General features: G+C 42.4%; 1 protein-coding gene across 1 annotated transcript; it reads left to right on the top strand.

The window, feature by feature from the left end:
* Positions 1-37348: 37348 nt before the first annotated feature.
* Positions 37349-58733, top strand: LOC123993404 (protocadherin-10-like). The gene is given in 6 exon segments (XM_046295516.1): positions 37349-39755; positions 39757-40347; positions 41395-41453; positions 41824-41930; positions 52820-53176; positions 56307-58733. Coding segments are annotated over 6 exon segments (3045 nt in total). The 5' UTR covers positions 37349-37844; the 3' UTR covers positions 56327-58733.
* The last annotated feature ends 13356 nt before the right edge of the window (positions 58734-72089 follow it).

Here is a 72089-nt window from a genome sequence, read left to right as displayed (position 1 = left end):
TCTCTGAACTGAATAATAGGTAATTTGGTAAGAGGTGTATTGGCTTCTCCAGGCCTGGGGTCTGTGATAGATGAACTGGTCTGTGGTCTTTGGTTGGAGACTCTTGTGAAGAGAGCATGGTTGTTATCCATTAGGGCCAATATGCTTTGTAGCTTTAGTCCTTGCAGATCTTTTTTATTTTTTATTTTTTTACATAAATAGAAATAGCCCTACAGAGAATAGAGATACATGAGAGGGTGGACATTTACTTATTCTTTAGATCAATCATTGATATGTACTACAATCTTATGTTGAATATTGGGGCTTGAATATTGTAGGGTCTGAATATTGTGTTAGTAATCATATTTCATTTATGTACAGCATGTATCATACATTCCACAAAATGTTGTCAGGACTGAGTGTGAAATGCTGCTGTTTTACCCCCCCCCCCCCCCCCCCTTTCAATCTCAGAGTGTTGTTTCTCAGCTGCCACACCGGTCAGGAGTGCAGAACAGCAGGCACCCAGATTCTGGCCAAGGTTTCATATTCCACGCACATATTTCCCAAACTTTCTGAAGCAGGAAATTATATTTCGCACCAGCAGATTGATTTAAGTGGGGTTGATTCTATGCATGTCCTTCAAGGTTTAAGCTAAGTATGGAGCTTTTCTCTCTCTCTCTCTTTCTCTTTCTCTCTCTCTCTCTCTCTCTCTCTCTCTCTCTCTCTCTCTCTCTCTCTCTCTCTCTCTCTCTCCTTCTCTCTCTCTCCTTCTTTTCTGCCAAGTGGAAAGTGATGGATTTAGTGAGCACGGGCTCTCTGGATTGGAATCTAAAAGCAACGAGAGAGAGATAAGTATTCCTCCATCAAGGGGGAAATTCCCCCCCCCCTCCCTGAACACACAAACACATGCGCGCGCATTCATGCACACGCACACACACACACACGCACACACACACACACACGCACGCACACACACACACACGCACGCACGCACGCACGCACGCACGCACACACACACACACACACACACACACACACACACACACACACACACACACACACACACACACACACAGTAGATTTTCTGTTCTTTTAGCATCATATAATAATAATTGGTTGTCTCAGATACATTAAAGACAAGGAGAATTTATCTGTCTCGAGGTGGTCATCCAAGTCCCTTTCGGAGAAGCAAACCTCAAGTTTCCTCCTTATACCGATTGCAGCAGTTCCTTCTAGCCTTTGACACCAGATTGGGGTTCTCCTTGCCATGCGCACTCAAGTCCAATTCCCAAGGTCTGCACAGCAGTGCTTCTGTTTGTCTTTTCTCCATGGTAGTTCGCTGATTCATTACTATAACTTATTGGCCACCTAGGATTCAATTCATCTAAGTGAATCAGTCCCTAATTAGAGGGCAAGACAGAATGAAAACCAGCAGTGCTGCGGTTGGACCTTGAGGTCCGGGGAGTTTGAGTATATGGTCCCTCTGACTGAGTATGACTTTACCCACTCCCAGCCCTATGACCCTGTTCCTGACCAGCCAAACCACAGAGCAGGCCTCGGCCCAGTAGTCAGGTGCTGCTACAGAGTTAACAGAGAGGGTGTTGCAGAGCAGGGCCAAGGTCACACATCCCCCTTAATACACGTCCAACTAGGAACCAATTCACAAACAATCATTGGGACGGCGAGGGACTGGGGGGGACGGACATGGGACAGGGATTGGGAAAAACAGGGGGGCTAAACTCTTATGAATCTTGTCAGTTGGGTAATGGGAACAGTGACAGAGGGTTTTCTCCAGACGAGCTACTATGGGAAGAAAAAATAAAATGCTTCCTAAACACAAGCACAGCTTTCACCACTGCCCTTGAAGTGCTAAAAACACTGAGGAGCATGTCCAGCTAAAAACACTGAGGAGCATGTCCAGCTAAAAACACTGAGGAGCATGTCCAGCTAAAAACACTGAGGAGCATGTCCAGCTAAAAACACTGAGGAGCATGTCCAGCTAAAAACACTGAGGAGCATGTCCAGCTAAAAACACTGAGGAGCATGTCCAGCTAAAAACACTGAGGAGCATGTCTAGCTAAAAACACTGAGGAGCATGTCCAGCTAAAAACACTGAGGAGCATGTCCAGCTAAAAACACTGAGGAGCATGTCCAGCTAAAAACACTGAGGAGCATGTCCAACTAAAAACACTGAGGAGCATGTCCAGCTAAATGTTCACTTTGAAGAGATCACAGAGACGGTTTCAGAGTGAAATTTAGGGAAGTTTAAGCACTCATAGTTGATTAGTGTGGAGGCTGAGAGAAACGTGGGGTGGATGAACACTTTAATCAACACTAGCTCATACACTCTGAGATGTAATATGTCCTGGACTGGGCAGTACACAGCTTTGCTGAGCGGAACGTGAAGATGATGAATTATGATCTGATTCAAGTAACATATCCCTGAGCCAATCGATCCATTCCTTAAACCTTGTTTTGATAAGCAATAATAAATGGTTTCTACCCTTTTGACGTGATTCTGTGGCTCTGTCTGTACTTTGACGCTGGGCCCTGGTCAGTGTATATTTGATGCAATTAGAGATGTTGATGTTGTGGTGTTGTTTATTATTTCATTCACTCTCTTCGCAGCCCCGGGCTCTCCTGGTGAGCCCTACAGTAACGCTAATTGAATATGAAGCTGTAAATTCAGTCTCACATATGCCCAACGCAGAGCTGCCAGCCCTCATTATGGTTTATATTGTGTGTGTGTGTGTGTGTGTGTGTGTGTGTGTGTGTGTGTGTGTGTGTGTGTGTGTGTGTGTGTGTGTGTGTGTGTGTGTGTGTGTGTGTGTGTGTGTGTGTGTGTGTGTGTGTGTGTGTGTGTGTGTGTGTGTGTGTGTGTGTGTTAGGGGAAGGAGATGTCTATGTCAGAGAGTTAGATTGTTTATTGTGGACGTCTCTGTGCTTAAGTCTGAAGAGAAGGCAGGAAAGTCAGACTAGATAATGAGAAAAATAAGACATTTTCTACCACCCTCCAATAAATATGACAGGCTAAGCTAGATACTACTGACACAAAAATAAACTCCTGCACACTCTCTCTTTGAGCTCCCCATATTTTCACAGCACTAACATTTGGTCAATACCCTTACGGTAGAATGCAGCGGTGACAGGCCTCTACTGAAGTGTTAGCGGTATTATTACCACCTCACACTTCACAACGAAAAATGTCTTAGCATTTTTACTCTGTCTCTTTTAGCACGGTTGGAAAGGAGCAAAGCTATAAGTAAACCTCTTACATTACCCCGACTCCCCACCCCAAAAATAAAGATGGTTCCTCCTTGTCACGTTCTGACCTTAGTTCTTTTGTTATGTCTTTGTTTTAGTATGGTCTGGGCATGAGTTGGGTGGGTTGTCTATGTTAGTTTTTCTATGATTTGCTATTTCTGTGTTTGGCCTGGTATGGTTCTCAATCAGAGGCAGCTCGTTGTCCCTGATTGAGAACCATATTTAGGTAGCCTGTGTTCTATTGTTTTTCGTGGGTGATTATTTCCTGTCTTTGTGTATGTTACCAGACAGGACTGTTTCGTTTCATTCTCGTTTATCGTTTTGTTGTTTTGTTCGGGAATTCGTTTTCATTAAAAGGCACAATGAATACTTACCACACTGCACCTTGGTCCTCCTCTCTTTCTCCCACAGATGAGCGTTACACTCCTAACCCTCCTCTCTCACTGAAGCATTGAGGTCATGTAGGGGCAGACTGCCATGTGGTCTTATAATTACTTTATTCCATTTCTCATTCACAGCACAGCACACCGACCTGCCCGAAGGTCGTAGACAAATGCCATTCAAATCTGCTTGGTTATGAAGGCTCCAGTGGTAGAGGTTGTGGTCACATTAGGGAGGGAGATCCTGTGGCAAACAAGACCACATCCAAATAGACAGGAATTGTGGTTGGATGGTAGGGTTAGCTTTCCCATAGCTTTATAAAACACATTCTAGTAACTCTGTGTATTAGTGAGTTTAGTGTAGCCTTTCTTACAAGTCTTGCCTATAAGCAGATACTGTAAGTAGGCAAGGCCTACTAATCAAATCAAAATATTACTTACATGTATTGGAGTACATTTTCAATAGTTCCATTTTGTACATTGTCCCTAACCTGTAATTTCAGGTTAGTGCAAGGGGGAAATGTAGAAATAAGAGAAAGAGAGAGAATAGAGAGAAGAACTCCCCTGCCTTGCCCTTTTGTCATATCCTTCAGTCAAACCGGCGTTGAGCTGCTAATAATTCATGCATGAATGCCATGAATAGCATTCGCCCTGCTCCACTTCAGACACAAAAATGATTGGTGACCCTCAGAGTGGAAGGGGCTGTCCTCTACCCTGCATGCCATCTACATTCACACACAGCTTCTTACCACTCAAGCCTCACATTGTTCTCCTTCTTTGTAATACAGATGTAGGATCTTAATTTGAGCCAGTTTGCTTCAGCAGGAAAATAATCCTGCAGCAACAGGAAATGTGAATTATTATATGGATTATAATAATTAATGGACATGTTTTTGGAGGGATTGATACATTTTTTGTTACAGCAAATTTTAATGTGGAAATTACAAGCTTCTTTAAACCCCGACTACATAAGACGTTTGCATTTTCTGTTGTGCAGGAAATTCTCAGCAACAAAAAAAAGTTAGCAAATTAAGATCCTACATCTGTATAGGATGAGGGCACAGCTTGCCAATTCACGGTGCAATAGCAGCCTATAAAGTGCATAAACCTTTTCCACAACTAGTTGTGTTACCTTATTTACATAAGTATTCAGACCCTTTGAAATTGAGCTCAGGTGCATCCTGTTTCCATTGATCATCCTTGAGATATTTCTACAACCTGATTGGAGTCCACCTGTGGTAAATTCAATGGATTGGAAATTATTTGGAAAGGCACACACCTGTCTATATACGATCCCACAGTCGACAGTGCATGTCAGAGCAAAAACCAAGCCATGATTTTGAAGAAATTGTCTGTAGAGCTCCGAGACAGGATTGTGTCGAGGCACAGATCTGGGGGAAGGGTACTAGAAAAAGTTCTGCAGTTTTGAAGTTCCCCAAGAACACTGTTACCTCCATCATTCTTAAATGGAAGAAGTTTGGAACCAGCAAGACTCTTCCTGGAGTTGGTCACCTGGCCACACTGAGCAATCGGGGGAGAAGGTCCTTGGTCATAGAGGTGACCAAGAATCCGATGGTCACTCTGACAGAGCTCCAGAGTTCCTCTGTGGGATGGGAGAACCTTCCAGATGGAAAGCCATCTCTGCAGCACTCCAACAATCAAGACTTTATAATAGTGTGGTCAGACAGAAGCCACTCCTCAGTAAAAGGCACATGACAGCCTGCTTGGACTTTGCCAATGCACCAAAGGACTCTCAGACCATGAAAAACAAGATTTTATGTTCTGATGAAACCAAGATTTAACTATTTGGCTGGAATGCCCAGCCTCGACGGGAGGAGAGAATTTGATTGTCCTCTCATTGTATTGACAGAACACTTCCTGTTTGTGATGGCAGGCCGTAGCCAGAGAAGATTCCGGAGGAATAGCGCTATCGGCTTTCATTTGAACATTTGTTTCTTCCTTCCGCTCCCTAGCAGGCCCTCTGACAGCTGTTTTGTAAGGGTCTCTGTGCATTCCCGTGTCAATATTGACGTCCTGTTGTGTTTGATATCTGGCCTGCAACATGGAGAAGACTGTGAATGTGAAGTTAGAGGAGGAGGAAAATGTAGAGATTGAACACTCATCCCGTGCATGCCACACTCTAACTTACAGGTACAATTAGGCCGATCTCTAATATGGTAAATGGAACACATTAACTAACACTTGCTTCCACAGTAATCTGGTGAAATGTGAAGGTAAACTTTCTAACGCTTTTTCAAGCAGATGCAGGTGCATAACCTCACGTGATTTTCCTGTACATGGAACATATTAAATCTTCATTTTCAATCAGAATCATGGTATTAAAGTCTAACCTCTATCTAAATATCGAATGTTTCCTCATGAGTCACACATACCTGGGAGAGAACCAACGGACGAAGGAAAATAGAACGTCTTTTAAAAATACCTTTGAATTTTATAAAGTCGGTGATTCATAAAGGCAGGGGCTGTTCCTGGTAATAGAAGGGCTGCTACGGTGGTGGTAATAACTCCTGACCCTATTAAATTAATTAAGTCACAGTTTATCGTAATGGTAGGATGGAGTGTGGAGTCTGTCGGAGGCCCGCCGAGACTCTCCCACTGATGAGGCTGGAAGGCAGACACATGCAGAACTTATTAAATTTGTGTCTGTCTCCACGGGCCGCACAATAATTGTCATACATGTCATTAAATTCAGCCTGGTTTTTCGCTCCTCCGCTTCACAGGCCATCCAGAGCCACTGAGACAGCTCTGCAGGCAGGACCCATCTAACAGCATAGGACTGTGGAGAACAGGCGGTATGTGTGTGTGTTTGTAGTATTGTGCCACATATTCACACATTTTAATACAGCAGTGGCAGTATCCAGGGGCAACCCACTCACACACAACCCACCGTACAGTTAGTTCTACCCCGCTAGGAGTCCAACCGGCAGCTCACAGACTAGAGACACGATTAACCAGTCGAGCTGAAGTCCGAGCCTTTAAACTAAGCTGCTAGTAGAGGTCTAATCATAGCGGACAAGTCAGACGATCTAGTCAGAGTACAATGCACACGTACTTGTAACCCATGTACCATATCCCCCCCCCCCCCCCCTGGGCCTTGCTAGGGGTCCTATAGGAGGCCTTACCCCCAGCTACCAACCGACTCAGAGTACTGCTCACACTGCTCATCTACAGGCGTGGGACCACCATGTGTGCATCACATCAGCTAAATGCTAAGCTACTGCTCCTCTTCTGTTCCTGCTCTACCTCCAGGTGTCTGCTGTGAAGCCCGCTGCATTGTTATTCTCCCCTGATGTGCAGTGGAAAGGTGACACTATTGATCTCTCCTCTTTTTAAACCTCTCATTCTCAGTGTGTCGGGAGACAGCTGGGAAACCATTATTAATATAACTCCTTGACTTAATGTCAAGAGACGAACCACGGAGCGAGAGGAGACATGCGGGGAGAGAATGAGGTGTCTCAGAAGAGGAGAGGACTGGGATGAGTAAATGAGTGAATGAGGCAGGAAGGGAGGGAGTTGGGAGAGTCGTTCACTAAAAAAATCAATGTTTTGTCATGTCAATAAAACCTATAAATCATACCTATCCGCAACAGAAAAGGGAAACGTCATGCTTGAAAACAAGTAAAATGGTAATAGAGTGTGTATCATAAGTATTCAACCCCCCTTGGATTTCTTCACATTTTATTGTGTTACAAAGTGAGATTAAAATGCATTTAATTTACCTTTTCGGCCAACGATCTGCACAAATATTCTGTAATGTCAAAGCAGAAGAAAAATTTGAATAGGTTTTCAAGATTATTGAAAAATGAAACACTAATATACCTTGACTAGATAAGTATTCACCCCCCCTGAGTCAATACGTGTTAGAAACACCTTTGGCAGAGATTACAGCTGTGAGTCTTCCTGGGTAAGTCTCTAAGAGCTTTGCACATCTGGATTGTGCAATATTTGCCCATTATTCTTTTCAAAATTCTTCAATCTCTGTCATGGGGATCATGTCTCGACAGCAATTTTCAAGTCTTTCCATACACCCGTAGAAAAAATGGTTCCAAAATGGTTCTTTGGCTGTTCACATAGGAGATCCCTTTTTGGTTTCAGGTAGAAAGAACCCTTTTGGGTTCCATGTAGAACTTTCTGTTCAATGGTTCTACATGGAACCCAAAAGGGTTTTTACCTGGAACCAAATGGGTTCTACCTGAAACCAAAAAGGGTTCTTCAAAGGGTTCTCCTATGAGGACAGCAAAATACCCAATATTGTTTTGCATAAATTTCCAAGCTGTAACTTGGCCACATAGGAACATTTACTGTCTTCTTGTTAAGCAACTCTAATGTAGATTTCAGTATTTTTAGGTTATTGTCCTGGTGAAAGGTGAATTCCTCTCCCATTGTCTTGTGTAAAGCAGACTGAAGCAGGTTTTCCTCTAGGATTTAGCCTGTGCTTACCTCCATCCCATTTACTTTTATCCTGAAAAACTCCCCACTCTTTGCAGATGTCAATCATACCCATAACATAACGCAGCCACCACTATGCTTAAAAATAAGGACGCAGTTACTCAGTGATGTGTTGTGTTGGATTTGTCACAAGGATAAGGCTTTGCATTTAGCCCAAAAAGTGGAATATTATTTGTCTTATTTTCACTCATTTAGGTCATTATTGTGGAGTCACTACAATGTTGTTGATCCATCCTCAGTTTTAACCCATCATTCTGTTGATGTTTTGAAAATCACCAATGGCCTCATGGTGACATGCCTGAGCAGTTTCCTTCCTGTCCTGTAGCTCAGTTCAGAAAGATGACCGTGTCTCTGATGTGTCTGGGTGGTTTAATACATCATCCACAGCCTCATTAGTAACTTGACCATGCTTAAAGAGATAATCAATGTCTGATTTGTTAGTTACCCTTCTACAAATCAATGTCGTTCTTTATGAGGCCTTTGAAAAGCTCTCTAATACTTGACTGCGGGACCTTACAGATGTTGTATGGGTTAGTCATTCAAACATCTGGGCAGCCCCTATTATTTCACACAGAGTGAGTCCACGTGACTTGTTATGTGATTTGTTAAGCCACATTTGACTCCTGAACTAATTTAGGCTTGCCTAAACAATGGGGGTGAGTACTTACTTATGTAACGACTATATTTTAGTATACGTTTTCATTTGTCGAATTTTCTTTCCATTTTGTCATTATGGAGTATGTTGGGTAGATCAATGACAAAAAAAAATCACAATGAAATCTATTTCACTCCCACTTTGTAACGCAACAAAATGTGAAGAAAACAAAAATCCAACGGGGTTATTGTGACTGTAGACAATTTTTAAAAACTATGGGCAGATTGGTCATAACTCCTACCCGGTTTAAAAACAAATAGGCTAACATCTGAAAAGTGCCATAAAGAGTTAGCAAGATGAACTAATGAGGGTTTTGTGATAAACAAGAGTTCAAGCGTTCTGTCAAATCTGATCCTGGAACACCAGAGGAATACAGAACCCATCCAGTTAATTAACAATGCTAATTATCACCAATGCAACAATAATTAATTTTAAACTATATTTAAATTAATCATCGATTAAATTAATTAAGTCGGGGGGGTAATTAAGATAAATGTTAAATGTGTGGGTAATTAGCTGGGGTTGGTGCTCAGGGTTGATGTTGGGTAGCGCCGGGCAGCATCTGGTGGTAGTGATGATAATGGTGTAAAGTAAACACAGTGTTGTTATGTTGTTGTGTTTCAGGGGGAGGCAGAGGGGAGGACCTAGCTGCCGGACAGACAGACCACAGTTCCATTAAGTCTGTTCCATTCATCAGAGGCCAGCTTCTCAGACACAGGTTACAGCCCACTGGGCACTGACGTTGATTCAACGTCTATTCCATGTTGGTTGAACATTCATTTCATTGAAATGCCATGGAAACAACGTTGATTCAACCAGTGTGTGCCCAGTGGGAGCATTCTGAAACACACACAGGCAGAGACGCAAGCAGATGTGCACACATACACACAAAAACACACACATCCATTATTCACAGCTCTGTGGATCTTCCCTCAGGTCAGCTTCTGATGCTTATACTGGTGTTTTCCTGCTTTCTTACTAATCACACTATCGACCCCTCTTCTCCTACCACAGGATCAGTTATTAATGTCTCAGTAGACCCCAGTATGGATACAGACAGGCTGTGTACTAATGATCGCAAAGACAGGAAAGGAACATTCCTTTTGTCTTTGGCCTTTCCTCTATCAGACAGCGAGACAGAGAGAGACATGTTTAGGTTTGTGTTAAAGTTCAGAATCTTTTACAACTATTTCCTTAGGATTAATTAACGTTCTGAGTATGGTTATTTTAAGGAAAATAAGTAATGTTCTGAAAACATGCAGTGGTGTAAAGTACTTACTTACAAATAATTCAAAGTACTACTTCAGTTGTTTTTTGGGGTAATTTTACTATTTACATTTTTTTAAAGTTTTATTTTAACTTCACTACATTCCTACATAATGTACCTTTTACTCCATACATTTTCCCTGACACTCAAAAGTACATTTTGAATGCTTATTACGATAGGAAATGGTCCAATTCACTCAGAACATCCCTGGTCATCCCTACTCTATCTGATCTGGTGGACTCACTAAACGCACATACTTTGTTTGTAAATTATCTCTGAGTGTTGTACAGTAGTGTGCCCCTGGCTATCCATTAATACATTTAAAAAACAAGAAAATGCTACCTTCTAATATAAGGAATTTGAAATCATTCATACTTTTACTTTTACTTTGGTACTTAAGCATATTTGATTAATTACATTTACTTTGGTACTTAAGTATATTTTAAACAAATATTTTTAGACTTTTACTCAAGCAGTATTTTACTGGGTGACTTTCACTTTCTATGAAGGTATCTTTACTTCAACTCAAGTATAAAATTGGGTACTTTTTCCACTTCAAGCAAAGATAGAAATGAATTTGCTTAGGCATTCATCATTCAAACACAATTCATTTTTAATTTTGCATGGCATCAGTAAAATTCAAAATGTTGATCTCCTTATTCTTTATCCATGGAATTAGTCCACTGCGCTACCAGGATGTAGCTAGCATGACATGTTTTTTTTAAACACATACAAAGCTATTCATTTTAGTCTATTCAAACAGAAAACAAGCACTCATGAAGGTCTGGTGATGCCAATTAGTGGGTGTGGCCAACACACCTGAAAACATTATTTTAGAACATTCCCAATGCTAACCCATTTGGAGAATCCACCGAGGCCAAGAAACCATCCTGCACCATTCCCAGAACGTTGTGGGAAGGTTGTATGCGAAATAACCATAAGACAACCGCACTCTCACCAAGCTCTGAGAAACATATAGGGATGAGAACGTTATGTGCTAGCCTGGTTCTGTGTGAGTGCATGTGAGCGTGCGTGTGAGCGTGCGTGTGAGCGTGCGTGTGAGTGTGTGTGTGCTTGTGTTTGGATTTTTGTATTGTCCTCAACAATATATGGACTAGCATGGGGGCTTGAAAATGCATCTATGAGTTTGGGTCCTGTTGAGACAAGGATGCAATTTTAGCACATTGTCTCCTTGGGCCTGGAGGTCAAGGTTATTCTGTCTCTCTCTCTCTTTCTCTCTCTTTCTCTCTCTCTCTTTCTCTCTCTCTCTCTCTATTTCTTTCTCTCTCTCTCTCTCTCTCTCTCTCTCTCTCTCTCTCTCTCTCTCTCTCTCTCTCTCTCTCTCTCTCTCTCTCTCTCGCTCTGCCTCTCTCTCTCTCGCTCTGCCTCTCTCTCTCTCTCTCTCTCTCTCTCTCTCTCTCTCTCTCTCTCTCTCTCTATTTCTCTCTATTTCTCTCTCTCTCTCTCTCTCTCTCTCTCTCTCTCTCTCTCTCTCTCTCTCTCTCTCTCTCTCTCTCTCTCTCTCTCTCTCTCTCTCTCGCTCTGCCTCTCTCTCGCTCTGCCTCTCTCTCTCTCTCTGCCTCTGAATGGAATTGGAAGTGTTTGTGCTGCTAGAATGGCTTGACATGAAAATGAGGACATCAACAGTTGACAAACCAAATTGCCAAGCCCGGGCGAGGTGAGGGATGAGAGGGGGAGGAAAGGAGGCAATGGTAAAATGGTGGGATAGATGGGACACGTCTGCAATGTATGAGGTAACTCAATTAAGGAAGGCAATTTGGACTCCTCCCTTGCCCCTGGGACAGCCACAATACCTGACAACAGCCTCAAATGACAAATGATGCCTAAGAATAAATGAAAACAACAAAGCCTCGCAATAATTATAGCAGAAAACATGCTCTTGTATATGGAACAGAACAGGACATGTTCTCAACATGGCCTTATTAAGACTGGTCGAAACAGAAAGGTAAATATCGAACAACAGCAGCCATTCCTTTCCCTGCACAGTTCAATGTAATTGTAAGTAATGATTTCAGTGTATCTTCCGCATCTAGTTTCCACGGAATGGTAGATTTAAAAAAAATACTCTACACATTGTTTGGTTACTAAGCAACCTATCAATAGTCCCCACTTTTGTGGACGCTATTGTGGTGAACGTCACTGTGCTTCCTTAGCTTCCTCCTACACCACTTCCTCCCAATCCAGATCCAAAGAGCTGAACCTGGGACTCCTGCCTCGCAAACACACGTGACATCCCTCCTGAAACGTTCTCAGCCAGTTGCGCCGCCGAAAAGCTACCTAGTCAGCGACTCAAGTGGAGAAATGTCAGGATGAGGAGTACACTACCTCTTGTAGCCAGAACGTGTAAAAGTAGGAGTCCCAGTCTGGCTGGGGTACAGTCATTTATAACTGAGGACCAAGCTGACCCCGTGTCAGATACAGAGACCTCCCATCAGGGTTTTACACCAGCTTTTAGCTCACATTTGGGAAATGGTGATTTTATGTTTTCTTCTTATCTGATTTATCGGAACTGTCAGCCCTGTGGGCGTTTGACTGATACACTTTCACTTCGCTCTTCATCTGTCTCGCTCTCGCTCTCACACACCTCTACCACCATTTATCTTTATTTTTCTCTTCTCATTTCGTCCTCTAGTTTATGAGGGCTACATTCTAAACCCTCGCAAAGAGAATGGGACCCAATTCATGATCTAAACTCTAAATATTCTATTTACCTTCTGATCAAATATCCTCCATGCCGTCCAGAGCCACGACTCAGTGAGAAGAGAACTTTAATTCAACCTTATTGAAATATGCCCATTTAATAAATCCCATTCAATACAGAAAATGAAAAACATAATTTCAAATATGAAGAGAGCTATTTAAACTAATCGTATGATTACGTTGTGCTCTGAATAGATGCACAAGGACAAACTACAAACAGTATATTAGATAATCTAGAGCACACTAAACATGTGAGTCAGTCACACAGCTAGAATACAGAAGACTATATAAAGAACTCCATTGTCTACAGTTATCCATTGTCTACAGTTATTCATTGTCTACAGTTATCCATTGTCTACAGTTATCCATTGTCTACAGTTATTCATTGTCTACAGTTATCCATTGTCTACAGTTATTCATTGTCTACAGTTATTCATTGACTACAGTTATTCATTGTCTACAGTTATCCATTGTCTACAGTTATTCATTGTCTACAGTTATTCATTGTCTACAGTTATTCATTGTCTACAGTTATTCATTAGACACAGTTATCCATTGTCTACAGTTATTCATTAGACACAGTTATCCATTGTCTACAGTTATTCATTGTCTACAGTTATTCATTGTCTACAGTTATTCATTGTCTACAGTTATTCATTAGACACAGTTATTCATTGTCTACAGTTATTCATTAGACACAATTATTCATTGGCTACAGTTATTCATTGTCTACAGTTATTCATTGTCTACAGTTTTTCATTGTCTACAGTTATTCATTGTCTACAGCTATTCATTAGACACAGTTATTCATTGTCTACAGTTATTCATTAGACACAGTTATTCATTGGCTACAGTTATTCTGTCACGGTTTTCATATGGTGAAGGAGAGTCGGACCAAACTGCAGCGTGTCGATTGCGATCCATATTTATTTAAACAAACGTAAACACGACTAAACACGAACACTACAAAACATACAACATACATCGAACAAGGACATCAAGACACTCAGGACAATCACCCACAATACAACCAAAGAATATGCCAGCCTAAATATGGTTCCCAATCAGAGACAACGATAAACACCTGCCTCTGATTGAGAACCACTTCAGACAGCCATAGACTAACCTAGAACACCCCACTAAGCTACAATCCCATTATCTACACACCACATACAAAAGCCCATGTCACACCCTGGCCTGACCAAATACATGAAGAAAAACACAAAATACTACGACCAGGGCGTGACAGAACCTCCCCCCCCCCCTAAGGTGCGGACTCCCGAAACGCACCTCAAAATCAATAGGGAGGGTCCGGGTGGGTGTCTGTCCATGGTGGCGGCTCCGGTGCGGGACGTGGACCCCACTCAGTAAATGTCTTAGTCCTCTCTCCTTGCGTCCCTAGATAGTCCACCCTCGCCGCCAACCATGGCCTAGTAGTCCTCACCCAGAACCCCACTAGACTGAGGAGCAGATCGGGACTGAGGTGAAGCTCGGGACTGAGGGGAAGCTCGGGACTGAGGGGAAGCTCAGGAGTGAAAGGAAGCTCAGGAGTGAAAGGAAGCTCAGGAGTGAAAGGAAGTTCAGGAGTGAAAGGAAGTTCAGGAGTGAAAGGAAGCTCAGGAGTGAAAGGAAGCTCAGGAGTGAAAGGAAGCTCAGGAGTGAGAGGAAGCTCAGGCAGGTTGATGAATCCACCAGATCCTGGCTGACTGGCAGATCCTGGCTGACTGGCGAATCTTGGCCGACTGGCAGATCCTGGCTGACTGGCAGTTCTGGCAGATCCCGGCTGACTGGCAGATCTGGAAGAGTCTGACTGACTGGAAGAGCCTGGTTGACTGGCAGATCTGGAAGATTATGGCTGACTGGCAGATCTGGAAGAATCTGGCTGACTGGCAGATCTGGAAGAATCTGGCTGCTCCTTGCAGACTGGCAGCTCCTTGCAGACTGGCAGCTCCTTGCAGACTGACAGCTCCTTGCAGACTGACAGCTCTGGCTGCTTCATGCAGACTGACAGCTCTGACTGCTCCATGCAGGCTGGCAGCTCTGACTGCTCCATGCAGACTGGCAGCTCCTTGCAGACTGACAGCTCCTTGCAGACTGACAGCTCTGGCTGCTTCATGCAGACTGACAGCTCTGGCTGCGCTGAACAGACAGGAGACTCCGGTAGCACAGGAGAGGAGAAAGGCTCCGACAGCACTGGAGAGGCGGGGGACTCCGACAGCGCAGGAGAGGCGAGGCGCACTGTAGGCCTGATGCGTGGTGCTGGCACTGGTGGTACTGGGCTGAGGGAGGACACGCACAGGAAGCCTGGTGCGGGGAGCTGCTACCGGAGGGCTGGGGTGTGGAGGTGGTACTGGATAGACCAGACCGTGCAGGCGCACTGGAGCTCTTGAGCACCGAGCCTGCCCAACCTTACCTGGTTGAATACTCTCGGTCGCCCTGCCAGTGCTGCGAGGTGGTATAGCCCGCACTGGGCTATGTAGGCGAACCGGAGACACCGAGCGCAAGGCTGGTGCCATGTAAGCCGGCCCAAGAAGACGCACTGGGGACCAGATGCATAGAGCCGGCTTCATGGCATTTGGCTCCACGCTCAATCTAGCCCGGCTGATACCCGGAGCTGGAATATACCGCACGGGCTATGCACCCGCACTGGGAACACCATGCACCCGCACTGGGAACACCGTGTGCACCACTGCATAACACAGTGCCCGGTCTTTCTAGCCCCCCAGTAAGCACAGGGAGTTTGCGCAGGTCTCCTACCTGGCGTAGCCATACTCCCTGTAAGCCTCCTCATACCAGCGCCTCTCCGGTTTTCCGCCTCTAGTTCCTCCTTGGTGCGGCAATATTCCCCTGGTTTAGCCCAGGGTCCTCTCCCGTCGAGGATTTCCTCCAATGTCCAGAAATCCTTATTGCGCTTCTCCTCTTTGGGCTGCTCCTGCCTGTTGACACGCTGCTTGGTCCTGTGGTGGGTGATTCTGTCACGGTTTTCATATGGTGAAGGAGAGTCGGACCAAACTGCAGCGTGTCGATTGCGATCCATGTTTATTTAAACAAACATAAACAAGACTAAACACGAACACTACAAAACAATAAACGAAACGAAAACCGAAAACCGAAAACAGCCTATACTTGTGTCAACATACATCGAACAAGGACATCAAGACACTCAGGAGAATCACCCACAATACAACCAAAGATTATGGCTGCCTAAATATGGTTCCCAATCAGAGACAACGATAAACACCTGCCTCTGATTGAGAACCACTTTAGACAGCCATAGACTAACCTAGAACACCCCACTAAGCTACAATCCCACTATCTACACACCACATACAAAAACCCATGTCACACCCTGGCCTGACCAAATACATGAAGAAAAACACAAAATACTACGACTAGGGCATGACATATTCATTAGACACAGTTATTCATTGGCTACAGTTATTCATTAGACACAGTTATTAATTGTCCACAGTTATTCTTTGTCTACAGTTATTCATTGGCTACAGTTATTCATTGTCTACAGTTATTTATTGGCTACAGTTATTAATAGTCTAGTGTCATTAATTGGTTGCAGTCATTAATTGTCAACAGTTATTCATTGTCTACTGTCATTAATTGGTTGCAGTCATTAATTGTCTACAGTTATTCATTGTCTACAGTTATTCATTGGCTACAGTTATTCATTAGACACAGTTATTCATTGTCTACGGTTATTTATTGGCTACAGTTATTCATTGTCTACAGTTATTTATTGGCTACAGTTATTCATTGTCTACAGTTATTTATTGGCTACAGTTATTAATAGTCTAGTGTCATTAATTGGTTGCAGTCATTAATTGTCAACAGTTATTCATTGTCTACTGTCATTAATTGGTTGCAGTCATTAATTGGCTACATTTATTCATTGTCTACAGTCATTAATTAGTTGCAGTCATTAATTGGCTACAGTTATTCATTGTCTACAGTCATTAATTGTCTACAGTTATTATTTGGCTACAGTTATTCATTGTCTACAGTCATTAATTGGTTGCAGTCATTAATTGTCTACAGTTATTAATTGTCTACAGTTATTCATTGTCTACAGTTATTAATTGTCTACAGTCATTAATTGGCTACAGTTATTAATTGTCTACAGTCATTAATTGTCTACAGTTATTAATTGTCTACAGTTATTAATTGGTTGCAGTCATTAATTGTCTACAGTTATTCATTGTCTACAGTCATTAATTGGTTGCAGTCATTAATTGGCTACAGTTATTCATTGTCTACAGTCATTACTTGGTTGCAGTCATTAATTGTCTCCAGTTATTCATTGTCTACAGTCATTAATTGGTTGCAGTCATTAATTGTCTACAGTTATTATTTGGCTACAGTTATTCATTGTCTACTGTCATTAATTGGCTACAGTTATTAATTGTCTACTGTCATTATTTGGTTGCAGTTATTAATTGTCTACAGTCATTAATTGTCTACAGTTATTATTTGGCTACAGTTATTCATTGTCTACTGTCATTAATTGGCTACAGTTATTAATTGTCTACAGTCATTAATTGTCTACAGTTATTCATTGTCTACAGTTATTAATTGGTTGCAGTCATTAATTGTCTACAGTTATTCATTGTCTACAGTCATTAATTGGTTGCAGTCATTAATTGGCTACAGTTATTCATTGTCTACAGTCATTAATTGGTTGCAGTCATTAATTGGTTGCAGTTATTCATTGTCTACAGTCATTAATTGGTTGCAGTCATTAATTGGTTGCAGTTATTCATTGTCTACAGTCATTAATTGTCTACAGTTATTATTTGGCTACAGTTATTCATTGTCTACAGTCATTAATTGGTTGCAGTTATTAACTGTCTACAGTCATTAATTGGTTGCAGTCATTAATTGTCTACAGTTATTCATTGTCTACAGTCATTAATTGGTTGCAGTCATTAATTGTCTACAGTTATTAATTGTCTCCAGTCATTAATTGGTTGAGGTTATTAATTGGCTACAGTCATTAATTGTCTACAGTTATTCATTGTCTACAGTCATTAATTGGTTGCAGTCATTAATTGTCTACAGTTATTCATTGTCTACAGTCATTAATTGGTTGCAGTCATTAATTGTCTACAGTCATTAATTGGTTGCAGTCATTAATTGTCTACAGTTATTCATTGTCTACAGTCATTATTTGGCTACAGTCATTAATTGGCTACAGTTATTCATTGTCTACAGTCATTAATTGGTTGCAGTCATTAATTGGCTACAGTCATTAATTGGCTACAGTTATTCATTGTCTACAGTTATTCATTGTCTACTGTCATGAATTGGCTACAGTTATTAATTGTCTACAGTTATTCATTGTCTACAGTCATTATTTGGCTACAGTCATTAATTGGCTACAGTTGTTATTTGGCTACAGTTATTCATTGTTTACTGTCATTAATTGGCTACAGTCATTAATTGTCTACAGTTATTCATTGTCTACAGTCATTATTTGGCTACAGTCATTAATTGGCTACAGTTATTCATTTTCTACAGTCATTAATTGTCTACAGTCATTAATTGTCTACAGTTATTATTTGGCTACAGTTATTCATTGTCTACTGTCATTAATTGGCTACAGTCATTAATTGTCTACAGTTATTCATTGTCTACAGTCATTATTTGGCTACAGTCATTAATTGGCTACAGTTATTCATTGTCTACAGTCATTAATTGGTTGCAGTCATTAATTTGTTACAGTCATTAATTGGCTACAGTTATTCATTGTCTACAGTTATTCATTGTCTACAGTCATTAATTGGTTGCAGTCATTAATTGTCTACAGTTATTCATTGTCTACAGTCATTAATTGGTTGCAGTCATTAATTGTCTACAGTTATTCATTGTCTACAGTCATTAATTGGTTGCAGTTATTAATTGTCTACTGTCATTATTTGGTTGCAGTTATTAATTGTCTACAGTCATTAATTGTCTACAGTTATTATTTGGCTACAGTTATTCATTGTCTACTGTCATTAATTGGCTACAGTTATTCATTGTCTACAGTTATTCATTGTCTACAGTCATTATTTGGCTACAGTCATTAAATGGTTGCAGTCATTAATTGTCTACAGTTATTCATTGTCTACAGTCATTAATTGGCTACAGTTATTCATTGTCTACAGTCATTAATTGGCTACAGTTATTCATTGTCTACAGTCATTATTTGGTTGCAGTCATTAATTGGCTACAGTTATTCATTGTCTACTGTTATTAATTGGTTGCAGTCATTAATTGGCTACAGTTATTCATTGTCTACAGTCATTAATTGGCTACAGTTATTCATTGTCTACTGTTATTAATTGGTTGCAGTCATTAATTGGCTACAGTTATTCATTGTCTACAGTCATTAATTGGCTACAGTTATTCATTGTCTACAGTCATTATTTGGTTGCAGTCATTAATTGGCTACAGTTATTCATTGTCTACTGTTATTAATTGGTTGCAGTCATTAATTGGCTACAGTTATTCATTGTCTACAGTCATTAATTGGCTACAGTTATTCATTGTCTACAGTCATTATTTGGTTGCAGTCATTAATTGGCTACAGTTATTCATTGTCTACTGTTATTAATTGGTTGCAGTCATTAATTGTCTACAGTTATTCATTGTCTACTGTCATTAATTGGTTGCAGTCATTAATTGGCTACAGTTATTCATTGTCTACAGTCATTATTTGGTTGCAGTCATTAATTGGCTACAGTTATTCATTGTCTACAGTCATTAATTGGTTGCAGTCATTAATTGTCTACAGTTATTAATTGTCTACAGTTATTCATTGTCTACAGTTATTAATTGTCTACAGTCATTAATTGGCTACAGTTATTAATTGTCTACAGTCATTAATTGTCTACAGTTATTCATTGTCTACAGTTATTAATTGGTTGCAGTCATTAATTGTCTACAGTTATTCATTGTCTACAGTCATTAATTGGTTGCAGTCATTAATTGGCTACAGTTATTCATTGTCTACAGTCATTACTTGGTTGCAGTCATTAATTGTCTCCAGTTATTCATTGTCTACAGTCATTAATTGGTTGCAGTCATTAATTGTCTACAGTTATTATTTGGCTACAGTTATTCATTGTCTACTGTCATTAATTGGCTACAGTTATTAATTGTCTACTGTCATTATTTGGTTGCAGTTATTAATTGTCTACAGTCATTAATTGTCTACAATTATTATTTGGCTACAGTTATTCATTGTCTACTGTCATTAATTGGCTACAGTTATTAATTGTCTACAGTCATTAATTGTCTACAGTTATTCATTGTCTACAGTTATTAATTGGTTGCAGTCATTAATTGTCTACAGTTATTCATTGTCTACAGTCATTAATTGGTTGCAGTCATTAATTGGCTACAGTTATTCATTGTCTACAGTCATTAATTGGTTGCAGTCATTAATTGGTTGCAGTTATTCATTGTCTACAGTCATTAATTGGTTGCAGTCATTAATTGGTTGCAGTTATTCATTGTCTACAGTCATTAATTGTCTACAGTTATTATTTGGCTACAGTTATTCATTGTCTACAGTCATTAATTGGTTGCAGTTATTAACTGTCTACAGTCATTAATTGGTTGCAGTCATTAATTGTCTACAGTTATTCATTGTCTACAGTCATTAATTGGTTGCAGTCATTAATTGTCTACAGTTATTAATTGTCTCCAGTCATTAATTGGTTGAGGTTATTAATTGGCTACAGTCATTAATTGTCTACAGTTATTCATTGTCTACAGTCATTAATTGGTTGCAGTCATTAATTGTCTACAGTTATTCATTGTCTACAGTCATTAATTGGTTGCAGTCATTAATTGTCTACAGTCATTAATTGGTTGCAGTCATTAATTGTCTACAGTTATTCATTGTCTACAGTCATTATTTGGCTACAGTCATTAATTGGCTACAGTTATTCATTGTCTACAGTCATTAATTGGTTGCAGTCATTAATTGGCTACAGTCATTAATTGGCTACAGTTATTCATTGTCTACAGTTATTCATTGTCTACTGTCATGAATTGGCTACAGTTATTAATTGTCTACAGTTATTCATTGTCTACAGTCATTATTTGGCTACAGTCATTAATTGGCTACAGTTGTTATTTGGCTACAGTTATTCATTGTTTACTGTCATTAATTGGCTACAGTCATTAATTGTCTACAGTTATTCATTGTCTACAGTCATTATTTGGCTACAGTCATTAATTGGCTACAGTTATTCATTTTCTACAGTCATTAATTGTCTACAGTCATTAATTGTCTACAGTTATTATTTGGCTACAGTTATTCATTGTCTACTGTCATTAATTGGCTACAGTCATTAATTGTCTACAGTTATTCATTGTCTACAGTCATTATTTGGCTACAGTCATTAATTGGCTACAGTTATTCATTGTCTACAGTCATTAATTGGTTGCAGTCATTAATTTGTTACAGTCATTAATTGGCTACAGTTATTCATTGTCTACAGTTATTCATTGTCTACAGTCATTAATTGGTTGCAGTCATTAATTGTCTACAGTTATTCATTGTCTACAGTCATTAATTGGTTGCAGTCATTAATTGTCTACAGTTATTCATTGTCTACAGTCATTAATTGGTTGCAGTTATTAATTGTCTACTGTCATTATTTGGTTGCAGTTATTAATTGTCTACAGTCATTAATTGTCTACAGTTATTATTTGGCTACAGTTATTCATTGTCTACTGTCATTAATTGGCTACAGTTATTCATTGTCTACAGTTATTCATTGTCTACAGTCATTATTTGGCTACAGTCATTAAATGGTTGCAGTCATTAATTGTCTACAGTTATTCATTGTCTACAGTCATTAATTGGCTACAGTTATTCATTGTCTACAGTCATTAATTGGCTACAGTTATTCATTGTCTACAGTCATTATTTGGTTGCAGTCATTAATTGGCTACAGTTATTCATTGTCTACTGTTATTAATTGGTTGCAGTCATTAATTGGCTACAGTTATTCATTGTCTACAGTCATTAATTGGCTACAGTTATTCATTGTCTACTGTTATTAATTGGTTGCAGTCATTAATTGGCTACAGTTATTCATTGTCTACAGTCATTAATTGGCTACAGTTATTCATTGTCTACAGTCATTATTTGGTTGCAGTCATTAATTGGCTACAGTTATTCATTGTCTACTGTTATTAATTGGTTGCAGTCATTAATTGGCTACAGTTATTCATTGTCTACAGTCATTAATTGGCTACAGTTATTCATTGTCTACAGTCATTATTTGGTTGCAGTCATTAATTGGCTACAGTTATTCATTGTCTACTGTTATTAATTGGTTGCAGTCATTAATTGTCTACAGTTATTCATTGTCTACTGTCATTAATTGGTTGCAGTCATTAATTGGCTACAGTTATTCATTGTCTACAGTCATTATTTGGTTGCAGTCATTAATTGGCTACAGTTATTCATTGTCTACTGTTATTAATTGGTTGCAGTCATTAATTGTCTACAGTTATTCATTGTCTACTGTCATTAATTGGTTGCAGTCATTAATTGGCTAAAGTTATTCATTGTCTACAGTCATTATTTCATCACCACACTAGATGGCTCCGACCTTGAATATGTGGACACCTATAAGTACCTAGGTGTTTGGCTAGACTGCAAACTCTCCTTCCAGACCCATTTCAAACATCTCCAATCGAAAATCAAATCAAGAATCGCCTTTCTATTCCGCAACAAAGCCTCCTTCACTCACGCTGCCAAGCTTACCCTAGTAAAACTGACTATCCTACCGATCCTCGACTTCGGCGACGTCATCTACAAAATTGCTTCCAACACTCTACTCAGCAAACTGGATGCAGTTTATCACAGTGCCATCCGTTTTGTCACTAAAGCACCTTATACTACCCACCACTGCGACTTGTATGCTCTAGTCGGCTGGCCCTCGCTACATATTCGTCGCCAGACCCACTGGCTTCAGGTCATCTACAAGGCCATGCTAGGCAAAGCTCCGCCTTATCTCAGCTCACTACGCGCTCCAGCAGGTGTATCTCATTGATCATCCCTAAAGCCAACACCTCATTCGGCCGCCTTTCGTTCCAGTACTCTGCTGCCTGTGACTGGAACGAATTGCAAAAATCGCTGAAGTTGGAGACTTTTATCTCCCTCACCAACTTCAAACATCAGCTAGCTGAGCAGCTAACCGATCGCTGCAGCTGTACATAATCTATTGGTAAATAAATAGCACACCCATTTTCACCTACCTCATCCCCACAGTTTTTCTTTATTTACTTTTCTGCTCTTTTGCACACCAATATATCTACCTGTACATGATCATTTATCACTCCATTGTTAATATTGTAATTATTCGCCTACCTCCTCATGCCTTTTGCACACATTGTATATAGACTCCCACTTTTTTCTCTGTGTTATTTACTTGTTAATTGTTTACTCCATGTGTAACTCTGTGTTGTCTGTTCACACTGCTATGCTTTATCTTGGCCAGATCGCAGTTGCAAATGAGAACCTGTTCTCAACTAGCCTACCTGGTTAAATAAAGGTGAAATAAATAAATAAAATACAAATTTGGCTACAGTCATTAATTGGCTACAGTTATTCATTGTCTACAGTCATTAATTGGTTGCAGTCTTTAATTTGTTACAGTCATTAATTGGCTACAGTTATTCATTGTCTACAGTTATTCATTGTCTACAGTCATTAATTGGTTGCAGTCATTAATTGTCTACAGTTATTCATTGTCTACAGTCATTAATTGGTTGCAGTCATTAATTGGCTAAAGTTATTCATTGTCTACAGTCATTAATTGGCTACAGTTATTAATTATCTACAGTCATTAATTGGTTGCAGTCATTAATTGTCTACAGTTATTCATTGTCTACAGTCATTATTTGGCTACAGTCATTAATTGGCTACAGTTATTCATTGTCTACAGTCATTAATTGGTTGCAGTCATTAATTGGCTACAGTCATTAATTGGCTACAGTTATTCATTGTCTACAGTTATTCATTGTCTACTGTCATGAATTGGCTACAGTTATTAATTGTCTACAGTTATTCATTGTCTACAGTCATTATTTGGCTACAGTCATTAATTGGCTACAGTTGTTATTTGGCTACAGTTATTCATTGTTTACTGTCATTAATTGGCTACAGTCATTAATTGTCTACAGTTATTCATTGTCTACAGTCATTATTTGGCTACAGTCATTAATTGGCTACAGTTATTCATTTTCTACAGTCATTAATTGTCTACAGTCATTAATTGTCTACAGTTATTATTTGGCTACAGTTATTCATTGTCTACTGTCATTAATTGGCTACAGTCATTAATTGTCTACAGTTATTCATTGTCTACAGTCATTATTTGGCTACAGTCATTAATTGGCTACAGTTATTCATTGTCTACAGTCATTAATTGGTTGCAGTCATTAATTTGTTACAGTCATTAATTGGTTGCAGTCATTAATTGTCTACAGTTATTCATTGTCTACAGTCATTATTTGGCTACAGTCATTAATTGGCTACAGTTATTCATTGTCTACAGTCATTAATTGGTTGCAGTCATTAATTGGCTACAGTCATTAATTGGCTACAGTTATTCATTGTCTACAGTTATTCATTGTCTACTGTCATGAATTGGCTACAGTTATTAATTGTCTACAGTTATTCATTGTCTACAGTCATTATTTGGCTACAGTCATTAATTGGCTACAGTTGTTATTTGGCTACAGTTATTCATTGTTTACTGTCATTAATTGGCTACAGTCATTAATTGTCTACAGTTATTCATTGTCTACAGTCATTATTTGGCTACAGTCATTAATTGGCTACAGTTATTCATTTTCTACAGTCATTAATTGTCTACAGTCATTAATTGTCTACAGTTATTATTTGGCTACAGTTATTCATTGTCTACTGTCATTAATTGGCTACAGTCATTAATTGTCTACAGTTATTCATTGTCTACAGTCATTATTTGGCTACAGTCATTAATTGGCTACAGTTATTCATTGTCTACAGTCATTAATTGGTTGCAGTCATTAATTTGTTACAGTCATTAATTGGCTACAGTTATTCATTGTCTACAGTTATTCATTGTCTACAGTCATTAATTGGTTGCAGTCATTAATTGTCTACAGTTATTCATTGTCTACAGTCATTAATTGGTTGCAGTCATTAATTGTCTACAGTTATTCATTGTCTACAGTCATTAATTGGTTGCAGTTATTAATTGTCTACTGTCATTATTTGGTTGCAGTTATTAATTGTCTACAGTCATTAATTGTCTACAGTTATTATTTGGCTACAGTTATTCATTGTCTACTGTCATTAATTGGCTACAGTTATTCATTGTCTACAGTTATTCATTGTCTACAGTCATTATTTGGCTACAGTCATTAAATGGTTGCAGTCATTAATTGTCTACAGTTATTCATTGTCTACAGTCATTAATTGGCTACAGTTATTCATTGTCTACAGTCATTAATTGGCTACAGTTATTCATTGTCTACAGTCATTATTTGGTTGCAGTCATTAATTGGCTACAGTTATTCATTGTCTACTGTTATTAATTGGTTGCAGTCATTAATTGGCTACAGTTATTCATTGTCTACAGTCATTAATTGGCTACAGTTATTCATTGTCTACTGTTATTAATTGGTTGCAGTCATTAATTGGCTACAGTTATTCATTGTCTACAGTCATTAATTGGCTACAGTTATTCATTGTCTACAGTCATTATTTGGTTGCAGTCATTAATTGGCTACAGTTATTCATTGTCTACTGTTATTAATTGGTTGCAGTCATTAATTGGCTACAGTTATTCATTGTCTACAGTCATTAATTGGCTACAGTTATTCATTGTCTACAGTCATTATTTGGTTGCAGTCATTAATTGGCTACAGTTATTCATTGTCTACTGTTATTAATTGGTTGCAGTCATTAATTGTCTACAGTTATTCATTGTCTACTGTCATTAATTGGTTGCAGTCATTAATTGGCTACAGTTATTCATTGTCTACAGTCATTATTTGGTTGCAGTCATTAATTGGCTACAGTTATTCATTGTCTACTGTTATTAATTGGTTGCAGTCATTAATTGTCTACAGTTATTCATTGTCTACTGTCATTAATTGGTTGCAGTCATTAATTGGCTAAAGTTATTCATTGTCTACAGTCATTATTTCATCACCACACTAGATGGCTCCGACCTTGAATATGTGGACACCTATAAGTACCTAGGTGTTTGGCTAGACTGCAAACTCTCCTTCCAGACTGTTCTGCCCAAGACGCGGGGTTTCTGACAGAGGCTGCGAAGTAACGTGTCGTCTGATTGGCCCTCTCTCTGAAACCGTTAGACTGGGGATGAAACCCGGAAGAGAGACTGACGGACGCACCAAACAAGACTCCCTCCAAAACGAATAGCGGATGTCTGGGCGCACAGGGACCATTTCAAACATCTCCAATCGAAAATCAAATCAAGAATCGCCTTTCTATTCCGCAACAAAGCCTCCTTCACTCACGCTGCCAAGCTTACCCTAGTAAAACTGACTATCCTACCGATCCTCGACTTCGGCGACGTCATCTACAAAATTGCTTCCAACACTCTACTCAGCAAACTGGATGCAGTTTATCACAGTGCCATCCGTTTTGTCACTAAAGCACCTTATACTACCCACCACTGCGACTTGTATGCTCTAGTCGGCTGGCCCTCGCTACATATTCGTCGCCAGACCCACTGGCTTCAGGTCATCTACAAGGCCATGCTAGGCAAAGCTCCGCCTTATCTCAGCTCACTACGCGCTCCAGCAGGTGTATCTCATTGATCATCCCTAAAGCCAACACCTCATTCGGCCGCCTTTCGTTCCAGTACTCTGCTGCCTGTGACTGGAACGAATTGCAAAAATCGCTGAAGTTGGAGACTTTTATCTCCCTCACCAACTTCAAACCAGCTAGCTGAGCAGCTAACCGATCGCTGCAGCTGTACATAATCTATTGGTAAATAAATAGCACACCCATTTTCACCTACCTCATCCCCACAGTTTTTCTTTATTTACTTTTCTGCTCTTTTGCACACCAATATATCTACCTGTACATGATCATTTATCACTCCATTGTTAATATTGTAATTATTCGCCTACCTCCTCATGCCTTTTGCACACATTGTATATAGACTCCCACTTTTTTCTCTGTGTTATTTACTTGTTAATTGTTTACTCCATGTGTAACTCTGTGTTGTCTGTTCACACTGCTATGCTTTATCTTGGCCAGATCGCAGTTGCAAATGAGAACCTGTTCTCAACTAGCCTACCTGGTTAAATAAAGGTGAAATAAATAAATAAAATACAAATTTGGCTACAGTCATTAATTGGCTACAGTTATTCATTGTCTACAGTCATTAATTGGTTGCAGTCTTTAATTTGTTACAGTCATTAATTGGCTACAGTTATTCATTGTCTACAGTTATTCATTGTCTACAGTCATTATTTGGTTGCAGTCATTAATTGTCTACAGTTATTCATTGTCTACAGTCATTAATTGGTTGCAGTCATTAATTGGCTAAAGTTATTCATTGTCTACAGTCATTAATTGGCTACAGTTATTAATTATCTACAGTCATTAATTGGCTACAGTTATTCATTATCTACAGTCATTAATTGGCTACAGTTATTCATTGTCTACTGTCATTAATTGGTTGCAGTCATTCATTGGCTACAGTTATTCATTGTCTACTGTCATTAATTGGCTACAGTTATTCATTGTCTACAGTCATTAATTGGCTACAGTTATTCATTGTCTACAGTCATTAATTGTCTACATTTATTCATTGTCTTCTGTCATTAATTGGTTGCAGTCATTCATTGGCTACAGTTATTCATTGTCTACTGTCATTATTTGGTTGCAGTCATTAATTGGCTACAGTTATTCATTGTCTACAGTCATTAATTGGCTACAGTTATTAATTGTCTACAGTCATTAATTGGTTGCAGTTATTCATTGTCTACAGTCATTAATTGGCTACAGTTATTAATTGTCTACAGTCATTATTTGGTTGCAGTTATTCATTGTCTACAGTCATTAATTGGCTACAGTTATTAATTGTCTACAGTCATTAATTGGTTGCAGTTATTCATTGTCTACAGTCATTAATTGGCTACAGTTATTAATTGTCTACAGTCATTAATTGGTTGCAGTTATTCATTGTCTACAGTCATTATTTGGTTGCAGTCATTAATTGGCTACAGTTATTCATTGTCTACTGTTATTAATTGGTTGCAGTCATTAATTGTCTACAGTTATTCATTGTCTACTGTCATTAATTGGTTGCAGTCATTAATTGGCTACAGTTATTCATTGTCTACAGTCATTATTTGGTTGCAGTCATTAATTGGCTACAGTTATTCATTGTCTACTGTTATTAATTGGTTGCAGTCATTAATTGTCTACAGTTATTCATTGTCTACTGTCATTAATTGGTTGCAGTCATTAATTGGCTAAAGTTATTCATTGTCTACAGTCATTATTTCATCACCACACTAGATGGCTCCGACCTTGAATATGTGGACACCTATAAGTACCTAGGTGTTTGGCTAGACTGCAAACTCTCCTTCCAGACCCATTTCAAACATCTCCAATCGAAAATCAAATCAAGAATCGCCTTTCTATTCCGCAACAAAGCCTCCTTCACTCACGCTGCCAAGCTTACCCTAGTAAAACTGACTATCCTACCGATCCTCGACTTCGGCGACGTCATCTACAAAATTGCTTCCAACACTCTACTCAGCAAACTGGATGCAGTTTATCACAGTGCCATCCGTTTTGTCACTAAAGCACCTTATACTACCCACCACTGCGACTTGTATGCTCTAGTCGGCTGGCCCTCGCTACATATTCGTCGCCAGACCCACTGGCTTCAGGTCATCTACAAGGCCATGCTAGGCAAAGCTCCGCCTTATCTCAGCTCACTACGCGCTCCAGCAGGTGTATCTCATTGATCATCCCTAAAGCCAACACCTCATTCGGCCGCCTTTCGTTCCAGTACTCTGCTGCCTGTGACTGGAACGAATTGCAAAAATCGCTGAAGTTGGAGACTTTTATCTCCCTCACCAACTTCAAACATCAGCTAGCTGAGCAGCTAACCGATCGCTGCAGCTGTACATAATCTATTGGTAAATAAATAGCACACCCATTTTCACCTACCTCATCCCCACAGTTTTTCTTTATTTACTTTTCTGCTCTTTTGCACACCAATATATCTACCTGTACATGATCATTTATCACTCCATTGTTAATATTGTAATTATTCGCCTACCTCCTCATGCCTTTTGCACACATTGTATATAGACTCCCACTTTTTTCTCTGTGTTATTTACTTGTTAATTGTTTACTCCATGTGTAACTCTGTGTTGTCTGTTCACACTGCTATGCTTTATCTTGGCCAGATCGCAGTTGCAAATGAGAACCTGTTCTCAACTAGCCTACCTGGTTAAATAAAGGTGAAATAAATAAATAAAATACAAATTTGGCTACAGTCATTAATTGGCTACAGTTATTCATTGTCTACAGTCATTAATTGGTTGCAGTCTTTAATTTGTTACAGTCATTAATTGGCTACAGTTATTCATTGTCTACAGTTATTCATTGTCTACAGTCATTATTTGGTTGCAGTCATTAATTGTCTACAGTTATTCATTGTCTACAGTCATTAATTGGTTGCAGTCATTAATTGGCTAAAGTTATTCATTGTCTACAGTCATTATTAATTATCTACAGTCATTATTAATTATCTACAGTCATTAATTGGCTACAGTTATTCATTGTTATTCATTATCTGCAGTCATTAATTGGCTACAGTTATTCATTGTCTACTGTCATTAATTGGTTGCAGTCATTCATTGGCTACAGTTATTCATTGTCTACTGTCATTAATTGGCTACAGTTATTCATTGTCTACAGTCATTAATTGTCATTAATTGTCTACATTTATTCACATTGCAGCTACAGTTATTCATTGTCTACAGTCATTAATTGTCTACATTTATTCATTGTCTTCTGTCATTAATTGGTTGCAGTCATTCATTGGCTACAGTTATTCATTGTCTACTGTCATTATTTCTGCAGTCATTAATTTGCAGTTATTCATTGTCTACAGTCATTGTCAGTTATTAATTGTCTACAGTCATTAATTGGTTGCAGTTATTCATTGTCTACAGTCATTGGCTACAGTTATTCATTGTCTACTGTCATTATTTTGTTGCAGTCATTAATTGGCTACAGTTATTCATTGTCTACAGTCAGTCATTAATTGGCTACAGTTATTAATTGTCTACAGTCATTAATTGGTTGCAGTTATTCATTGTCTACAGTCATTAATTGGCTACAGTTATTAATTGTCTACAGTCATTATTTGGTTGCAGTTATTCATTGTCTACAGTCATTAATTGGCTACAGTTATTAATTGTCTACAGTCATTAATTGGTTGCAGTTATTCATTGTCTACAGTCATTAATTGGCTACAGTTATTAATTGTCTACAGTCATTAATTGGTTGCAGTTATTCATTGTCTACAGTCATTAATTGTCTACAGTTATTCATTGTCTACAGTCATTATTTGGTTGCAGTCAATAATTGGCTACATTTATTTATTGTCTGCAGTCATTAATTGGTTTCAGTCGTTAATTGGCTACAGTCATTAATTGGCTCTATAATGGCCTCTATAATGGCCTCTATAATGGGCTCTATGATGTACTCTATGATGGCCTCTATAATGGGCTCTATGGTGGCCTCTATAATGGCCTCTATAATGGACTCGATGGTGGCCTCTATAATGGCCTCTATAATGGGCTCTATGATGTTCTCTATGATGGTCTCTATAATGGGCTCTATGGTGGCCTCTATAATGGCCTCTATAATGGACTCTATGATGGACTCTATGATATCCTCTATAATGGCCTCTATAATGGACTCTATAATGGACTCTATGATGGACTCTATAATGGACTCTATGATGGACTCTATGATGGCCTCTATAATGGGCTCTATGGTGGCCTCTATAATGGCCTCTATAATGGGCTCTATGGTTGGCCTCTATAATGGCCTCTATAATGGACTCGATGATGTTCTCTATGATGTTCTCTATAATGGGCTCTATGGTGGGCTCTATAATGGCCTCTATAATGGACTCTATGATGGACTCTATGATATCCTCTATAATGGGCTCTATGGTGGCCTCTATAATGGCCTCTATGATGGACTCTATGATGGCCTCTATAATGGGCTCTATGGTGGCCTCTATAATGGCCTCTATAATGGGCTCTATGATGTTCTCTATGATGGTCTCTATAATGGGCTCTATGGTGGCCTCTATAATGGCCTCTATAATGGACTCTATGATGGACTCTATGATGGCCTCTATGATGGCCTCTATAATGGGCTCTATGGTGGCCTCTATAATGGCCTCTATAATGGGCTCTATGATGTTCTCTATGATGGACTCTATAATGGGCTCTATGGTGGCCTCTATAATGGACTATATGATGGCCTCTATGATGTCCTCTAGAATTTTCTCTATGGTGGCCTCTATGATGTCCTCTATAGTGGCCTCTATAATGGGCTTTATAATGGCCTCTATAATTGGCTCTATGATGGCATCTTTGATGGATGCAATGTTGACCTCAATAATGGGCTCTAGAATGTCCCATATAATGGCCGCTATAATGGACTCTAGAATAGACTCTAGAATCTCTAAAACAGTGTTTACATGTATTTGACCTTGTACTCTACAGGGCTGTGTGACGTACAGTTCTAAGGTTGTTTGTTCTGTTTCTGTAGCTGATTGTCTGTGTGTTCCTGACTACTTGTCCATATTAGGTCTCCCTCTGTTCTGTTCTGTTCTGTTGCGTTGTAAGAACAGCCCACAGAATGAATGTGCGTCCCAAATTGCATTGTATTCACTATATAGAGCACTAATTTTGCCCAAGGCCCATAAGGGGAATGTGGGGAATAGGTTGTCATTTGGGACACAGTTGAGTGTAGAGGTTGGCCACAGTGTTCCTTAGCTCTTTTTGTCCTCTGTGAGTCTGGTGATTAGGACGAGACCTGAGTGGGGGGAGAATATTGTATTCACTCTCTTTGAGTCTAATCTTGATGAATAGCAGAGAGAATAGGGACAGAAATGACTACTTGACCTACAAGAAGGCCCTCCTCCCTTAGACAAGCCCTGATGTTCATTTCAATCTATTATTTTGATGCAGCTCTTTCCCTTTTCAGCAATATAGTTAAATAATGACTGGATTCATTTGTTTGTGAGGGAGTAAGTGTGTGTGTGTGTGTGTGTGTGTGTGTGTGTGTGTGTGTGTGTGTGTGTGTGTGTGTGTGTGTGTGTGTGTGTGTGTGTGTGTGTGTGTGTGTGTGTGTGTGTGTGTGTGTGTGTGTGTGTGTGTGTGTGTGTGTGTGTGTGTGTGTGTGTGTGTGTGTGTGTGTGTGTGTGTGTATTTTATGACCCAAGCCAACACTAGTCCATTTTTAAGAATGTCTCATCTTCATGTTACACTAGTGTATGCAGTGGACCAGTGGAAAAGGCTCTTAGCACTACCAATATGAAAGTGAGAGGGCTCGACCACCCCGTTACACTATCCTCATGGAGATTAAACACGACTGTCACTCCAGTATATTGGCCTAGGAACCAACTGCATTGTCTGGGAACTCTAAAAGCCTTGTCTGAGTTTCCTTCAGACGCCTGTCACCTTCGCTCATACAGCCACATTCACAAACCCGTCTCACAGACAGGAGATGACATTCCGGTTCCAGAAGAGCCGTTTAATTTTTTTTTAAAGGGGTCCTTTTGAATTAAAACAATAACTACCGTCAAAAAAATATCACAATTTTTCATTGTGTAGCCTCCCCTCTCTCATCCTATCCATCCCTCCCTCACTATACACACACACACACACACACAAACACACATGTCCAGAATGGTGCCTGTCACTGTAGCATCATTCAAACACCAGAGGAAGAAGACTAAAAGCCTCCTCCACCAGACAGACAAACAGTGTGAAACCAATATGGGCCTGGAGCCTCTGGGGAGAGAGACAGAGGCTTCAGCTTGAAGAGAGGAGAGCAGGAGAGGCAGGCAGACAGGCAGGGAGTGAGTGACACTGACACATATGGCCATCAAACATTGAAACCACATACAGCTCCCCTTATGTCCTGGTTCTCTGGTTGTACTGTATGTTGTGGCCAGTAGGTAGTGGTGGATTGTGTTGTATGTTGTGGTCAGTAGGGAGTGGTGGATTGTGTTGTATGTTGTGGTCAGTAGGTAGTGGTGGATTGTGTTGTATGTTGTGGTCAGTAGGGAGTGGTGGATTGTGTTGTATGTTGTGGTCAGTAGGTAGTGGTGGATTGTGTTGTATGTTGTGGTCAGTAGGTAGTGGTGGATTGTGTTGTATGTTGTGGTCAGTAGGAAGGGGTGGATTGTGTTGTATGTTGTGGCCAGTAGGTAGTGGTGGATTGTGTTGTATGTTGTGGTCAGTAGGGAGTGGTGGATTGTGTTGTATGTTGTGGTCAGTAGGTAGTGGTGGATTGTGTTGTATGTTGTGGTCAGTAGGGAGTGGTGGATTGTGTTGTATGTTGTGGTCAATAGGGAGTGGTGGATTGTGTTGTATGTTGTGGTCAGTAGGTAGTGGTGGATTGTGTTGTATGTTGTGGTCAGTAGGTAGTGGTGGATTGTGTTGTATGTTGTGGTCAGTAGGGAGTGGTGGATTGTGTTGTATGTTGTGGTCAGTAGGTAGTGGTGGATTGTGTTGTATGTTGTGGTCAGTAGGTAGTGGTGGATTGTGTTGTATGTTGTGGTCAGTAGGTAGTGGTGGATTGTGTTGTATGTTGTGGTCAGTAGGTAGTGGTGGATTGTGTTGTATGTTGTGGTCAGTAGGTAGTGGTGGATTGTGTTGTATGTTGTGGTCAGTAGGGAGTGGTGGATTGTGTTGTATGTTGTGGTCAGTAGGGAGTGGTGGATTGTGTTGTATGTTGTGGTCAGTAGGGAGTGGTGGATTGTGTTGTATGTTGTGGTCATTAAGGAGTGATGGCTTGAACACTACTCAGCTACAGTACTGCATATGTACTGACTCCATAGAAACTGGCTCCCAGTAAAAAAAGCCATGTTTCTGTACTGTGTCTTCCACAGTGGGTGACGCAAAACAGGTCAGCAAATGGCAGTGGAGGGAATATCCATTGAGCCAACAATCACCTCACTCTTCACAAGCTTCTTCTTCAAGGGTCAAAACCCACACGCTGCTGCAGTAGTGTATCCTCAGGTGTGAGCAGAGGCCATTGACAATACAGCTGCGTTTATTTTGGGACTTTTAAAACACTGATTTAGGAGAGGTGCTTTGCCTTTCATTCCTATGAACAGAGAGAGAGGGAGAGATAATGTCACACCCTGATCTGTTTCACCTGTCTTTTTTCTTGTATCCACCCCCCTCCAGGTGTCGCCTATTTTCTTCCCCATTATCCCCTATGTACTTATAGCTGCATTTTCTGTTAGTCTGTTGCCAGTATGTCTTGTTTGTCAGGCTTACCAGCGTCCATCCTGTCAGCTCCTGTCTTTTCCCAGCCTCTCTTTTTCTCTTCCTCCTGTTTTTTTTTAACCCTTGCATGTCCTGACCCTGTACCACTCTGCCTGACCCTGAGCCTGCCTGCTGTCCTGTACTTTTTCTCCACCTCTGGATTACTGACCTCTGCCTGACCCTGACCCTGAGCCTGCATGCCGTCCTGTACCTTTGCTCCACCTCTGGATTACTGACCTCTGCCTGACCCTAACCCTGAGCCTGCCTGCCGTCCTGTACCTTTGCTCCACCTCTGGATTACTGACCTCTGCCTGACCCTGACCCTGAGCCTGCCTGCCGTCCTGTACCTTTGCTCCACCTCTGAATTACTGACCTCTGCCTGACCCTGAGCCTGCCTGCCGTCCTGTACCTTTGCTCCACCTCTGGATTACTGACCTCTCCCTGACCCTGCTCCACCTCTGGATTACTGACCTCTGCCTGACCCTGCCTGAGCCTGCCTGCCGTCCTGTACCTTTGCTCCACCTCTGGATTACTGACCTCTGCCTGACCCTGACCCTGAGCCTGCCTGCCTGCCGTCCTGTACCTTTGCTCCACCTCTGGATTATCGACACCTGCCTGCCTTGACCTGTCGTTTGCCTGCACCTGTGGTTAAAATAAACATTGTTACTTCACACAGTCTGTATTTGGGTCTTACCTTGTTTCCTGATAGATAATCAGAATTTTAATATTCAATCAGTAATTGCCCATAATCCTAAAATAATAATGGACCCTTGATTCTATTCCCCATGTAGCGCTCACCATTGGCCATCAAAGTGAACAGTAAAGCAGCGCGATAGATCGACTCTTCTGGTTTTATCTGACTTGATTTTAGGAGGAAATCTCCTCTTGGAGGCATCTGATGCTTACCCTCCTGTGGCATATTATGATTTGCCTTGGCAGTTGGCTGTTGGAGCCAATCTCATTCTCCCAATGTGTGGTACGTTCCTTTACTGGAGCCTACGCAGGACATCTTAAACGTCTCCTCTTTCGATCAAAGACAATAAAGGAAGAAGTGCTAAATGGGGAAAAAAGGGTTTTAGTGCCGTTGTTGATCACTAGGGGGAGCTGTTGTTCTCTGGCAGCCTGAACAGGTTCCCCTCATCACCTGTGTTCATTAGTCCATACCCACTGAACACTTGGCTCTGGTTGGAATCAGCCCACATGCACAGATCTAGGATCAGCTTACCCTGTCTCATTCCTAACCTTAAACCATTGGAGGGAGACACTGACCAACTCATTGGCTGTTTCCCAGTAAAAAAAATGTATAAAACCATCCTTCTCTTGTTTCCTTTCCTATTTAAACACAGACCTCTGAGGTCCAGGTAAGGAATAGTTTTCATAGGACACATTTGTGAGGTATTTATATGAGGAACAGACTCTGCAAGCAATCTATCAAGTCCCCTCTGATCAGTGCTAGGAAAAGGCTGTTGTGTAAGAGTATAGGGATGAATCCATTTTGTTCCATTAGAAGTAAAAGTACATCCAGAATAGTAGCCTATCTATGCTTCACAATACGTGATGTGTCGCCAATGTACCACTTATCACAATGGGCAGTCTAAAGCTGGATGTCAGACATAGCATTTGTACATTCTGATGAGTACAATTACAACAACACGAGGAGGGGATTCACTTCATCCAGACTAGGGTACATACTGCACTCGATAGCATCTATATGGCCTTATTCATATTTTCATTAGATTGAATAATTCCTACAGTAATCATCTGAGAATGCACACTTAAAAAAATAAAAAAGATGATTTAACCTTTATTTAACTAGTCCACCTTTCCAAAAGCTATTCAAGGTTGAAGGTCAGAATCCAATGAAATTACAATCAATTGTACCTTTGTGTGAATCATTCTGTGCAGATCCGATTCTGTCTCTTTCCTGTGAATGTGCATTATATTACTGTCTGACGTCATGGACAGCTCCCGGTGATGTGGGATCTTCGTTTCATAAAAAAAAAATCTAGCCTAGTTATATTCACATCAACAACAACAAAAACAACATCACATGAGTTGTATAACCTATGGCTTTTATATAGAGAGTGTCAATGGGGAGCGTGAATTAGAGTAGGACACTATTTATAGGTCCGGTTTGTTTCGTTCTGGGCGAACCGGTGGATTTGTTTTTATGTTTCTCTCCTGGCCGCTAGGGGGCGCGTAAGGTCTGTGGTTTACGTCTTGCTTTGACAGAGGCTCAGAAAGATTCCACACAAATCTCCAGATTCAGTATGAGACCAGTTACAGAGAGAAGTTGCTGGATGAGGAATACTCACATTGTGGTGGTTAAAACTATTATGTGAGCATATAAATGATTGACGCATATCCGGCATGTTTCCTATATATCACATTATCCTCACACAAACAGTCTGCACACGATGCCTAGCAGGAAGCATACACAGCTATAAAATATCAATCTATGATAATAATGTAATTAATTATTGCGTTCTGTTTTCTTATTAGACTAGTAAACGGCATGAGCATTGCCCACACCCCAACAAAAGAAGTTAGGCCTAGAGGTGCTGACTAACGGAGAGTAAACTGAAAGCCATTCAAATAGAGTCGCTATACTATGGAAAGTATAAGCTCCTTGAAATGTGTTGGGAAGTTTGCATAATACATTTCTGGGAATTTATACATAGTGTGCCACTCTTTATTGTTTTCCTAATAGCCAATGCTATTGTGCTTTTGTTGAAAACAATTTAGGACCCTTTCAATGTGCTGCGCGTAAACAACTATAAAGCCCCAACTTCCTCCCCTCTTCCAAATGTCTCTTCCTCGTCAGGCAGGTATTCAGCTCGAACCAGCAACTGGGCTCGAAGCGTCACATCCCAGTGAGCGATATCCAGCATAGACAGACGTCCCAACCGTCCAATCAGGAGTGAGCTCAGCGGGTGTCCGAGGATCCCGTTGGCTGGTAGGGGAGGTGCGCTGCGGAAAAAGCGAATAGTTGAGTGAAGAGCATTCAATAGTGGGAGAGGAGACCGCTGCAGTGTGTGCGCTAAATGGAGCAGATATCACTGGAGAGAAAAGAGAGAGAAAAATCAGATAACAGTGGCTGTTTGAGAATTTGTATAGTTGGAAAAAGATGGTAAAAAAAGTATCGATTACGTGGATTTTTAAATATATTTTTTATTGATTTTGGGCCTATGCTTTTAGAGTCATCTCCTCACTATTATTATTAAGGAACACTCCGCATCATTGGAATGTGCACTGCTGCCGTAACGAGGCGCATCTGAAGCCAGCCGAGAGCTTGTTGATCTCGGCAGTGAAGACAGGATTTGGGGGTAATCAAGCATGTATTGAATATCACAAACAAGAAGGTTCATGTTTGACGGGACTGCTAAAAGGAAAACAGATATCCAAAAGCCTTCTACATTTTTGGGACTTTCCTTGGACTAAGGGTAATGGGAATTGACGCTTTAAATAAAAAAGGATAAGATTTATTTTCTGCAAGTGCACTTGTTCTTTGGCGATGATTGTGCTATTCCTTTTGCTGTGTATCGCGGATGGAGTGGTCTCTCAGATACGCTACTCTGTGCCGGAGGAGGCTGGACACGGCACGTTCGTAGGGAATATCGCCGAGGACCTGGGACTGGACATGACCAAAATCGCTTCACGCCGCTTCCAGGTTGTGCCCAGCTCGCGGACGCCGTACCTGGAAGTGAACATGGAGAACGGGATTCTGTTCATCAACGAGAAAATTGACCGGGAGCAGATCTGCAAGCAGAGTGCCAGCTGTCTTTTACACCTTGAAGTGTTTTTGGAGAACCCACTCGAGCTGTTCCGCGTGGAGATAGAGGTCGTGGATATCAATGACAATCCGCCCAGCTTCCCCGAAACCGACATCACCGTAGAGATCTCGGAGAGCGCGGTCCCCGGTACCCGGTTTCCCCTAGAGAGCGCATTCGATCCGGACGTGGGTTCCAATGCGCTGCGCACATACGACATCACCACTAATAACTACTTCTACTTGGATGTGCAGACGCAGACCGACGGGAACAAATTCGCAGAACTGGTGCTCGAGAAGTCACTGGACAGGGAGCAGCAGGCGTCCCACAGGTATGTGCTGACTGCAGTGGACGGGGGCCAGCCGCCACGGACAGGCACTGCTCTGCTGGTGGTCAAAGTGCTGGATTCTAACGACAACGTGCCCGTGTTTGACCAGCCAGTGTACTCAGTGAGTCTTCAGGAGAACACACCGGCGGGGACCCTCGTTATCCAGCTGAACGCCACGGACTTAGACGAGGGTCAGAATGGGGAGATAGTGTATTCATTCAGTAACCACATCTCCAGCCGCGTCAAGGACCTGTTCGCCATAGACGCGCGCACTGGACGCATCGAGGTGCGCAGTGAGGTGGATTTTGAGGAGAGCAGTTTATATCAAATATTCGTTCAGGCGAAAGATCTCGGACCCAATGCCGTGGCCGCGCACTGTAAAGTTCTGGTGAAAATAATGGACGTAAATGATAATGCTCCTGATATCACATTCAGCACAGTGACCGAGTCGGTGAGTGAAAGGGCAGCCCCGGGCACCGTTATAGCCCTGCTGAGCGTGACTGACAAAGATGCTGAGGAAAACGGAAAGATTCACGTTGAAATCCTCGGTGACGTCCCGTTCAAACTCAAACCCTCCTTTAGGAACTATTTCACCATTGTAACAGATGGACCCCTAAATAGAGAGAATGCTGACTCTTATTCGGTGACTGTAGTTGCCAGGGATACAGGGACCCCTTCCCTTGCCACCAGTAAATCAATCAAAGTGCAAGTGTCGGATGAAAATGACAATGCGCCAACGTTTACGCAACCCATATATGATGTGTATGTGACTGAAAACAATGTGCCAGGTGCTTATATCCACGCTGTGACCGCTCTGGACCCCGATGTTGGACAGAATGCTCTCATTAGTTACTCCATAATGGAGTGCGATATTCAGGGTATGTCTGTGAAAACATATGTGTCAATCAACGAAGAGACGGGCTACCTTTACGCACTCAGATCATTCGATTACGAGCAGTTAAAAGACTTCACTTTCATGGTTCAGGCGAAAGATGCAGGTAGCCCCGAGCTCTTCTCGAACGCCACGGTCAAAGTAATCATCGTGGACCAGAATGACAACCCTCCCTCAGTCATTGCTCCTCTGGGTAAAAATGGCACCGCTAGAGAGCCTCTGCCCCGCTCCGCCGAGCCTGGCTACCTGGTAACCCGTATCATCGCCATGGATGCAGACGACGGAGAGAACGCACGGCTCTCCTACAGCATCCAGCGGGGGAACGAGAACGGCATGTTCCGCATGGACTGGAGGACAGGAGAATTGCGTACTGCCCGGCGCGTCTCCACCAAGCGGGACCCAAACCAGATGTATGACCTGTTGATAGAGGTGAGGGGACCACGGCCAGCCACCCCTCTCCTCCACCGCCAGTGTGTTCGTGGTGCTGGTGGACAGTGTGGTGGAGGACCATCGGGAGAGGGGCACCGCCAAGTCCAAGGAGACCTCGCTGGACCTCACCCTCATCCTCATCATCGCCCTGGGCTCAGTCTCCTTCATCTTCCTCCTGGCTATGATCGTGCTGGCTGTGCGCTGCCAAAAGGACAAAAAGCTCAACATCTACACGTGCCTCACTAGTGACTGTTGCCTCGGGTGCGCCACATGCTGCAGCAGGCATGCGCGAGCCCGCAAGAAAAAGCTCAGCAAGTCCGATATAATGCTGGTGCAGAGCGCCAACGTCACCGGGGCCGGTACAGCTCAGGTGCCAGTGGAAGAGTCCGGGAGCTTCGGCTCTCACCACCAAAACCAGAACTATTGCTACCAGGTATGTCTGACTCCGGAGTCGGCCAAAACCGACCTCATGTTCCTAAAGCCGTGTAGCCCATCTAGGAGCACAGACACGGAACACAACCCGTGCGGGGCCATAGTGACAGGGTACACTGACCAGCAGCCTGACATCATATCAAACGGCAGCATTTTATCAAGCGAGGTAAGAGTCCTCTCATACCTTTAAACTCCAATACCCCCAGCATGTACTTGCTCTCCGTATATTAGATATAGAGTGTGATAACTGCAACATGTGCTTGTCTGAAAAAAAAGTCTCACTACTGCTATTAGTATCTGGATAAAATATTAAATATCATCTGCATTCCGCATTACTAGGACATTTCGTTTCAGTGTCCCTGACATTAATGTTAACTTTCTATATGTTGCATCACCCATTGTTTTAGTAGAGTCTCTCACAAATACATGTATTATTTCCCCCGAACACATAAGTCTGTATATCTTGCTATTACTTTACGTAACGACAATTCAACCCAAAATGATGAATACTAGTTGCTGACATGTTGCCGTTGACAGTCCCGAGGGAGATTATCATTGGAATAGTAATGATTGCATGTTTATGTTCTGCTCAGAAGTGGTTTTGTCGTGCTTTTAAAATAAGATGGATCTGGAGTAATATAATAATACATCAGGATAATGCATGGGTGCCTTGAAGGCTGTGTGTGTGTGTGTGTGTGTGTGTGTGTGTGTGTGTGTGTGTGTGTGTGTGTGTGTGTGTGTGTGTGTGTGTGTGTGTGTGTGTGTGTGTGTGTGTGTGTGTGTGTGTGTGTGTGTGTGTGTGTGTGTGTGTGTGTGTGTGTGTGTGTGTGTGTGTTGTCATGCGCAATGACCGTGTCCCTTGTGAGAATACACACATTTCGCACACCAGTCACGATCGTGCTGAGTCGCACAAGAACAAAGATCCGTCTATAGTTCAGCAAGCCTGAATAGGTGCATCAGTTAATTTTTCTCTTTGGTAGTATATATATGCTGTCGGCTAGTAGGCTTAAAACGACTCTTCTCAAAATATAGATATGAGACGTTTCGTTGTCGAACATCAGCAATAACGTCAAATCTAACGTCAATATCAAAACTATCAATGTCATGTACCAGATTTCTTGTGCTTATTTTGTATTTTAAATCTCAAGAAAATAGTTTGATAATAAAATGCCACCTCGCCCCAAACTCAAAATGTCTCGTGCTTCTCTTTCAGACCAAACACCAGCGAGCCGAGCTCAGTTACCTGGTGGACAGACCTCGGCGTGTGAATAGGTAACGAGCATGCGCACCCGGTGCCCTGCCAGCAGACGTGATTGAGAGTGTTTTTTAAAGTAGCCATTCAATGCCATAGGGGAGAGACTACAAACCACAACCATGCCAACATGGCTCAATACCCAATACTGGTTAATTAATTCACTCTCTCTGCTGCTGCCCACCTGTGTATGCACTCTCAGTCTATGTTGATGATAATGAAGTGCAGGATAATGAATGAATGATGATTTTGATGAAGACGGTGAAAATAAGTGATTCATGTTTTATTCTAACATAATTATTATTTTAATGTACGTTTGAAAATAAAAACAGGCCTTCCACTATCTTCAATACATTAAAGAATGTTCTCTATCCCTCTCTTATCTGTCAGTTCGGCTTTCCAAGAAGCGGATCTCGTAAGCTCTAAAGACAGTGGTCATGGTGACAGTGAGCAAGGCGACAGTGACCATGACGCCACCAATCGAGGTCACTCTGCCGGTAAGTCGAGTTTGTTCGTTCTTGGCTGGTTGCACGGCATTTGATCTCTTATTTTCTCATTTAAAGTGTTGCAAGGCGTGGTATCTGTCCACGGTGCTGATCGGTCGATCATGGTGTGTTTCGAGGCCTATAGTCACTTTTATGTTATCCGCGCCCGTGGCTGCTGCGTGTCTATAGTATCACTGCGCTGTTATCTTCCGATTGTGGTGCTGAACGGAAAGCGACTCACTGCACACTGCGCTCTGCCAAATCTCGACTACTTTCAGAGTTCGCGACTGGCTAGTCGTGTCATAGTCTACTCATTCTCACCATCTCAAATATTGGAAATGTGCTTAGGATTTATTAAATATAGGCTTGAGTGTTTTTCTACCAGCATGTGATATACAAACGTCTCTTGCTTAGGCTACTGTAAGAATGGGCTGTTTTTGGTAGGCCTATATTCTAGTCGTCGTGTGTTTGTGAACTCGCTCTCGCCTGGCTGTAGCTCAATCTCTTTATTGTTTTGAACATGGGAAATGTTCTGAGGGACAATGACGTGCTGCTGAACTTAATCCTGTTGTTAGTAAATATGCAGGTTCGTTAATGAGGGAGGGCCCGCTGCTAAATGGGTACGTGACGGAATTTATAACGAGGAGCTGTTGGCTTGTCATTGGTCGGTGCGGTGTGGGAACGGGACCAAACTGGTTGCGGGCGCAAACAAACAAACGATTCATTCATTGACTGGGCTCTGCCTTCCCGCCTGAGCCCCCACCGCCCCGATCGCGTTCCTCCGTCCACGTCGTCGTTTTATCTGTTCCATCTAAAGGTTCACATACGTTTTTGTTTCAATTGGGCATCTGAGCTTTGAATGGAGTTATCTCTGCATTCATCCTTGCGATTGCTTTGGACCAGCCCCGTCCGTGTGTGTCTATGCCCATGGTTTTTGGAAAGCAACAAGGTCTGCCCTTGGGGATGAACCCACAGCATGCGAAATGAGCCACGTCTAGAAATAATAATGGCACTATTTTAAGCCTGTGAATATACACTGGCGTTTAAAGGGAAGCATCCTGTTTTATGTAGCCCACTTTAAATCTATGATGTATCTAGTTCGCTTGGACTCCTTTATACAAGGCACTTGTCAGATGGAACCCCTTTAAATGTTCAACCAAAAGTCAAGGCATTTAGCAAGGTAGTTTATATCACGCTGCATATTCAATTTGAGCCATAGGGCCCATATGATAGGTAGTACAAGCTACTTCTATATAGACACTACAGGAGCTATACTTTCTTTTTAGTTGAACCCTTCTTTCCTTCATACAGGGCTTGACCAGACTCATAATGCTAAGTGGTGACTCTCTGGCATGGTGTTTAGTGAACTTGCTGTCTTTGCTTTTGACTTTTGAGTACCGTCGTATGGCAATAGGCTACTGTTGCTTTGTTTTCGAAATGATCGGACAACTTACTGTCTTCAAACAGATTCATTGCTGTGCATTAAGTCTTGGTTTGATTAGGATCGTTTATACTGGGGCTTTAGTGTTCTCTGCTTGCACGAGATTTAGACGTAACTATTACTATTAGACGTAGCAATTTGTAAGTCGCTCTGGATAAGAGCGTCTGCTAAATGACTTAAATGTAAATGTAAATGTATTTGCTAAAGTGATAATTGAGTTTGTGACAAGCAGAGATGCTAGAACCTCCGGATTTTTCTGTGTCAGTTGATCTTTTTATTCAACATTTTCATGAACAATTCCTTAGTTTAATGAGGTGAGGGTGAACTTAATTATAAATCGGGTGGTTCAAGCCCTGAATGCTGATTGGCTGAATGACATGGTATATCAGACCGCATACCATGAGCATGACAAAAAAAAAAAACTTTTTACTGTTCCAATTATGTTGGTAACCGGTTTATAATAGCAATAAGGGTGTTTGTGTTATATGGCCAATCCAGAGGACAGTCCTTAGCCATGGTACATTGGCCAAATACCTCACCCCTCATGCTTTAGTGCTTAATTATAGCACTATGATTGTGATTAGAGACTAAAACAATGATGATAATTTAGGCGAATAAATGTTTGTTGATATTAGATGGATTTAAGCAGTGGAATTACATTGATGGTATCAGAGATGATATAGCCTGTCTTATATAGACTGTTATCATGGTTACTATGGATCAACTGCCACCCTACTGTTTGGGAACATTGGAAATAGCTCTCCCTCCCACCTCCCTATTTCCCCCTCCATCCTCCCATTTCCCATCCAGATCCCTTCTTAGGCCCATGGTTCACTTTATCGGCATGGTAATATATGCTATTTGTATATTCTCGCTGAACCGTCATCCATTTTCAGAACTCTGCATACCAATGACCAAATTAAGGATGCAATAAAGTAGGGTGTCAGTCATTTACACAGTCTCTCTCGTTCAAACAATTTGAATTTCTCTCTCTCTCTTCCCCCCCAATTCAAAGGGCTTTATTGGCATGGAAAACATATGTTTACATTGCCAATGCAAGTGAAATAGATGTAAACATTACACTCACAAAAGTTCCAAAATAATAAATACATTTCAAATGTCATATTATGTCTATATACAATGTTGTAACGATGTGCAAATAGTGCAAAAGGGAAAATAAATAAACAGAAATATGGGTTGTATTTAAGATGGTGTTTGTTCTTCACTCGTTGCCCTTTTCTTGTGGCAACAGGTCAGAGATATTGCTGCTGTGATGGCACACTGTGGTTTTACACACAGAGGATATGGGTGTTTATCAAAATTGGGTTTATTTTCGAATTCTTTGTGGATCTGTGTAATCTGAGGGAAATATCTCTCCCTCTCTCTCCCTCTCTCTCTCTCTCCCATCCCTCTCTCCCTCTCTTTATCTTTGTCTGGATATGGGGGATCTTTTGACAGTGCTTTCAGTACATATTGAAGTCAGACTGATATACTGTACACTCATGTTTGTTCCTTAAAATCATTAAACTACTAAGGCCAATAAATATTGTTGGTTTCGGTTCACAACTTTTATTATACTTTCAGTTTTACTGAGGGCAGGTTCATTCTTTACTGAGGGCAGGTTCATTCTTTACTGAGGGCAGGTTCATTCTTTACTGAGGGCAGGTTCATTCTTTACTGAGGGCAGGTTCATTCTTTACTGAGGGCAGGTTCATTCTTTACTGAGGGCAGGTTCATTCTTTACTGAGGGCAGGTTCATTCTTTACTGAGGGCAGGTTCATTCTTTACTGAGGGCAGGTTCATTCTTTACTGAGGGCAGGTTCAATTCTTTACTGAGGGCAGGTTCATTCTTTACTGAGGGCAGGTTCATTCTTTATTCTTTACTGAGGGCAGGTCTATTCTTTACTGAGGGCAGGTCTATTCTTTACTGAGGGCAGGTCTATTCTTTACTGAGGGCAGGTTCATTCTTTACTGAGGGCAGGTTCATTCTTTACTGAGGGCAGGTTCATTCTTTACTGAGGGCAGGTTCATTCTTTACTGAGGGCAGGTTCATTCTTTACTGAGGGCAGGTTCATTCTTTACTGAGGGCAGGTTCATTCTTTACTGAGGGCAGGTTCATTCTTTACTGAGGGCAGGTCAATTCTTTACTGAGGGCAGGTTCATTCTTTACTGAGGGCAGGTCAATTCTTTACTGAGGGCAGGTCTATTCTTTACTGAGGGCAGGTCTATTCTTTACTGAGGGCAGGTCTATTCTTTACTGAGGACAGGTTCATTCTTTACTGAGGGCAGGTTCATTCTTTACTGAGGGCAGGTTCATTCTTTACTGAGGGCAGGTCAGGTTCATTCTTTACTGAGGGCAGGTTCATTCTTTACTGAGGGCAGGTCTATTCTTTACTGAGGGCAGGTTCATTCTTTACTGAGGTCTATTCTTTACTGAGGGCAGGTTCATTCTTTACTGAGAGGGCAGGTTTATTCTTTACTGAGGGCAGGTTCATTCTTTACTGAGAGCAGGTCTATTCTTTACTGAGGGCAGGTTCATTCTTTACTGAGGCAGGCAGGTCTCATTCTTTACTGAGGGCAGGTTCATTCTTTACTGAGAGCAGGTCTATTCTTTACTGAGGGCAGGTTCATTCTTTACTGAGAGCAGGTCTATTCTTTACTGAGGGCAGGTTCATTCTTTACTGAGAGCAGGTCTATTCTTTACTGAGGGCAGGTTCATTCTTTACTGAGAGGCAGGTCTATTCTTTACTGAGGGCAGGTTCATTCTTTACTGAGAGCAGGTCTATTCTTTACTGAGGGCAGGTTCATTCTTTACTGAGAGCAGGTCTATTCTTTACTGAGGGCAGGTCTATTCTTTACTGAGGGCAGGTTCATTCTTTACTGAGGGCAGGTCTATTCTTTACTGAGGGCAGGTTCATTCTTTACTGAGAGCAGGTTCATTCTTTACTGAGAGCAGGTCTATTCTTTACTGAGGGCAGGTTCATTCTTTACTGAGAGCAGGTCTATTCTTTACTGAGAGCAGGTATATTCTTTACTGAGGGCAGGTCTATTCTTTACTGAGGGCAGGTTCATTCTTTACTGAGAGCAGGTCTATTCTTTACTGAGGGCAGGTTCATTCTTTACTGAGAGCAGTTATTCTTTACTATTCTTTACTGAGGGCAGGTCTATTCTTTACTGAGGGCAGGTTCATTCTTTTGAGGGCAGGTCTATTCTTTACTGAGCAGGTCTATTCTTTACTGAGGGCAGGTTCATTCTTTACTGAGGGCAGGTCTATTCTTTACTGAGGGCAGGTTCTATTCTTTACTGAGGGCAGGTTCATTCTTTACTGAGGGCAGGTCTATTCTTTACTGAGGGCAGGTTCATTCTTTACTGAGCAGGCAGGTCTATTCTTTACTGAGGGCAGGTCTATTCTTTACTGAGGGCAGGTTCATTCTTTACTGAGAGCAGGTCTATTCTTTACTGAGGGCAGGTTCATTCTTTACTGAGAGCAGGTCTATTCTTTACTGAGAGCAGGTCTATTCTTTACTGAGAGCAGGTCTATTCTTTACTGAGAGCAGGTCTATTCTTTACTGAGAGCAGGTCTATTCTTTACTGAGAGCAGGTCTATTCTTTACTGAGAGCAGGTATATTCTTTACTGAGAGCAGGTCTATTCTTTACTGAGAGCAGGTCTATTCTTTACTGAGAGCAGGTCTATTCTTTACTGAGGGCAGGTTTATTCTTTACTGAGGGCAGGTTCATTCTTTACTGAGGGCAGGTTCATTCTTTACTGAGGGCAGGTTCATTCTTTACTGAGGGCAGGTCTATTCTTTACTGAGGGCAGGTTCATTCTTTACTGAGGGCAGGTCTATTCTTTACTGAGGGCAGGTCTATTCTTTCATTCTTTACTGAGAGCAGGTCTATTCTTTACTGAGGGGGCAGGTCTATTCTTTACTGAGGGCAGGTCTGAGAGCATTCTATTCTTTACTGAGGGCAGGTTCATTCTTTACTGAGGGCAGGTTCATTCTTTACTGAGGGCAGGTCTATTCTTTACTGAGGGCAGGTTCATTCTTTACTGAGGGCAGGTCTATTCTTTACTGAGGGCAGGTTCATTCTTTACTGAGAGCAGGTTCATTCTTTACTGAGAGCAGGTCTATTCTTTACTGAGGGCAGGTTCATTCTTTACTGAGGGCAGGTCTATTCTTTACTGAGGGCAGGTTCATTCTTTACTGAGGGCAGGTTCATTCTTTACTGAGAGCAGGTCTATTCTTTACTGAGGGCAGGTTACTGACTGAGGGCAGGTCTATTCTTTACTGAGAGCAGGTCTATTCTTTACTGAGGGCAGGTTCATTCTTTACTGAGGGCAGGTCTATTCTTTACTGAGAGCAGGTCTATTCTTTATTGAGGGCAGGTTCATTCTTTACTGAGAGCAGGTCTATTCTTTACTGAGGGCAGGTCTATTCTTTACTGAGGGCAGGTTATTCTTTACTGAGGGCAGGTTCATTCTTTACTGAGAGCAGGTCTATTCTTTACTGAGGGCAGGTTCATTCTTTACTGAGGGCAGGTCTATTCTTTACTGAGGGCAGGTTCATTCTTTACTGAGAGCAGGTCTATTCTTTACTGAGGGCAGGTCTATTCTTTACTGAGGGCAGGTTCATTCTTTACTGAGAGCAGGTCTATTCTTTACTGAGGGCAGGTTCATTCTTTACTGAGAGCAGGTCTATTCTTTACTGAGGGCAGGTTCATTCTTTACTGAGAGCAGGTCTATTCTTTACTGAGGGCAGGTCTATTCTTTACTGAGAGCAGGTCTATTCTTTACTGAGGGCAGGTTCATTCTTTACTGAGAGCAGGTCTATTCTTTACTGAGAGCAGGTCTATTCTTTACTGAGGGCAGGTCTATTCTTTACTGAGGGCAGGTTCATTCTTTACTGAGAGCAGGTCTATTCTTTACTGAGGGCAGGTCTATTCTTTACTGAGGGCAGGTTCATTCTTTACTGAGAGCAGGTCTATTCTTTACTGAGAGCAGGTCTATTCTTTACTGAGGGCAGGTCTATTCTTTACTGAGGGCAGGTTCATTCTTTACTGAGGGCAGGTTCATTCTTTACTGAGAGCAGGTCTATTCTTTACTGAGGGCAGGTCTATTCTTTACTGAGGGCAGGTTCATTCTTTACTGAGGGCAGGTTCATTCTTTACTGAGAGCAGGTCTATTCTTTACTGAGGGCAGGTTCATTCTTTACTGAGAGCAGGTCTATTCTTTACTGAGGGCAGGTCTATTCTTTACTGAGGGCAGGTTCATTCTTTACTGAGAGCAGGTTCATTCTTTACTGAGAGCAGGTTTATTCTTTACTGAGGGCAGGTTAATTCTTTACTGAGGGCAGGTCTATTCTTTACTGAGGGCAGGTTCATTCTTTACTGAGGGCAGGTTCATTCTTTACTGAGAGCAGGTCTATTCTTTACTGAGGGCAGGTTCATTCTTTACTGAGGGCAGGTTCATTCTTTACTGAGAGCAGGTCTATTCTTTACTGAGGGCAGGTCTATTCTTTACTGAGAGCAGGTCTATTCTTTACTGAGAGCAGGTCTATTCTTTACTGAGGGCAGGTCTATTCTTTACTGAGAGCAGGTCTATTCTTTACTGAGGGCAGGTCTATTCTTTACTGAGAGCAGGTCTATTCTTTACTGAGGGCAGGTCTATTCTTTACTGAGAGCAGGTCTATTCTTTACTGAGGGCAGGTCTATTCTTTACTGAGGGCAGGTCAATTCTTTACTGAGGGCAGGTCTATTCTTTACTGAGGGCAGGTCTATTCTTTACTGAGGGCAGGTCAATTCTTTACTGAGGGCAGGTCAATTCTTTACTGAGGGCAGGTCAATTCTTTACTGAGGGCAGGTCAATTCTTTACTGAGGGCAGGTCAATACTTTACTGAGGGCAGGTCAATTCTTTACTGAGGGCGGGTCAATACTTTACTGAGGGCAGGTCAATTCTTTACTGAGGGCAATTCTTTACTGAGGGCAGGTTCATTCTTTACTGAGGGCAGGTTCATTCTTTACTGAGGGCAGGTTCATTCTTTACTGAGGGCAGGTCTATTCTTTACTGAGGGCAGGTCTATTCTTTACTGAGGGCAGGTTCATTCTTTACTGAGGGCAGGTCAATTCTTTACTGAGGGCAGGACAATTCTTTACTGAGGGCAGGTCAATTCTTTACAGTCAATTCTTTACTGAGGGCAGGTCAATTCTTTATTGAGGGCAGGACAATTATTTACTGAGGGCAGGTCAATTCTTTACTGAGGGCAGGTCAATTCTTTATTGAGGTGCAGGTCAATTCTTTACTGAGGGCAGGTCAATTATGTACAGCGGACAGGTCAATTCTTTTATTTTATTACATTTTTTACTTCCCTATTTTTTTCTGAAGAGACACCTAATATGCCTCAGGCAATATCTAATTTCCTAAAATGTCAAGATATATCAAGATGTCTTGATCTGGCTTTTTAGCAGAGACGTTTTTCTCGGAGTGAGTCTGTGTCTTATCACTTCCCCAGATTCTAAATGCCAAATCTGAAACAGATTGATATTCACAAGCCTCCTCCTGTGATTATTGGATATGGAAATATGTTCATTATCCAGGGTCAGAGGTCACCGTCCCATTGCTTTGGTGAATATCTAAAGAAGTGCAGGTACCACTTGTTGAAATGAGAGTAAATGTATGATCTATGGAGTCTATTAGTAGATACATAATTCAATAATACAAACTTTCTTTCATTGTTGTGGATGTGCTGACACTCAATGTGATGGTGTATTTGTGGATGTTCATTAATATTTAATAAGGAACTCACTCGTTAGGAAGCTCAGCATTTTTCCAAGCTGTTAGCGAGCCAAATGTAATCCTCTTTGTAATAAAGCAAATACCCCCCCCCCCCCATGCTGACCTGTGGAAACACACACACACACGCACGCACGCACGCACGCACACACACACACACACACACACACACACACACACACACACACACACACACACACACACACACACACACACACACACACACACACACACACACACACACACACACACACACACACACACACACACACACACACACACACACACACACACACACACACACCGCAGTCTGAAGCCTAATCAGTCTGTGTACCACAGGATTATCTGAGGATACTCTTGGGGAGCAGTTTGGGTTTTACTCAGACACGCACATCAAATGACATAAAACATGGACTACGCCAAATTGACTTAAAGATTAAGTTAGGCAATACCCTGGTTTTACTTAGTGCAAAAATATTAGTATCTATCTGAATTGAACCAGACACTGATTATTTTTGATATTGTGTTCCACGATGGGCTATTCATGGATTCACTTGCACTATACTGAAGAATGAACTCAGAATGAACTTCCTCTTTGACAGAACATTGAAGGACTCAGGTTGACTTTTTTGTTGTTGGTGTTATTGCATGGACAGATTGAAAGGACATGAGCAGCCAAAGTAATCCAATACTTTTGAGCCTGTGGTTTAAATGATCTAATACCTTGGTCACAGGAAGCTCAGAGAGTGTAGTAGTGTGGTGTTAATGGTTCTAAACACGTCTCTAAACACGTCTCTCACTCTGCATGACCAGTCGTACCTGCTGAGATATCACAGAGAGAAACTACCACAGAATGTCACAGCAATGATTCAATGATTGTAGCCTGTTTCTCTATTTCCCAATGGCAAAAAATATTTAAAAAACTACACACACATTACATAATGCATGAATACACCAGGCATAATTTATAGTCCAATATTTACATGTGTTTTGGGGAAGGGGGATTAGGGGGCAAGTGTTTAAATTGTGCAGTATTTAGCAATCCGAACAGGAATCTGATAGCAGCAGTTGTGATGTGTGTGTAGCATGAATGTATATATATATGTGTGTGTGTGTGTGTGTGTGTGTGTGTGTGTGTGTGTGTGTGTGTGTGTGTGTGTGTGTGTGTGTGTGTGTGTGTGTGTGTGTGTGTGTGTGTGTGTGTGTGTGTGTGTGTGTGTGTGTGTGTGTGTGTGTGTGTGTCAGTGAGTGAGTGAGTGAGTGAGTGAGTGAGTGAGTGAGTGAGTGAGTGAGTGAGTGAGTGAGTGAGTGAGTGAGTGAGTGAGTGAGTGAGTGAGTGAGTGAGTGAGTGAGGGCATGTGTGTTAATAAGGTGTGAAGAATCAGGGCAGGTGGTCAGTCAGGTTCATGTGTTCCTCAGTCTGATGGCTTGTAGATAGAAACGGTCTCTTAGCCTGTTGGTATCAGACCTCATGCTCCGATTTCATCTGCCCGACAGGGTGTGTGGGGGTCCTTGATGATGCTGCGTGCCCTCCTCAGACACCATTTAGAGTAAATCCTGGATGGGTGGGAGCATGGTCCCAATGATGCACTGGGCTGTCTTCATCACCCACTGGAGGGCATTGCGGTCGTGGACAGACTAATTCCCGTACCAGGACGTGATGCAATCGGTCAGGACGCTCTCGATGGCGCAATGGAAGTATTTGGAGAGGACACGGGTTGGCATCCCAAATGTATTCTGCCACCTTAGGAAGTAGAGATGCTGTCAGCACCTCTTGACAAGAGTGGTGATGTTGTTGGTCCAAGTCCACAGTGAGGAAATGATAACTACTGACTCCCTCTACTACCATTGATGTGGGGCGGGGCATGTTCCCTCCTCTGTAATAATCAACTCTTTTGTTTTACTGACTTTCACTCACCTCTTCCCTATAGGCTGACTCGCCGTTGTTGGTTATCAGGCCTACAACTCTGGTGTCGTGGGCAAACTTGATTATTGACTTCGTGTCGTGGAAATGTATTTTAGCAGTTTTGGTTGGTTTTCACAAAGGGCTGTTTTTATTTGAATCCTTCCTTAGTGTATCGGTAGAAAGATGAGGTAGAAATAGGAAGACGATAACCTCGTGACCTTTCCCTGTGCATGCTGGGCTTTCTAGTAGAGTTTTTGCTGTTCTGTGAGGTTGATAGTTTATCTCTCCACGTATGCTGCTGTTTCCTTTGATCTTGTACGGTGAAAAAGAGAAGCCTGCAATGAGGAATTAGAGATCTGAGTCTACACGTGCACACGCACGTACGCACACAGCAGCAGCTTTGTGTGTATTTATGTTTGTGAGTGAGTGTATGTGTGTGTGTGTGTGCGCACGTTTCCCCTGCTTCCTTTTTTGTCTTGTTTCAAGATTAATTGATTATTACCTTTATGACCACTAACTGTCTTTTCTCCCTCTCCATCTCTCCTCCCTCGAACCCATCCCCAGGCACTGATCTCTTTTCTAACTGTCTTTTCTCTCTCTCCATCTCTCCTCCCTTGTTCCCATCCCCAGGCACTGATCTCTTTTCTAACTGTCTTTTCTCTCTCTCCATCTCTCCTCCCTCGTTCCCATCCCCAGGCACTGATCTCTTCTCTAACTGTCTTTTCTCTCTCTCCATCTCTCCTCCCTCGTTCCCCTCCCCAGGCACTGATCTCTTCTCTAACTGCACGGAGGAGTGCAAGGCACTGGGACACTCCGACCGCTGTTGGATGCCCTCCTTTGTGCCCTCCGACGGGCGCCAGGCAGCAGACTACCGCAGCAACCTGCACGTGCCAGGCATGGACTCCGTGCCCGACACTGAGGTATTTGAAAGCCAAGAGCAAACGGGCGATAAGTCATTCTCCACCTTTGGCAAAGAGACCCCCCTCAGCCACCACCACCAAAACCACCTCCACCTCAGCCACCACCATGCCACCCACGCCAACCAAGCCAAGTTAGAGAGGAAAGCGTTTGAGGCACTTCTGTCTAGCACGCGAGCGCCTTACAAACCTGCCTATTTGAGTGAGTATCCGCTTTGCACGGCAGCTCTGTAGCTAACCCACTCTATTCTCTCAACCAACCAACCCTGATCTGATGATTGACTTGAACAATACAAAAAAAATCAAATTATATTTCTTCCCCCATTGGCTGGAAGTGCCATGAAATTCTTTCACGTGCGCTGACCCATCTAATTTACCCTCTTGACAGTCGCTAACTAACTCTCTCTCTTCCTTTCACACATATTCATTATCGCTCTCTCTATATGTGATGATCTAATCCTCCGTCACAGTCTTCCATATCACTTCTTCCTTCCACCAACAGCAGCAGCCCCATCTATGTGCCTTTTGAATTTAATGTGCCATGATCAATTAGAGTAGAGGTTGGAATCCATAGGAGAGTTTTGACATCGCCGAGACGTTGAAATGATGGATGATTTGTCCCATTATAGGGAGATGGGTGTGTTAATATACACGATGCTTCCTTCGCTCCGAAAGGGAATGAAAAAAGGAGTGTTTTTAATCTGCTGAAAAGAATAGAGGGCTAAGAGATTACCCTCTCGCTCCTTTTCTTCTGACGGTATTACTGTAGCTCCTAGGATCAAAACCGTTTAAGATAATCAGGGAAAGCAGAGGAAGGAGGAGGCACATTTCCATGGGGAATTTCTGTTTCCAAACTCCCTTTTCAAAGGGCACAAAGAGAGACATCCTCATCACTGCAATTTGGTGATAATGCTTAATTATAATTTTGTCAGCACTGCCTTAAGAGTTGCACGTTCTTTCACCGCTCATCAGAACTCGCTAGAAGAATTCTCAAACTGCTGGAGTCTCCCCTACCACTGTAATTCCCAGCCGCAGCATGGGGCACTACCTCTGATGAATACAGATGAGGGAGAGACTCCATAAAGATAAAGATGTCGACTTCCTCTCTCAGAGGCTATTCTCATTGACAAAAATTTAAGGAGAGGCAGCGTGATGAGATGTACAAGTTACATAATATGTACATAAACGTTTCAATTGACACGCCATCCTTGCCTTACCTGTTGTTCTGGCTGGCAATGTGACATTGTTGCCCTGCAGCTCCACATCTACCGTAATGATCAGTACCATAGTAGCTAGTGACTAGCCAGGAAGCTTGCAAGCTATTCAACAATGCGAGCATCTTTTCCTCTATAACATACTATCTACACTCTTGAATAATGCAATCGAACCGTATCACTCAATTGAATAATGCAACCATTTGCTCGTTGGTACACACATGAGCTATATGTAGCTTGCAAGACAATAACACAGCTAGCTAGCTATGCTCGCTAGTAACATTAGCTAACATATCAAACATGAATGTTTACCTCTCTCATATATATATATACACACACACACACACACACACACACACACACACACACACACACACACACACACACACACACACACACACACACACACACACACACACACACACACACACACACACACACACACACACACACACACACACACACACACACACACACACACACACACACACACACACACACACACACACACACACACACACACAGTAAAGTTTCATCATATTAAAAGTTACATCAGAACAAACCAGGCTTCATTTGATCAATATCGTGGAAGTCATTGTATGAGGTAAACCCAAAATTGCAACTGAAAATGTTGAGTGAGTTGATCAGTTTCTTGCTGCATTCTCCCTTTCTGAAAAATACAGTGACATTTTCAGAATGTATTTATTTTAATTTTATTTAAACTTTATTTAACTAGGCAAGTCAGTTAAGAACAAATAATTATTTACAATGACGGCCTACCCCAGCCAAACTCTGACCCGGATGACGCTGGGCCAATTGTTCACCGCCCTATGGGACTCCCAATCACAGCCAGTTGTGATACAGCCTCAAATCGAACCAGGGTCTGTAGTGATGCCTCGAGCACTGAGATGCAGTGCCTTAGACCGCTGCGCCACTTGGGAGCCTCAAATTCCAGACTCCATTTCCTTAGAATGTAAAAGGCTACTGCCATTACAGGAAAAAATATCTATAAACAAGTCTCAAATATAAGGACAATGTTTATACATTTCAACTGTTTCAAAAACCTTGCTCTGCTATTAATATTTTTACCATATGAATGTTGGGCTCAATGAAACAATTCTGTTGACATTGTCCTGCATAGAGGGGGCAACTGTTGGGCGAGTGTTGCACGTGACCTCCAGAGGTATCTTTCGAGACGTGAGAAATACGCTCTTTTACATTACACTAATGGCTCTCGAAAATCGATACCTCTCAAGAATCTCTTGAAATTCTCCTTAATTCTCGTCAATTACAATAGGCCCTCAGTCTCAACCCCTATTCTTCTCCTCTCTGTCTCAGCGACTACACATGGGCGTAGAGCTAATCACCACAATACATTCCTTATTTAGGGGATGTCTGGCAGGGGGTCTGGAAGGGGGAAGAAGAGGGGGGATGGGGCGGTATCCTCATGATACTAAGAGTCTGTGTCTTATTTTGGAGGGGAGTCTGGAAGGGTGGGTGGGGATAAGATGGGGTGTCCCCATGATACTAAGAGGCTGTGTCTTATTTTGGATTGGAGTCTGGAAGGGGGAGTGGGGTGGGGCGGTGTAATCCTCATGATACTAAGAGACTGTGCCTTTCCCCTAATCTGATAAAGTCATCTGGAGACACAGAGCCCCTTGTAGCCAGAGACAGCGGTCGGTCATTACCCTAATCAAACAGTGATGACATAGAGCTGCTGCTAGCTGGGGGATTGTTGAGCTGTCATGGGGAAGGGGGAGAGGGGGGTGTTGGGGGTAAGGGGTGTGGGCGGAGGGGGAGCTCCATTTGTTTCCATGTTGGCCGTGGCCCATTTGAGTTAAGGCCCATTGTTGCTGTCCTAAATAAATTGAGCAAGAAACATTCTCAGAGACACAGACCCATATTCACACGCATTATCAATGAGAGATTTCACAGTGTGGAAATAAATGGTTCCAGAAGAGAACGGATGAAGGGCTTCCTAACCTTCCTAACCTTGTTTTCTTGACTGTCTTACAACACTGAGTAAATAAATGAAGGTTCCTCTAGATGCATTGTCTGTTTTTCTTTTCTCTCTCAGACAAACTTGATCCCTAACCAGCATGTGTTCTCTTCTTGCAGCGAGGAAAGGGGTTTGCTAGCTCCTTTCGCGTGGACATACCAGAGACCGTATGACTTTGCACAATCAGTCAAAACAACAAAAACTAAAAAGAGCATCAAGTTCCAGACTCCATCTCCTTAACTGTTCCACGTCTGACTGACATTCCCCCTACGTAACATGGAACTCTGTGGACAACATTCCCTCCGGAATTCTCTTGGAACACTGCCGGCCTTGGAAACTACTACCTTTTGGACTCTGGAGGGGTTGGAAGTGGTGGGGACAGACAGAGAGACAGGGTCAGGAGACGGACAGACAGACGGCTCTGCACGTGGACCCCACCGCTCTCAGCAGGACTGAGACAGAGTTGAAAACACAACTAATAGAGGGGGGAGAAGGAAGAGGAGGAGGATGAGGATCCCTCCTCTCCAATCTATGTGTGCCTGTTTACAGCACTAATGTACATCTTTAACAAATAAAATAAAATAACATTAAAAAAAGAACAAAAAAAAAAAAGACAAAAATGAAAAACCAATTGGAAAAGGAACGTCGACGTCACTGAGCCCTTTAGATGTTTATACTCACAGCAGAAGCCAGTTGTACAGGAGATCTTTGTGCATTTTAAATGCAATACCACTGTTTTAGACTTGACTGTTTTTCTATTCAGTTTGTGTGGTCAGGTGTCTTCTCCTCAGATCTAAAGTACTTCAACTTTGTAAGGAAAGATTGTGGGCTGGATTATGAATTTTCAAGGTCCGTTTCTTTTTCTTCTTTTTTTTCTCCATCACATAGTGGATCTGAACAGTGATGGGCTTCAACCTTTGAATTCTGAGCTGTTTAGTAGTTTATATCATGTGAGAAGTGTTTAATGTACTCTTTTGAAAAGCTTCAAAATGCATATAAATCTATATATAAATCTATCAATATATACTTTTTCTGAAGGTGTGCTATCCATTTGGTGGGTTTTCCTATTCTGTGTAGACAGAGGTCCATAAGCTGCTTAAAGTGCTGTAGAAGGGACGATCTAACAGGTTGGGGGTGTTCTTTACCATGAAAACACAACAGCCTTGTCTGCCGCGTGATCGTTTTCATCCGGTTTGATTTCATTTTTTTTTTTTTTGGATATTGAAAGTTGAAACTCATGTCTATAAATAAAATTAAAGGCGGTAATAATTTAGATTGAATTCCATGGTAATTCTGTGTTATTGTAACCAAAAAAAAAGGGTCAATTAAAAAGAACAAAACAAAAAGTGGCCATATAATGAAAGGTGTTGTGCACTTGCAGTGCAAAATCAAATATGTGCACATACACACACTCACATACACATGCACACACATACACACACTCACATACACAGACTCTCACACACATACACACACTCACATACACAGACTCTCACCCACACCATTATGCCAACAATAAATCAAAAAATGAGAAATGTACAGTTTGTCTCATGTTGTTTGATTTTCGATAACTTGGGCGGGTTTACATCCAATCACAGCGAAGGGAATGTCTGATATCCTGACCTCTAGTCCCAATGTGTATTCATTGTATGTCAGCGCCCTTAGATCATTTCAATTCATATTTGACTCTGTAAAGTGTCACCTGTTTTATAGGACATGGTGAGTTTGTTTTCACATTCTCTATTACTCTTGATTTTACATACACCCCTTGTACACCCCTTGTACACCCCTTGTACACCCCTTGTACACCCCTTGTGATTCTTTCATCTGGTGACAGATACACGGTAAGGACATGTTCTTTTTTCGAGGGAGGCTTTTTGACAGCGTCTGAATGGAGGAAGGCTCCAGGCACAGTTGGGTTATGGAATACATGGAATACATGCCGCAGCTCTGGAAGATTACAGGTCTCAATTGGACACCCACGTTCTTCGGCTTTCAACGGAGTTCCCCATTCTGACAACCGCTAAAGAGAAATCAAGGAAAATCTATGTTTATATGCGAGTGGTGAGAAATGCCTATATAGGCCACACAATGATGGCATATGTTAACTAACACACTGTGGCCACATGATTCTTTCAGTCGTTTGTCAGTCTGGTGCGTTTCCTCGCTAAAACCTCATTTTAAAAAAATGACATGTTTTTTTTAATCTATTCTTTTCACACAGAACAAGTGTTTAAGATTAAACTTCTGCCTTCAATTATACAGTACACGTGTACTCTTCCTGAAGTGGCAGTAACGACACATAAACAAGGTGGAGTAAGATATTAGCCACAGATGGTGACGAACCAATAGCAGAGTCTAAATGAGAGACATAATGACATGTAATCCTTTATAATCTCACATGTTTGAATATTCATTGATGTTTTTCCACCAGAGATGTGTTCAAATCTGATAAACAGGAGGTATTCAAATCTATATTAATCTTTGGCTCACAGTCTACGTCAAAAAACATAACATGTACAGCATCTTTACTGAGTTCATATTTATTCAAGTCTTAAGTAACAATTGGAAATCTACATGTAGAATAAATATAAATCAAATGAGTTGACATCTGCCTCTTGACTATCCTTTATTCCGGCATAATGAGGGCAGAACTATCAGCTCTGTTCTGCTTAGATTTAGAAGGACACTTTGACGAACATATGCGGTATAATCATGTCTACTTTCTTCCTAAACGGAACCCATTATATTTGACCTCAGTCACTCAGGTTCATCTCTTTCGTATTCCAAAGGTTTTCATTTCCACATGTATTTATGAACACAAGGCTCCAAATGAAAAAAAAAGCATTAGAGTATAATGAAATCTAATTGAAGAACAAAAATAAATGACTTACAATTTCCAAAACAGGACAGAAGATTTAGAAAGGGAGAGAGGGAGAGAGGAACAGAGAGAGAGAGAGAACAAGAGAGAGAGAGAGAGGGCAACGTGAGAGAGTGAGGCTGAGAGACAGAGAGAGAGAAGGAGACTAACATGCTTTTTATATTCCTGGGTGCATTCATTATTAACCGAAAGTGAGTTTCAAAGTCACTCATTGCACAAAGACAGAGAGGATTAGGGAGTGCCAACTTCTATGTTGGAGTGCTCTGCTTTTCACACGCAGACACCAAAAGACTTAACACAATGGCTAGCTCTCAAACCCTCCATTCATCAATGCTGGAGAAATAAAATAAACGTATTAGCAAATGATGTGACTGTGAACAGATGCTTAACATGCTACCTGAAGGTTGATTAGGGATGTTCTGGGGGGTTTCAAGTGTTTTTTTTTCATCAGAGTTACCATGATGTAGTGTAGTCTACCAAGAGCAAATACCACCAACTGTGGTTGAGTTGTATTAAAGAGACTTGAATGGAAGTTTTTTTCCATCATATTGATTGAGGACATTAGTAGAAGCACACCAAGACAAAACTCTTCCCCCTCAGGAGACTGAAAGATTTGGCAATGGTCCCCAGATCCTCAAAATGTTTTACAGCTAGCACCATTGAGAGCACTGGTTGTATCACCGCCTGGTATGGCAACTGCTCTGCATCTGACCGTAAAGCGCTACAGAGGGTACTGCAAATGGCCCAGTACATCATTGGGGCCAAGCTTCCTGCCATCCAGGACCTATATAATAGGTTGTGTCAGAGGAAAGTCCATAAAATTGTCAAAGACTCCATCGGTACCCCCTGTTATAATGTTTTACTTTAGTTTATTTGGTAAATATTTTCTTAACTCTTCATGAACTGCACTGTTGATTAAGGGCTTGTAACTAAGCATTTCACGGTAAGGTCTACACTTGTTGTATTCGGCGCGTGTGACAAATACACTTTTATTTGATTTGAGTACAGAAAACATTGCTTCTAAAGGATTCTTCCACTGTCCCCATGGGATAACCTATTTTGGTTCCAGGTGTAATACTTGTGGGTTCCAGGTAGACCCCTCTGTGGAAAGGGTTCTACATGGAACCAAACAGAGTTCTACCTGCAACCAAAAAGGGTTATTCAAAGAGTTATTCTATTGGGACAGCCGAAGAACCCTTTATAGGGTCTAGAGAGCACCTTCTTTTCCAAGAGTGTAGTTACGGAACAACTTTTTTTGAGATGCAAAACCTTTACCTTGCAAGAACAGTTATGCTAATATACATTTACCTTCAACTGTGATAGGGAGTTCTTTTCTCTATGATCACAAGCTATTGAAGGTAGTAACAGCTTGATCCCAACAGATATCCCCACAGAACAGAACACATGTTCAGTGTCTTTCGTCTTTCTCCCCCCTCTGTCAACCTCTCCCCTCCTTCCTCTTCCTCCTCTAACACCTCCTAGTCTGTTATCGCTCCATTTGTCTCTTCTTAGAAGTGGCGTATTTTGCGGCGGGCGTTTTTTTCTCCCCTCTCCTGCCCCTCTGGAATCCAGAGACAGAGGTTGAGCATAGCAGGAGACGACAGGCAAGAAGAAAGGAGGAGGAACAGAAGGGGAGGTTGTTGGTCTTTCTCTCTCTCTCGTTCTCTGGAAAGGTGTTGTACGTCTGCTCACAATCTCGATGTGCTTCCCTCCACTGGGAGATGTTTTTGAAGGTCCCGGCTCTTCTGAGGCGACGGCGAGATAGCACACTGTCTTCTGTTGGGAGAGCTGGGGTGAGAGGGGGAAGCAGAGTGTGAGGAGGTGGAGTGGGTGTGTGGGGGTTGGGGGACATTAGGGGCCTGTCGGGACATTGGGCAGGGTCATGGGGGACTGATGAGGTGCTGAGACAGGATTGAAAGGAGTAGGATTGGAATGCAATGGCAGCGAGTAGTGTGGAGGCCATACTTCCCAGGTGTGGTGGGGCTGTCTGAAAATCCTGCAGGGGATAAAAATATAAAATAACACACTGTTGAACAGAGGCCTAGTGTTACCGTTCAAATTGGTTCACATTCTACAATTGAATTCATTTGAAATTAACCCTATTTTCTTTCTATTTTTTCATATACCCCCTGATATAAACTAAATTTACACAGCCCACTACATTCTGCTTTCTCACTCACAACAAACAGCAGGACAATGAAATGCTCGACCCACAGGTACATCCATGCAATTGACACACACACACACGCACGCACGCACACACGCACACACACACACGCACACACACACATGCACACACAGAGAGACAGCTATTAGCCTAGGTTCTATCCTGACCAGGGAACAGCTTCCTGCTGTGTGGATCAACAGACCATTACCCCCATCACTAACCCCTCTCCAGGCCTCCCTTATCCCCCCTGACCCCTCTCTGCCTCAGCTACACCTTCCCCGGCTCCATCTGGGGTGTCCTGGTGCTGGGGAGAGAGACCAGGGATAGGGACTGGTTAAAGTCAATCCCCCTAGAGAGAGAGAGAGAGAGAGAGAGAGAGAGAGAGAGAGAGAGAGAGAGAGAGAGTCTTTCATGTCTCCCTCCTCCGTTAGTTATTTCCGCGAATCCCAGATGGATTGTCCAAGCTGAGAGAGAGAGAGAGAGAGAGAGAGAGAGAGAGAGAGAGAGAGAGAGAGAGAGAGAGAGAGAGAGAGAGAGAGAGAGAGAGAGAGAGAGAAATAGACTGTTAAGGACATGGTTCATCAACATGACAGGGAGAGAGTGGATGAGACGAGGAGAGAGAGCGAAAAAAGGACAAGAAAACAAACAGGCTGATTCCTTGGTGAAATATTGAATACTAGCCTGAGGGAGCTATTGTGGTTTTGCAAGTCTAATTTCCAGTTTCCACTCCTACTTATTTTATGTCGTCTGGACAATGATTCCAATTTCAAGTGCAAAAGGAAGGAAATAAATGATAATGCAATTATGTAAGTTGGATATGGTTTAAGTAAATTGATAAAAGTTATGGACTGTAGTACTTACTTTCACTCTCGGGGTAGTTATTTTACGATGTTGTTCTCTGAATGTACTTTAACTGGTATGTTAGGGATCCCGAGTGACACAGCGGTCTGAGGCACTGCATCTCAGTGCTAGAGGTGTCACTACAGACCCTGGTTTGATTCCAGGCTGTATCACAACCGTCCGTGATTGGGAGTCCCATAGGGCTGCGCACAATTGGCCCAGCGTCATTAGGGTTTGGCTGGGGTAGGCCGTCATTGTAAATAAGAATTTGTTCTTAACTGACTTGCCTAGTTAAATAAAGGTTAAATAAAAATTACATAAATAAATGAAGTTAAACAACACATCTTACAAGCTATTTTTGTTGCCTGCAACTGAATTGCTTCTTGACTGCTCCATGAAACACCCCCCGACTAACAAGAAAGTCATCTGCAACGTGGTTGTATCCAGTTGAAACGTTTCAACTTTGTGCAACTAGTTGCAAGCAGCAGCCAATCAAAACAAAATGCTTTTGTGTCAGGATCCATTGGAAGGTTCAGAACTCCAGCCCAGTTGTCATGTCAAAAACACAGCTGTCAGTACTGCAGAACCATGATGAAGGTGGACAGAAGAAACATGACCAATCCTGGCACCAGGGCTATTAAAGGTTTGTGTACATGGTTTGGAAGTCAATGAAGACCATTTTTTAAGTAAACCTAGACCTCCCTCTGACCAGTTTCAACTAAAAATGTTCAACATGAGCTGCACTCTCTAGCAAGCTTGTTGCTAGCTTGGTTAGCTCATCGCTAGCTATCTAGCTAACTTGATCAAACAGTGCTGGCAATTTCGTTTAGTCTTGCTAGTTAAATTGTACAGTCAGCATTTTGTCTAAATCAATCCTCATACAATAACAATTAGGTTGGATAAACAAAAATGTGTGAAATTACGATGGAATGCAGCAGATGACTTGGGGTGAGTTTAGAATTCTCAAACAATATGACAGAGACAGCTTCAATCTGATTGGCTGTTGCATGCAATTTTAATTGTGATTGAATTGCTTCAAATAACAGCAAAGTTGCTTGAGATGATGTCACTTGCAACCTTCAGCTGCAACTAAAATTGTGTGTATCTTTGTGTAACTCCAGCCTTAGACTCTAAGTGAAATGATCGAAGTCAATCTCCAGCTACTGTATAGCCATACTGTATAGTCATAAACAGTATGACACATATCCTACAGGGTTCAACTGCAATACTGTTAACAAATCTGAAGTATACAGTGTATGTTATAAAGTATCTCTGTGTAGAGTATGGTAAGTTCTTTGTAAAGTATGATAAGTTCACTTGATACTTTCCATACGTGACAGAGCGCTCCTAGCATGCTTCACCTCACCACAAGGTTCCACACCTCTCTGTTTCCCTCTCTTCAATGGGGTCGACATGACCTTCCTAATGCTCTCTGTTTCTCTCAACTCAGCCTGAAAGTGTTTTCTCTCTTTTCTTCTCTCTCATCTCTCTTCTTTGACAAAACTGAATAGTGCACTTACTGTAGATCCGTAGCCTGATTTCCCAGATATTGGAACCAGTCCAATTCTTGCTGTAGGATGTTCAGAAAAGCTCTGGATCCCCTGGCGAGCCCACTTTAACTAGCTGAAGTAGACTTGAAGTAGACAGACTGTTGGTCTTTATCAAAGGTCTGAATGGAGTATAATATTTCACCGACTTAAAAACTCCAAACCAGTCATTTACATACCTTCCTCCCGTCTTGTGTGTGTGTGTGTGTGTGTGTGTGTGTGTGTGTGTGTGTGTGTGTGTGTGTGTGTGTGTGTGTGTGTGTGTGTGTGTGTGTGTGTGTGTGTGTGTGTGTGTGTGTGTGTGTGTGTGTGTGTGTGTGTGTGTGTGTGTGTGTGTGTGTGTGTGTGTGTGTGCAGAAATTGCATCTCACTGCTAATGAGTGGGTAATTAGACACACAGATACACACACTTCACTCCTCAGGACTGACCGCCATATGTTCCAACAGTTGGCAGTTGCCAGGAACAGATTTTAAGGAGGAAGGATGGGAAATGATGAAGTTCAGACCGCAAATAAACCAGGAAGAAAAGCAACCTTCACCAGCACAGTGATGCCACTCACTCTGCTAACTCTAGATTGTATATTAAGAAGATCATGTTGACTCTCAATGTCATGTGTATTATAATCTCTCAAATTCATAACAGCTTACTTACAGTGCATTTACTTCATCCTCTCTGTCCCCATTGGGAATTGGGACGTACGGCCCAATTTATAACAGCTACCCATTTCAACTTGCTACCACTATTTTGCCCCATGTAACATGATCCATCCCTTCAACACCTGGACAATGACAGGTGAGAACGAAGAACACAAAGAATGCAAGGTCTGGGGACGATGATTAGCGTGATCTAGTTCACGCCCAGCAGACAGGGAATCAACACCTAGACAACAGATTTATATAGATATTCTCAACACAACTAGGTTAGAAAAACTAATCGTTCATCAACAATCTTTTGCCACGGGACGAAGCTGGTCTCTGACAAGATTTCAATGGTTCAGCAGGAGATTTGGTCCTGGTGATTTGGTCCTGGAGATTTGGCCCTGGAGATTTGGTTCTGGAGATTTGGTCCAAGAGATTTGGTTCTGGAGATTTGGTTCTGGAGATTTGGTTCTGGAGATTTGGTCCAAGAGCTTTTGTTCTGGAGATTTGGTCCAAGAGATTTGGTTCTGGAGATTTGGTCCAGGAGATTTGGTTCAGGAGATTTGGTCCAGGAGATTTGGTCCTGGAGATTTGGTCCTGGAGATTTGGTCCAGAAGATTTGGTCCAGGAGATTTGGTTCAGAAGATTTGGTCCACGGGATTTGGTCCAAGACATTTGGTCCAAGAGATTTGGTCCAGGAGATTTGGTCCTGGAGATTTGGTCCAGGAGATTTGGTCCAGGAGATTTGGTTTTGGAGATTTGGTCCAAGAGATTTGGTCCAAGAGATTTGGTCCTGGAGATTTGGTCCAGGAGATTTGTTTCTGGAGATTTGGTCCTGGAGATTTGGTCCAGGAGATTTGGTTCTGGAGATTTGGTCCAGGAGATTTGGTTCTAGAGATTTGGTCCAGGAGATTTGGTCCAGGAGATTTGGTCCTGGAGATTTGGTCCTGGAGATTTGATATTTAAATGGTAAAAAAATATGTCTTGACTTGAACTGATAACCAGGCAGGACCATTTGGAGGGTCGTCCGACACACTACCCACACACACACAAGCACACATGCGCGCACACACACACACGCACACACACGCACACACACACACACACAAACAAACTAACATACGCTATCAGAGCCATCTGTTCCTAAACAGGATCTAAAGACGGTGGAGCTCAACAAACAACCAACACACCAGGGGGCCTGTTAAGGGGCCGTGAGGGGGGCTGGGTTCAATCAAGGAGCCTGTTAGAGGGCCTGTTAAGGGTGCTATGAGGGGGGCTGGGTTCAGTCAAGGAGCCTGTTAGCGGGCCTGTTAAGGGTGCTATGAGGGGGGCTGGGTTCAGTCAGGGAGCCTGTTAGAGGGCCTGTTAAGGGTGCTATGAGGAGGGCTGGGTTCAGTCAGGGAGCCTGTTAGAGGGCCTGTTAAGGGTGCTATGAGGGGGCTGGGTTCAGTCAGGGAGCCTGTTAGAGGGCCTGCTAAGGGTGCTATGAGGGGGCTGGGTTCAGTCAAGGAGCCTGTTAGAGGGCCTGTTAAGGGTGCTATGAGGGGGCTGGGTTCAGTCAAGGAGCCTGTTAGAGGGCCTGTTAAGGGTGCTATGAGGGGGGCTGGGTTCAGTCAGGGAGCCTGTTAGAGGGCCTGCTAAGGGTGCTATGAGGGGGGCTGGGTTCAGTCAAGGAGCCTGATAGAGGGCCTGTTAAGGGTGCTATGAGGGGGGCTGGGTTCAGTCAAGGAGCCTGTTAGCGGGTGTAACGGCTCTCGTTGGTGATAGAAAGAGTAGACCAAGGATGGAAAGTGTTCATGATTTTAATAAAAAAAACACTCAAACAAAAGAACAAAATCGAAAACAAAACAGTTCTGTCAGGCAACAGTAACTAAACAGAAAACAAGATCCCACAACCTAATGGTGGGGTAAAGGGCTGCCTAAGTATGATCCCCAATCAGAGTCAACGATAGACAGCTGCCTCTGATTGGGAACCACACTCGGCCAAAAACAAAGAAACAGAAAAATAGAATTTCCCACCCGAGTCACACCCTGACCTAACCAAACATAGAGAATCATAAGGATCTCTAAGGTCAGGGCGTGACAGAGGGCCTGTTAAGGGCACTGTGAGTGGGGCTTGGTTCAGACAGGGGGGCTGGAGGGGGCAAACCTCCATTTGCTGCAAATTGCTGAATAGGCTGCAATCAATATGTAATTTCTTGTGTGAACACACACACACACGATTTTGCAACAAAAACAATGTTCATTAAGAGATATTAAAATTTGATGATACTACCTCTTGTTAGTTATTTAATAGATCTGATACAGCATTTTTAATTCCCAGATGACAATGTGGTGAATGTAAGGTCAAAGTCACAATAACACACAGCATTTATTGAGATAGATTCACCTAGAGATAATCGGGTCCATCAACAGCTGTGTGGTGACACTTAGCATAGTGTACATGTTGTACCTACTGTTCTGGCCATCTCTGTGGAAAGCATGGTTCTCTATGGCCCTCAAGAACGATCAATTTTATCGTCCGCCTCGTCTCCTGCTCCTCGCCATGTGCACCCTGATCATTAGCCAAAGAGATTTGTAGAACACTTTTAGTTGCTTCGGGGGAATTCATATCGACATCTTCCTCTGTCCGCCACACGGTGAACTCTCAATAGATAATAACATTCATCACCAGCCGCCATCCCCTCTCTGTACTGGGTGATATATAATGTATCCTATAATGTTACCATATTTACTAAACCACAGCCAGGCTTGTCTGTTTCTGAATATTGATATTAATAGGAAGTCGGTGATGTGAAGTCTTTTTCATTTTTTCACAACCTTTCCTACGTGATCAATTGTTGCGAACAAATCATTTTCCATAAACCTGTTCAGTAACAATATCATTTAACATGAACCCAAACTTCAGCCAACTCATGTGGGCTTAGGCCTAACACTTTTGCCGGGAAGACACAACTTGCACTAGGGTCTAATACAGACAGTGTGTGATAATCCCAGCCAGAGATAACAGATCAGGACACAGCAGCAACAGCTACGCTAGCAGAGTCGAATCCTATTGAAGACACATCCGCGATATGGGACTGACTCTGGCGAGATGGCGAGACGGGACTGGCGAGATGGGACTGACTCTGCCCTGTCCCGCTGGACCTAGCAGTGGACACTCTGAGTGGACAGACAGGCCTTCTCCTTTATACAGCCCTTCCAATCAGGCACTGGTGACATATTTAATCTGGCAGCACCAACCAATCAGATTCAGGAGATACAGATTCAGTAGAGGAAATGGGGTTGACAGGCTAATCATATTATACATGATATTTCATCAGAATCTCGTAGGTTTCTAAGGTGCGTTTGGACTGATAACACACAGCTGGTGATGTCTCTAGGCCTATTCATTAATAGGACACTTTTAGTCATTTTATCAGACATTCTTATCAATTTACAGTAGTGAGTGCATACATTTTCGTACTTTTTTGGGGGGTTCTGGTCCCCTTTGGGAATCAAACCCACAACCCTGGCATTGGCAAGCACCGTGCTCTATCAACTGAGCCACATGGGACTAAGACCTATATATATATCAAAGTTATCATTCCCACGCACGACTGGGAACGACATCTATTGACATGGAGTTACGTGTTCGCGAGCAAAGCAAAGTACACACAGGTGTGCCCATACCTGAGCCCAGGTGAGCTCAAGACAGATGCCACGAATCAGCAACATGAAAGGGCTCCATTTTAACCAAACAAGGCTAAGTCGACGACAGGTATTCTAGTAGCGTCTGAACACAGATGAAATAGAGATCCTGGTAGGGAGCCCGAGAAGTGAGACCCTCTGAGACAAATTGCTACAACTTTGATCTTAATTTGGTTGATGGTTACTAAGCAACTCCACTTGAGGAAATCAAAGCCCTCTTCATTATTATTGATTCAGATCTCTCCATTGATATTAATCTACAAAATATGGCTGCTGTCAGACTCCATTAAAAGATAATAATTTGCCAAAATAGTTGCTTTCTCACCATAACATAATTCATTAAATTGTTTATCTTGTCTTTCTCAAAAATGTTTTGTCATTCATGTAAACTCTAATTATATTTGAATACAATGATGAATACACTTATATCTGACAGATGACATCTAGATAACTACATCATAGATTATGTATGTACTCCTTTGATCAGAAGAGGACAAGTCCTCCCATAAAAGTAGAGCAAGAATGCTTTCAACTCTTACATTTATTTTCATCTGCAGCCATACTGTAAAAGTCCAATACTACCAAAACCACCAGCAGCAACAAAAACAACCACACACACACACACACACACACACACACACACACACACACACACACACACACACACACACACACACACACACACACACACACACACACACACACACACACACACACACACACACACACACACCCTGAAAAATGTTAGATTAATTCACTGGAGAGGAAACCATTATGGAAAGAACAATTGGAGTGTCTATCCCCCTGGAGTACACCATCCGTCACTGTCTGATAGCCTTATTACGACTCAACTATGTAGTAGACCCTAATTCCACACCAGAATAGAAAACCAGTACTACTTCCTTTTTACATTATACAACACACACACCATCAGGCAGACAGATAGGGTACACACAACCAACTAGCCCACCACAAACATGCATGCAGTCACGGCCACAACGATGCTCAAACATTTGTCCAAGTTCTCATTTGTTTCCCATGAGGCCATGAAGTTGAACAGTAAGTTTATAAGAAACACATGGCGCTGTGCTGCTCCTACACTTCAGAGAAACCTGGGCTCTTTGTAATACGGATGAACATGCACAGATAGACAGCCATTACAGCTTACTCCCCTCGCTAAAGAAGCATAAACAACCTGTTCACACCGCATACCATGCCAAACTGGCAACTGGCACATACACACTTGGCACAGGCAAACGGGCTGCTCTCAAATAAAAGGGAAAAACCTTGATTGGTTGTTCCTGAAAACTGTAGGAGTCGTGGTTAGCGAGAACACAGGATGTAGGTAGCTGAAACTGTTGGGATATCTGAGGTTATTCGCTTTTTCGAGAAGCAGAATGCCCAAAGCAGTTATCATGAATTGATGATGATCTGTGCCCACTTGCAGCTGGTGAGTGCAGTCTGTGGCTAATCAGACTGACCCTAAAACCCTCTGATTTATAATACATTGCATCCTCATTCCTGAAGACCTTACATTACCTTGTCTGATCTAAATTCACAGTGTTATATTCAAATTCACTTCCTCTCAGGTAGTGGATAGGGTGCAAGAAATATTATTGATCTGCTTTCCTTGTTATACTCTCTCTCTTGCTCTCTTGATCTCTCTCCTCTTTCTCTCTCCCACTTTCCCTCTGTCTCAGATAAAACAGAAGAATCATAAAACACGGGACGAGATGTTAAAAACTGTCCATTGTGCCAATAGATGGAATGCACTCACATGAGATTTGCTGTGATGTTGACAGAGTGGCATGGGAGGTTTTTTTCTTAGACTGGGTTAAGATGTCAATTTTGGGACACATCCTCAGTAGTGTGCCTTTGAATCAGTGGGTGTTTCGGCTTTTAATCACTAAACACCCTCATCAAAGGTGGCCAGCTAAAGGGTGATCAAGCCTTAGCTTGTGTCCCATGCCCAATTAAGATGTCCCACGGGACTATGCAAGGCAGGGGCGTCCTCTTCCCTGAGCCAGCCCTACAGCTGACCACATACCTCATATGCCCTCCTCAAGTTGGAGGGATCCGAATTGGGTTCTCAGGTGGGGGTGGGGGGTCATGAAGTTATAGCCCAGCAAGGGTCCTTCCGTTTGATCCAGATCCACTGGCTGCCTCTTTCAGCTGCTTGAGAAACTGTTCTGATGGTCTGCCGCAGAGCCTGTCCATGCATTCCAAGTTCGTTCAGCAACCCGATGGTAGAAGAAGCCACGAATCCTCTGCATCCCACTTCAACTGGCCAGACTTTTGCATTCCATGCCTTGATAAGCTCCTTTCCTGAGGACGGCTCACCTCTCACAGTTCTGGGCGACTTTAACCTCCCCACGTCTACCTTTGACTCATTCCTCTCTGCCTCCTTCTTTCCACTCCTCTCCTCTTTTGACCTCACCCTCTCACCTTCCCCCCCTACTCACAAGGCAGGCAATACGCTCGACCTCATCTTTACTAGATGCTGTTCTTCCACTAACCTCATTGCAACTCCCCTCCAAGTCTCCGACCACTACCTTGTATCCTTTTCCCTCTCGCTCTCATCCAACACCTCCCACACTGCCCCTACTCGGATGGTATCGCGCCGTCCCAACCTTCGCTCTCTCTCCCCCGCTACTCTCTCCTCTTCCATCCTATCATCTCTTCCCTCCGCTCAAACCTTCTCCAACCTATCTCCTGATTCTGCCTCCTCAACCCTCCTCTCCTCCCTCTCTGCATCCTTTGACTCTCTATGTCCCCTATCCTCCAGGCCGGCTCGGTCCTCCCCTCCCGCTCCGTGGCTCGATGACTCATTGCGAACTCACAGAACAGGGCTCCGGGCAGCCGAGCGGAAATGGAGGAAAACTCGCCTCCCTGCGGACCTGGCATCCTTTCACTCCCTCCTCTCTACATTTTCCTCCTCTGTCTCTGCTGCTAAAGCCACTTTCTACCACGCTAAATTCCAAGCATCTGCCTCTAACCCTAGGAAGCTCTTTGCCACCTTCTCTTCCCTCCTGAATCCTCCTCCCCCCCCCCCCTCCTCCCTCTCTGCAGACGACTTCGTCAACCATTTTGAAAAGAAGGTCGACGACATCCGATCCTCGTTTTCTAAGTCAAACGACACCGCTGGTTCTGCTCACACTGCCCTACCCTGTGCTTTGACCTCTTTCTCCCCTCTCTCTCCAGATGAAATCTCGCGTCTTGTGACGGCCGGCCGCCCAACAACCTGCCCGCTTGACCTCGCTCATCAACTCATCACTGACCGCTGGCTACGTCCCTTCCGTTTTCAAGAGAGCGAGAGTTGCACCCCTTCTGAAAAAACCTACACTCGATCCCTCCGATGTCAACAATTACAGACCAGTATCCCTTCTTTCTTTTCTCTCCAAAACTCTTGAACGTGCCGTCCTTGGCCAGCTCTCCCGCTATCTCTCTCTGAATGACCTTCTTGATCCAAATCAGTCAGGTTTCAAGACTAGTCATTCAACTGAGACTGCTCTTCTCTGTATCACGGAGGCGCTCCGCACTGCTAAAGCTAACTCTCTCTCCTCTGCTCTCATCCTTCTAGATCTATCGGCTGCCTTCGATACTGTGAACCATCAGATCCTCCTCTCCACCCTCTCCGAGTTGGGCATCTCCGGCGCGGCCCACGCTTGGATTGCGTCCTACCTGACAGGTCGCTCCTACCAGGTGGCGTGGCGAGAATCTGTCTCCTCACCACGCGCTCTCACCACTGGTGTCCCCCAGGGCTATGTTCTAGGCCCTCTCCTATTCTCGCTATACACCAAGTCACTTGGCTCTGTCATAACCTCACATGGTCTCTCCTATCATTGCTATGCAGACGACACACAACTAATCTTCTCCTTTCCCCCTTCTGATGACCAGGTGGCGAATCGCATCTCTGCATGTCTGGCAGACATATCAGTGTGGATGACGGATCACCACCTCAAGCTGAACCTCGGCAAGACGGAGCTGCTCTTCCTCCCGGGGAAGGACTGCCCGTTCCATGATCTCGCCATCACGGTTGACAACTCCATTGTGTCCTCCTCCCAGAGCGCTAAGAACCTTGGTGTGATCCTGGACAACACCCTGTCATTCTCAACCAACATCAAGGCGGTGGCCCGTT

This window comes from Oncorhynchus gorbuscha, linkage group LG13, assembly GCF_021184085.1.
Source record: "Oncorhynchus gorbuscha isolate QuinsamMale2020 ecotype Even-year linkage group LG13, OgorEven_v1.0, whole genome shotgun sequence".
Taxonomy (NCBI): Eukaryota; Metazoa; Chordata; class Actinopteri; order Salmoniformes; family Salmonidae; genus Oncorhynchus; species Oncorhynchus gorbuscha.
The sequence above is the reverse complement of the archived record's forward strand: the minus strand, read 5'-3'. Positions and strand labels throughout refer to the sequence as shown.